Source organism: Perna viridis, chromosome 14, assembly GCF_037379345.1.
Source record: "Perna viridis isolate PV_CMFRI_1.1 ecotype Kerala chromosome 14, ASM3737934v1, whole genome shotgun sequence".
NCBI lineage: Eukaryota > Metazoa > Mollusca > Bivalvia > Mytilida > Mytilidae > Perna > Perna viridis.
The window spans coordinates 19,929,540-20,001,628 of NC_142458.1; the positions used below are offsets into that span (position 1 = coordinate 19,929,540).

General features: G+C 33.4%; 2 protein-coding genes and 1 long non-coding RNA gene across 5 annotated transcripts in view; 2 read left to right on the forward strand and 1 right to left on the reverse strand.

Annotated features, from left to right (window-relative positions):
* Positions 1 to 15,960: 15,960 nt before the first annotated feature.
* Positions 15,961 to 20,986, forward strand: LOC148598557 (uncharacterized). Its single transcript, XM_088560235.1, has 5 exons — positions 15,961 to 16,052; positions 17,317 to 17,519; positions 17,897 to 17,974; positions 20,145 to 20,219; positions 20,839 to 20,986. The coding sequence occupies exons 2-5, from the start codon at positions 17,341 to 17,343 to the stop codon at positions 20,984 to 20,986; spliced, it is 480 nt and encodes a 159-aa protein (XP_088416361.1). The 5' UTR covers positions 15,961 to 16,052; positions 17,317 to 17,340.
* A 2,854-nt stretch (positions 20,987 to 23,840) lies between these two features.
* Positions 23,841 to 38,382, forward strand: LOC148598558 (uncharacterized). Its single transcript, XM_088561368.1, has 9 exons — positions 23,841 to 23,905; positions 26,434 to 26,505; positions 28,596 to 28,667; positions 29,124 to 29,195; positions 33,083 to 33,154; positions 34,146 to 34,217; positions 36,722 to 36,793; positions 37,132 to 37,262; positions 38,269 to 38,382. Coding segments are annotated over exons 5-9 (348 nt in total). The 5' UTR covers positions 23,841 to 23,905; positions 26,434 to 26,505; positions 28,596 to 28,667; positions 29,124 to 29,195; position 33,083; the 3' UTR covers positions 38,271 to 38,382.
* An 18,911-nt stretch (positions 38,383 to 57,293) lies between these two features.
* Positions 57,294 to 72,089, reverse strand: part of LOC148598559 (uncharacterized) — a 28,957-nt gene continuing 14,161 nt past the window's right edge. For 2 of the 3 annotated variants that reach the window (XR_015918441.1, XR_015918439.1), the window contains 2 exons: positions 62,505 to 62,703; positions 57,294 to 62,007 (listed from right to left, as the gene is read on the reverse strand). This is a non-coding gene — a long non-coding RNA (uncharacterized LOC148598559). Of the gene's footprint in view, positions 62,704 to 72,089 lie in introns of all 3 variants that reach the window. The other variant, XR_015918440.1, reaches the window with a different exon arrangement.

Sequence of the window (72,089 nt, forward strand, 5' to 3'; positions counted from 1 at the left end):
AACAAAAGGGTCAAACAGAAGTTTTTTGTTGGAGTCATTGCTCTTGAAAGGTGAAGATTTTTTTTAACAGTTCTTAGCCAATATCTTGCAAGCTACGATATATAAAAAGAAACTTTCAATTGATGATATGATTCTTTTGTTAAGTCCTACCAAAGTCTTCTTTGAGTCAAAAGTTGTTGCCCTTAAAAGTTCAAAAAATAATCAGGTGAGTTATTCAGGCTCCTGGGAATTTCTTGTTTATTAGGTCTCATCAATATTAGGCCAAAAAAATGTGTGTGTTTACTGTACCCCGACCCACCCTTATTTTCCAGCGCTGACCTTAAACATTTTCAGGAAATTTTGCCGCATCCGCATTTGATGTTGTCTACAGTAGAACCTCGTTAAGTCAGTCTTATGAACCTTGCAAAAATGTTCAGAGTTATCCGAGGTTTGAGTAATCCGAGGTCAAGGATAAACTGGGAATATTATTAGTTTCGTTAATGAATGTTTCTGCATGTACATCATTTGTTGTACTTCGTAATGTCTTGCATTTCATATTGGAATTTTGGGGGATGTTGTATATCATGTTTAAAATACTGAATGGTATAGAGTGAAATACCTGTTTATTTTTTTCTTCATTGAAAACATCATAGTTCATAACATGCTGCTTTGTCTTATTCTGTAATTAAAGAAATCTCACCAGCTGACCAAGTTCAATTGCTTATCAGTAATCAGTTCGCACCCCCTATTCAGAAAACGTGGCTACGGCCCTGACCGGGAACATTCAATAAATCACCGCTATCTACATGTATATAATAATTTCATTTGTTGCTAAAAACCAATATGTGACTTTAATTTGCATAAAACATCTGTTAAAATTCCCAGTCACATTAATTTTTTTTTTCAAGAATCACAAGACTATCATTCATTTAGAAAAAAATATACATAATTCTATTGGTTCCTTAAATTCTTCAATTGATAGATTTCTAGCTCATCTAACACCAAAGATAATTTGATTTGCAGTAATATAGAGACACAGCAAAACAATTTGTGCATTTTACATGCATACATGGACATTTGTACCTTTTTTGTATGTTTTGTTCATTGTTGAAAACAATGAAGTTAATCTTTAACATTTTAATGATAAAACATTGTCAGATATTTTATATTCACTGAAATAAAACAACTAATCAATACACATGCCTCTACTAAATATGGAACCACAGATTCACATTTAAAATTCAAAATTAAATAAATCCTAGAATGAATTTGATACATTGGTGCATGAACAGGATGTTACAAGTAACAACTAAACATCAGAGAAACATAGTAAGTATCTGACATCTCCAACAGAAATACCAATATACAAATATAACTGCAAAACTGAAAAAAAAACCTACAGACACTATTTTTTTCATCAGGGTACAGTAAACACACATACAGTTTTTTGGCCTTACAGTATTTTCCAGAGTATAGACCTCGTCATATGTACTGGTACCCAAAGCAAACAAAGTTTTGATGGGTATTATGGAATCTGACAGTCTGTCTCTCTTGTAATATCATTAACATGTATCTTAACAGATTTTGAAGCAGTTTTAACAAATACAAATATTTATTTGTTCAAACACATTTACAATAAATGGTTATGACACAATACACAAATACCACAAGACTAGGCATGTACATGTACATGGGTTTTACGGAAAAAAAGGATATTTTGTACCAGATGCCTGCAAGGGGAGATTTACATGACAAAACCACTAAGTTAGTTGAACTGGAACCAAATTTGCTATCCTGTATTTTATGAATATAAACAGTGCTCTAGGATTTTTCAGAAATTGAGGTTTCCTTGGGAAAAATCCATGTAAAATCAACTTTCCCACAGTCAATGACTGCTTTCCTAACAAAATAAATCCTTACAGCATATTGAGTTTTCAACGTGCCACAGGAAAGTGTAACTAAGTACCTAACTTTCCCTGACCCAAATTTCATCTTCCCCGGGTAACAGGAAATAGGAATCCTAGAACACTGATAAATATTCAGATGAATTAAATTTTCAAGTAATTTTACTTTCCTTTCAGAGTTTGAAGCAGGGATACTGTTTTATGTGTGTATGTACCTTTTGCTACAAGATGGCACACACATCTACACATGTTGTTGATGGAGCTAGTCCTTGTTGATGCTTCTTCGCAGTGTACTCAAATATATACAGGACTCGGAAACTGATCATGTTGACATGATTTTTAAATGAATTATTTTCTCAAGTGGCAAGCTTATATGGTAAGAATATTGTTTAAAAGACCAGTATAAGGGAAGCAGAAACTGTGGGGATTGGAACTCTTATAATTCCATTTCCTCACTCATAAGAAGTTGAAAAAAAAGTAAACAAGACCATAATAAGATTGATGTCCATTTATTGTTACATTCTACAAAAAAAGGGTCTGTAGGCAGGCATTTTCATTTCATCTAATTTTTTTCTGCACAGGCTTTACCTTTATTTCAACCAAATCAAGAGGAGATGATACAAGATGATTTCTCCTAAAACTCTCAAAGTTGGAAGGAACTTACTAAATTTTTAATACTTGTAGTTCTAGATGTGCACCAAATTTGCTACTTGGGTATTTGCATTTCCCTGAAATCATTTCTTATTTTTGACCTGCTTGTCTGTCAGATTTAACTTTTGTTCCACTAAGATGATTTTTACCGAAATTACGGACCTTGAACTTAGCAAATTCACAGAAAGTACAGTTTTCTGAACATTCCTAAATGCTTACAGATATTGACAAGATTTTTAGTGTATATATTTACTATAATACATTACAGGTCAGGTTTATGCTTCATTTCCCTCCAAGGATTTTTATCGAAATTACGAGCCTTGAAGTTAGCAAAATTCACAGAAATAACTGTTTTCTTGACTTTTTTTTCTAAACGCTTGCAGATATTGACATTCATTTTGAGCTCACCTGGAACGGTCAGTGTGAGCTATTGCCATTACTTTGTGTCCATTGTAGTCAACCGTTGTCATTGCTTACTGTTTCTGGGAGCTTTATGATCAAAATCAATATCCACAAAAATAAAATAAGACTACAATGGTCTTTGAATTAACTGTTGCACTTTATAATTTTTTTACTTTTAGATTTTGATGTAAAGGCCTTTAACCAAATGCGACGAAACTGTAAGAAGAGAACTTTCCAGAGTTTAATAGTGACATTTGCCTAATCTAGAATAAGTATTCCATAGAAAGAGATCCTAATAAGTTAGTGTCCAAGATAGTTATTGCATTTGAGAAAAAAGGAGGATCTTGAATGTGCTCGGACTATTATGTATTTATTGCTGTCAGGTATTTTTGTTTAAGCACACACATTCATCCATTTTGTAAGTGTTTTTGTGTCTGTATGCTGTATTTGAAGGTCTTTGATTTTTGGCTATATCTTAGAACTGACAATAAGCTACATGGCTTCCTGTCGCAGAAATTTCAGTGACCCTTGTCTAAACCAAACCCTGAATAATCCGAAAACCTGTTTAATTAAACACTTTTTGATCTCCTTTTACATCAACAGACATGATTTATTTTTCAAATTCAGATTTTACTGTTGTGCTTCTTATTCCTACTGTATATTTAATTCCAATTTTGTCAAATTTAATTTTATTTTTATTTTGCTTCTTAAAATTATACATGCATCTTGAAAATTTGTTAAAACCAAACACTTCTCTTTATGCAACCAGTATTAAAGTTCAAAAAGGGTTTGTATGTTTTACAGGCAAATTTCACTATGGCAGATTATTCTAGACCATTCTTATATTCAGTAGATCTTTTCTGGGGTAGGTTATAATTTGATACTAAGTTTTTTTAATTTTGTAAATCTGGTTTCCTGTTTTATTGTTGATATTTTCCTTTATATTACATGAGAATAACAGAAATGTTCTGGCTATATCTTTATCTTGGATCATTTCCTTTATCTTTTCATTTTCATACCAGATTTAAAAAAATAGTTATTGTTAGGACCAGTAATTGTTAGAATGTTCAATATTTATAGGGTTTCTGTGTGTATTTTTTCTTCAGCAATAGTATGTGTACCTTGACTTTTCAATTATTTATGTTTATATTTTATAATAGTATATGTACCTTGACTTTTCAATTATTTATGTTTATATTTTATCTGCCAAAACTTAATTAGTAATCATGTCTAAAATTGCTATAATACCTTGAGTTTTAATGATCCCAGATAAATCTTCACAATAGTAATGTTAACTATATCCCATAAAGTTAACAATAAGAACCAAGTAGTTAAAATTATGTTTTCAGAGTAAGTCTATCTTTTTTTGTCAATTAAGCTCAGTATCAAGTTGTCCTTAGAAATACCTATTCAAATCGTTCATTAGGTTTGAGTATAAGTTTCTCTTTCCATATGACTCAGTACATGAGTACTTTGACAATATACAACTAGGAATTTAATGGTAGGCTGATAATCGTTAAGATCAAAAGGTATTTTTTCTGCTTAAGGAGGTTGACCTCGGGTAAGAGACACATCTCTTCCATATGATTGGAGCCTTTGTATTCAGCGTTTAACATTAATCTTGTGTAAGCATCAAAGTTAAAATAGGACTGATTATTGTATGTGTGGGGATGTACCTAGCACCACAACCGATTTGATGTTAAAATAGTTCCTGGTATTTTATTTTATATGCTACAGGTCAACAGTTCTAGTGTACATAAAATTCTGTAGATTTTTTATCATTTCTTTACTCAAGTGTATATTTACAGATGTTGAGCTGATTTTATGTATAAGAGTGCATAGTTTAAATGATCTATCTGCTTTATTTAGCTTTTTTTTTTGCCTTTTTTGCATTTTATTTTGTTTGTTTTTTTCTTTATGTTTTGTGTCTTTGACTTCTTAAAAAAACATCTTCAACATCAAATGACCATCATTTTAAATGGGTTTATTTCGTGGGAAAAGCTGAATTTTGATGGAACTTCAAAGGAATAAAGTAGATGTGTATGAAACTTTGTATAGGGAGATATTTTCAGAGTGAACAAAGGTGGGTATCATAGATATGGTGTCCTATTTTTTTTAATGAATTATGGGTTTTTTGTTATGCAAAACATGAACTTTTTACTTCATTTGACCAAGGGGGGACCATCAAATTTACAAAAAATAAAATAATGTTAATTGGTAAAACAACCAATCTCATTCGTGAAATCCCTTTTTATGTTTATTAAATCCTTTCATTTGTGCATTTTTTCTACTCATACAATGTAGCTTACACATAACTTTGATTCTCTCTACAATACAATTTATTACTGAAAAAAAGTGATTTTTTTTCTCTTTGAATTATTTGCAATTAGATAAATTTCTCTTACAATTATAGGTCGTTAAAAAGTATCTTTTTTTTAAAGTACAAAAAATTTAGCTTGATAGAGGATGGTTTATCTAACAATTTTTTTTAATTTAAAAAATGATAAAAATGTCGGATAGGAAAAATATCAAGCTTCAAGACAATTCTATATACAATACAAAATTTTAAAAAAATCAAAAACAAGAAAAATTTGAAAAGAGAAACAATATTATGCTTTTTCTAATAAAAAATAAAAAAAAGGAAAGCTTAAAAGACAGTTCTTTATCATTTTGTTTTAATAAAAATAAAAATTATAACTAAAAAACAAAATTAAAAGCTCTGAAGACAATTCTTTGACAAATTTTCAAAGAAAAAATGATTTAACAACTTAAAAGACTGTTTATCTAACCAAAAAGAATAAAAAGCGTAAAAAACAATTCTTAATAAAAAAAGTATATTAAAAAATAATTGAATGGGGAACAAAAGAGCTTATATAAAAAAATTTTTATCTAACAAAAATGATTGACTTTTAGGCGAACCTATCAGAAGATATACTTGAAGCAGGATCACAAGAAAGTGCTTTTCATAGAAGGCAGGAATCCAGCAACACCTAATCTGCTAGCCCTGCAGTACTGGAAAATCACTGAGTGAAGTAATGTATTGGCAACTGAGTTGCATTAAACATGTATGCATCCTTTGTAATTAACATTCCAATAGAGTTTCAAAACACTGGCGCCTGTGGTTTAGAGGGTAATCTTGGAAAAATGAAAATTGGAAGATTGGATAAACAATTTCAATCAATTTGTTTGATCAAATGGAACCAGAAAATTATCATTTGTAGAGACTCATTATTCTGAAAACTATAAGAAAAATCAATTGAGTGGGGTATAGAAAAAAATAGTGTCGGTGGGTTAGGAGAAACCCCAGGGCGATACTCAGAAATGCTATAATTTTAGGGCCAATTTTTTTATACCCCTACTTTTAAAAGTGGGGTCATTGGGCTATATTGCAATCACCTTGTCCGTCTGTCCATCTGTTTTAGTAACATATTTCTCAGCTTCTATTGGAGGGAATGCTTAGTTTTAAAGTATATTGCTTTTACATGATGACTTGTACCGTGTCTCCCCTTATCAAGTTCCTTGCTCATTTACTTCCTGTTTATACCTTTTTCAGGTGGTACTTAATGAAAATTAATGAAAAGTTTTGTAGATATCCCAGCTTCTATTTGGAGGGAATACCTAGATGTTTGGTATATTACTTTTTCATGATGACCCTTTTCTGTGTCCCCCCTTTTCATGTTCCTCACTCATCCACGTCTTGTTAACCAAGCGACTAAGTAATTTTCGGGAGTACATAACATATTTTTTCTTAACAGTTTTCGCAGCTTCTATTAGAGGAAATGTTTGGATATTTGGTATATTGCTTCTGCATAATGACCTATACTGATTCTCCTCTTTATAGGTTCATCTCTCATCTGCTTCTTGATTACTGATCAACTCCGCAATTTTTCAGATGGTACATGTACATAAGGGAAATTTTCATAATTTTCTCAGCTTCTATTGGAAAGAATGCTTCGGTATTTGGTATATTGCTTTAGCAAGATGACTTGTACTGCGTCTCTCTTTCCCGGCTTTGACTGAAATGGTTGAGTGGGGGTATTCCTAGCATGATTAAGGGTGCGACATCTTATTGATTTTGGATTATTAAGGGGTTGTGAAAATACTATTTGAGGTGGGGGTATGATAAAGAAAAATTGAGTAACTCCCTGGGCGGGAACTCCAGGTGATATTTGTACCCAGCTGCTTCATGGAATGGTACATAGAAATATGGGTTACACTTATGGACTTTTCTACTCGGAAACCATTCAGTAGATTTTGTTAAACTTTGTGGGATTGTTAGTCACCATATGAAGTTAGTCATATTGAGGAATGGTACAACATAATTGGCAGGAACTATAAGACTTTGTTGAATTTGTACACATTGCTTCATATGAAGACTTTTGTGACGCAACTCTTCAGAAATGGCTCTACAGATTTTGTTCAAATTTGTAGGAATGTAGTTGATCTAATTGCCCCCTATTTAGAATTGACAAAATTTACAGAAGTTATGGGACTTTGTTGAAATAATGCATATTTCACAATAGGAAAACTTTCTGGATAAGAAATCCTCAGACACTTCTCTACATATTTTGTTCAAATTTTGTGGGATTGTTTGTCACCACATGTAATTGATCATATTTCCCTCATTTTGAATTGACAGAAATTTGGGACTTAGTTGAATTTTTACATTCTATACTATATGGACACTTTGTCGAACCAACTCCACAGAAACTGACCGCTATACAGAATTTGTTCAAATTTTGTAGAATTGTTAGTCACCGTATGTATTTGATCATATGGTCCCCTACTTTGAATTGACAAAATTACAGAAGTAATTGGACTTAGTTGAATATATTCATATTGTCAACTTTTCTTTCATCTGTGGCAACATCCATTCAGCACCTGCGCATGGAGTGTTTATATCACAACTCAACTATAACCTTGGTTCCCTTGGTTACTCTTTCACTATAGGAATACTTGGTCAACATATTTCGTTCAAATTTTGTTGGATTGTTTGTCACTTTATGTAGTTGATCATATTTACCCCCTATTTTGAATTGACAGAATTTATGGGACTTTGTTGAATTTATACATTCTACACTATTTGGACATATTGTGGAGGGAACTCCTCAGAAACCACTCCATTGATTTTGTTCAAATTTCGTAGAATTGTGAGATTGGGTTTTGGAACTTAAACTTTTTCTTGTGGCAGCAGGGGACACATGGCTACATTTACATTTTTTAGACCTAGTTAAACAATATGTGAAAAAATTAGTCACACTATTTTTGTTCAAAAATTAAAGGTGGTAGATAAATATTGATTTACGAAGGAGTCTGACCACATCTGATTATACCTCAAAAGAATTAGAGCTTTTTGGTTTCAATTAAGTGAAGTCAGGCAGTGTTAAGTAACCCATTGATCTGCCACTGCTCATATTTTACCCTGAAATTACTAATAATGTATTTTTTGGGTCCGACTTGGGTCTATTGTGGCCGATTTACACCAAAATACTGTTTGACTTTACTATTTCAGAAAAACGGGTACATATTTTGCTTGAAGTCAATTGTGGCCAAACTTCTTACATCAACATCTATTTATCATTTCTCTTTGGACTTTGCTAAAGCTCCTTCTCTTTCACATGTTAGCTGAACTATTTTTAATTGAGATTTTGGCTGCTTGATGCATCAACTGTCTGTATTTTTTAACATTTTGTTGTAACTACACAGCTCAGATGATTTTTATCATAGCAGGAATTATGTATGTAAAAATGATGCTTTTCTGGGTACATCTGATCGAATGAATTGGCTACCGTTGTTTGTTTAATCATTTGATTTTTATTTTGTCAAGATCAACTCCTCAGAAACCACATGTGCCAATGTTTTGTAACTCTGTTGGGGTGTTGACCTCAGTGCCCCTTATGAAGGAAGTATGCATGTTTGATGTGGCTCTGTTGTTTTTATGTTACTACCACTCTGATTATCTGGTACATATGGGATAGCAGATAATTGTTGTTAGATTCTTGTCTTCGTTTGAAAGCACCTCCTTGTGAATTTGCTTCATGCATGTCTTATTTATAGGCTTACCTCAGATATCAAAATAAGACAATAACTTTTGTTAGATAAAGAATAATATCGCCTTATGCACTTCTACATTTTAGACTCCGCTAAATTGTTACAAGAAGACCTTTTTCCAGAATTTAATGAATTATTACACTTTGATCTTTTATAGTTAATTTTTCAGGACGTCTCCTTTGCAAGAAATGTTTTCATATTTTTACAACATCCCATCATGTAGGTAGGAAATAAATCCAAACCCTCCTTTGGACTTTGATAGAGTTTAATGCCCCCTTTAAAAAAAGTCTGGAAAAAAAAACACAATACAAAGTCTCCTGTAAGGCATCCCCTATTGGCTGGAAATTATCATTGCTCTCTGTTTGTTTTGACACACCTACATGGAAATAGGAAAAAAATCAAGAACCTCCTTTCAGAATCAAATTTTTTTAAAAATTGAAAAAAGTACAAAAATAAAAGAATGAAATATATATAAATCAAAAGCTTTAAAAAAAGTTTGTTATCTAAAAAAAAATTGAAAAAAAATTAAAAAGATAAAAAAAGAAAAAAATATATACCTCTATAACAAAATTTAAAAACTTAAATAAAAAATTAAAGCTTTTGAAAGTTTATTTTATCAAAATTGAAAAAAAAAAAACAATCGGTTTTGTATCTGACAAAAATTAAAAACTAAAAAAAAAATAAATAAATGGAAAAAAAAAGAAAACCATCTCTAACAAAAATTAAATACTACTGTTTTTTAATTAAAGGTCTTGGGAAGTTTTTGTAACGAAATATAAAAAAAACCCAAGAGATTTCAAGTTAGTTATATATCTAACAAAAATAGAAAATTAAAAAAAAAATAGATTAAAAATTTATGGCTTAAAGGCAGTTTCTTATCTTAACAAAAATAAAAAAAATAAATTAAAAAAAATCTTCTCTAACAAAAAATAAAAACTTAGGAAAAAAAAAAGAAAAAGTTAAAGGCTTTTAAGTCAGTTTCTTGTCTAACAAAAATTAAAACTAAAAAAAAACAAACAAAACAAGGAAAAAGTAAAAAATATATATATATATATGTGTGTGTGTGTATACAGTTTCTTGTCTAACAAAAATTAAAACTAAAAAAAAACAAACAAAACAAGGAAAAAGTAAAAAATATATATATATATGTGTGTGTGTGTATACATATATATATATATATATAAGGATTTCTAGTGGGAAAGAACATTTGGCATTATATATTTTAAAGCATACTGTACAATTGAAGTATTAGTAACCACAACGAAAATATTTAATGAATTAGAATTGTAAGAACAAATATATGATTTGCCTGAATATATATTATTTTCTCCATAAATTGCTGGCTAAATTATATGTGTTTAACACATTATTTGTCTTTAGCAATTTTGAACTAGTTCGCGGTTGTGACAACAATGAGTTTGAAAACATATTGTATGTTTAAATTAAGATTAAAATTAGTTCAAATAGCCAAAGAATATATTTTACAGATGACGTATGCGGAATTTTCATGTTAAGTACAGTATAGAATAACACAATAAAAAGACAAAAATGAAAGAACTGAAGTATTAAACAAAGACCACTGAAATAATTGATTATCGAAACAATTACATAGTATCCTTTAACATTTCCTCATATTCTTACAAACGCTTTGAAAATTAATTATATGAAAGATGTCTTCTATTTATAATATATACCAAGTCATAAGTAAGAAATTTGAGATATCAAGCTTAACTAAACATCCCCGAAGTTGAAAAAAAAAACTTATTATTATCGTCATATACCATATTAATCCGCTTTTGTCCCTATATCATTCCTCATCCTCCGCCGAAACTGAAATCCTCCAAACTGACCCCTATTACATTTTTTAGTATATTACCACATTAAAAGTATCGTAAAGTTAATTTAAATTACAAACATTTTTTGAGGTTAAACAAAAGTTAATCACAAAATGACTATAGTGATAAACTCTAGGCGATAATTCATAATAATAGTCACGAAAGGTAAGTCTGAATTATAATTGGCAATTTAATATAAAAGTGCAAAGTTGAAAATCATCGCAATGATTCTGATAAAAATGGCGGGTTTGACCAGCTTTTATAACGCGCTATACCTCTTGCTAAACAAATAGAAAAAGTAATCAAGGGAACCAAGGTTATAGCGGTAATCAAAAGAATGTAATCCAGGGACAAAGACCAGACATGGAAAACAGACATACACAACAAAGAACATAAAGTAACTAAAACCATACATACAAAGTAACAAAAGTAAATGAGCAACTCGGACTCCACTAAAAAACTGGGAGCATGAGCCAGGTGCACCGGTACGGTAAGCTTCCTCTGCTTTTCTAGAAACACCCGCCGAGTTGCTCATAAAAAGTCAAGTCCGGGGTAGACAAACGAGGAAAGGAAAGCAGTCCATTTTCCAATTCTACTCATTTAAAATTACATGCTTCTGTTCACTACCCCGTTTCCAAAATTCCCATCCCCTAGTACCATAGAATGGGAAGCTTACCCCATATAACAAATGTATATGGAATCAGATTATTAGAACAAAAAGAAAAAAGAAATGTTGGCTCATACAAGGTTGATGTCATTATGCATACAACTCGAAGTGTTAAGGTTCATAATTAAAGCAACAAAGCATTCATCTTCTGTTTTGTTTTCATTTTGTACCTTTTACTATTGTGTATATAGATATACTCAATATATTCAACAACTAATTTTGTACTGTACTTAGATGGTCCTGATTGACCTTTCTTCTCCTTTTGATTTACAATAATTTAGGTGCGTTTTATGCGACTTTTACACACACACATACACGCCACACACACATATATATAAACGTCTAAATATGTTTAACATCAAGAAAAAATGGGAAAATTTACATTGAATAGTTCGGATAACTGATATCCTTCTTCAGCATAAAACTCATAAAGTTCAAGATCAAAACAGATTCAGAAACTGAATCACGTACGCTGAGGGTGATTGAACCTTTATCAAAGGCACGTAGAAGCAAATGATAATGAGCTGGAAAATCAAAATTAAAAATAAAAATTGTGGAAAACAAATAAAACAAAAGTCAAAATATAGTTGTACGTCGAATTGATGTATAGCATGTAGTGCTGTACCAGCGTTAGACAAAGAGCTACAAATGGATTATTTGTTCTCGTTTATTCCATCTGGAGAATATTTTCATCCAAAAGCTTTCCCGGGACACTCTTTTACATTTTGACCATTTTTATTATCTTCTATGATCGTAACAACAATGTTGTGGAGATCCTCGTATGTGTGTCCGGCGGATCTAAGATGGCGACTTAGAGGGAGGTCTGGTTTGCATTTGTATTCACTGCGATGACCAATTATACGCCTGTTGAAAGTTTGTTCTGTTTCGCCAACGTACTGCATACCACATCGGCACTGGAGAAGGTATATGGTTTTTCGTTATTGCAAGTCATGTTACAAAAAATGGCGAATTCCGTTCCAGTGCAGTAGCTTTTTAACGTTTTGGTGTACAGTATCTGGGTACAGGTCTTACATCTTTTATCACCACATGGTTGACACTGGCACGTTGTATTCTGTTAGGGCTGAAATGAAATTTCTGCTCTTACTAGGGCATTTCTTAAGCTCCTAGGTCTACGGAATGCCATGACGGGGGCCCCAGGAAAGAGCTTGGAACCCTTTTGTTCTTTTTCTTGGGTTTGTACTCGAGGAGATCTTTACGGCTGATGTTGTTAGCACGTTCAAATCCCTGATCTATATCTGTTGATTTGTAGCCACGCGATGACAAATGACCACAGAGTTCATCTAGACGTTTGTTGGTGGTATCGTCAGATGAGTAAATGTGCCGAATTCAAAGTGCCTGGCTGTATGGTATATTTTAGTACAATTTGTTTTGGATGAAAGTTATTGGGAGATAAGTATTGGTGATTATCAGTTGGTTGGCTGTGAAGATCCATTGACATTTCCCTGTCTCTTATAAACGTAGTAGTATCCAAACAATGTGATTTTAGTGTCAGAAATTTCATGCGTGAATTTGATTGATGGATGAACATTGTTAGCATGTGTGATAAAATTGTCTAAATTTTGATTAGACTTGTTTAGACTTAGTCCATTTCACGTCAACATCATCGATGAATCGAAACCAAGTGAGGTGTTCGATAAAGATGTTGAAACTATTTGATTTTCTAATTTACCCATCAAGATGTTAGCATACGAAGGAGCCATTTTCGTTCCTATAGCTGTACCATTGATTTGGAGGTAGTGTTCGTCGTTGAAAGTGAAGTTGTTACAGTTCAAAACTAAAGTGAGTAAATTTATTAGGCAGTCAGGGGGAGGGGGTCCAAAATATATCGATATTCACAAGATTCTCTGCAGGCTTCTATACCGTCATTGTGTGGGATATTAGTATATGACATGACATCAAAGGAGACCAGAAATGTTTCGGGAAGTAAAGGATTCATTAATTCCGTTTATCCTCAGATAGTCCGTGGTGTCTTTCAAATATGACGGGTGCTTTTGAACAAGGGGTCGGAGATGGTAATCAATAAATTCAGAAATTTTTTTCGGTTGGGTGACTATTAGCAGAAACTATGGGCTGTCCAGAGATATCTTTTTGGTGAATTTTAGGCGGAAGGTAAAAAACATCCGGGTCTTGGATCCTCTGGTTTTAGGTATTCTAACTGTTCTTCAGTAATGCTGCCATCCTTGCACATTTTGTTCAATTCTGAAGTGATTTTTTTACTTACATCCGAAAGTTGAGGCATTGCTTCTGAGATGTAGTTATTTTTATCCATGACTACTATGGCCCTGCTGGTTTTATATATATGTATATATATGTAGAGAGAGAGAGAGAGAGAGAGAGAGAGAGAGAGAGAGAGAGAGAGAGAGAGAGAGAGAGAGAGAGAGAGAGAGAGTAATTTAAAGTGCTCACACTATCATGACTTGCAAGACAGAAAATCGGATCTACTGCATACAATGTGAAAATTGCGACGAAATTTACATTGGCCAAACAGGTGACCTATTTGACAGGATGCGCGTGCATAGACAACAAATTAAAGAACCCGCCTACCAATATATACCTCTTAGTGCGCACATTGACGTTTGCGCCGGCGGGTTTTTTTTTCAAATATTTCCCTTTTATAAAATGAAATCCTCCGATGAGGGTCTTCAAAAATTAAAAGAAAAACGTTTTATCGAAAGGTTTAAACCATCGTTCAGTGGACAGTAATTCATTCCCCTTTATATAACTATTGTAACGTCACATAAACGTTATCGTTAACAACGTAGTCATATTGTTCACCTGAAGATTGCCACAAGGCATGAAAGTACTAGTGACTAAAATATTGTGACTACTCGATCATGTTGGATTATTATTGACAAATAAATAAATAAATAAATAAATAAATAAATATATATATATAGAAAGATCTGACAAATTCCGAACGATGTTAGAACTGTCAAACTTGCGATGCAAATTTTTGGTCGTTCCCTCTGCGGGACTCCAACTGCTGTGACATCTATGGCGATACCGCCTGCACGAAGTCCAGCGCCCTAGACCACTCGGCCAGCTAGGCTATATAAAAATATAGCTTTCGCTGGCCGGGTCATTCCTCCTCGTAGGATTAATCTAGGGCTGTAACTTAGTACACGATGTATGGTAGTACGGGACAGTTCATCTAGGTGTTATTATGTAGGATAGAGGATCAAATTAATGATGCATGTCACAACAAATCAATATTATACAACGTCTCAGAATGTGACGACTCTATTCGCTACACTGCTCCATTGGATCAAATTGATACAGGGAAGATAACGTAAACTTATAAAAGGGTCTGAAAAATTCCCAACGATGTTAGAACTGTCAAATTTGCGAAGCAAATTTTTGGTCGTTCCCTCCGCGGGACTCGAACTCGTACCGCTGTGACATCTATGGCAACACCGCCTGCACTAAGTCCAGCGCCCTAGACCGCTCGGCCAGCTGGGCTATATAAAAATATAGCTTTCGCTGGCCGGGTCATTCCTCCTCGTAGGATTAATCTAGGGCTGTAACTTAGTTCACGATGTATGGTAGAATATATATATGAATAAATTTGATTTAATTACAGGTCTATGACAGAATGTGAAAATTAAATTAAAATATTTTTTGAACGATGAGTGATGGGGTCGTGAACGACGAAATGTTGATAAATGAACTACGATAGAGTGATTGTGAGATGATGATCACGATAAGTTCTATATAATTGGAAATTCAATTCAAATATTGAAATCAAGATTTTTTTCTTATCGGATTTGCTAATTTACACAGTTTCCATTAATAATCGCGGACTTCCTGAATTACGTCACACAGAATCGAAAGATTTAGTGCCAGGAACTGTCCAGGGGTACGACAGTATAGTAACTTTTCGTAGTTTCTTTGTCGCTAACCTGGACAGTTTTGTTCAGGATCTGTCAGGGAATAGGGCAATATGTGTCTTGACCAAGGACAGTCAATGTCAGACTCTGTCGGGATCTGTAAGGATTTCTGTTCTATCTGCTGTCGTAAAACAGTTCCTGACATATTTTGACAGAATTAAAGAGAAGTTAGGAATGATCGCAACTGTATATATCATAAGAATTTGATCAATATTACTGATATAAGTAATTATTGTATACACAACAACTGACATCAATGCAATGAAGATGAAACATCAGATAAATTTTATCAGAACAGTAACATTTTGAATATAATTACTAACTTAATGTTTGAAATATATTGATTAATCTTCCTCAGAAACCTAGAGACAGATATTGTATGTAATAACTTGTAATGTTGATGACAAATCTACGAAAATCGTTAAATTCCATAAGTACAAATGTAAAAATATTGTTCATCGTCCATATTTCACAAATAATTACTGGAAATTATTCATCAATAATAACAACAAATGTTTACCATTATACATATGTTACTACAAATACTTATGAAAATTGTCATCAGTGTCTCACTCTTCAGACCAACACCTAAGATCTAATCTGTACTATTCTATACACCGTACATACATCTAATAAGGTGAATACATAATACAAGGTAGGAGTGTGTTTTATATTTTGTTTTTTATTTGCTTTAGCTGATTCAATAATATTTTTTTCCTCTCTTCTCGCCAGTTCCCTTAAACATTATGGTTGTTCTTCTCTTGTCCCTTAAAATATTTTGCATATAACCGTGTGTGTTTTTCCACTGTAGATTTGTATGCAGCTTTTATAATAACGTTTATCCATGTTCAGGTAACAACTTTATTTTTAAGGATTATTTTCCGATGTTGTTGAATCCATGGGATTTCTTTCTCTATAATCCAGGCCAATTGAGTTTAAATCTTACCTATATTCAGCCAATAATGGTAGCTCTACTTGTCAGTTTGTCATGCAATTTAAAAAAAAAAACTAAAAGATCAGATATATTTTAGTGCAAGTTAATTAAGATACTGATTTTCAAACTCTCTATCTGTATCTGAGTAGGAATTAAGTGTCTGTCCAGTTGAAGGTTAAGTCGGATTCCAGTTGAAGTTCTTCAATACAAATGAGAATATATAAAGATAATGAAAATTGATCTGAACATCTGTAAAATGGCAAACAAAATTCGTTACATCTATGATTCCAATTCGGTTGGGTGAATGGTATTGGGAATAGAGGGTAGGAATAGCGTGGAACCAGAATCCGAAATGCAGAATCAAAATAATGTATAAGAAATGGAATAAAACGCAAATTTTGAAACCACACTTTTAAACTACTAGTTGTAGTTTCGCATTAAAAATCACGATTTGAATAGTTCGGATTAGATAAGAGTATAAAAAATGTGTTGTAAAATAGTATTATAGTTCTGTTTTAAGAATAGCCAAAATCGACATTTCGTCTGCAAATATATTCGGGATGAAATATCGTTTTCATAAACATACGACGTGTCGATATAAAGGGTTGATTTGGTTCTATTATTGGACAATCTCCAGGAAACACGATATTTCCTCCAGATTTTCTGGTACTATATCGCCCAGTGACTTTGCGATGTGTTTTTTTTTTATACCATATATTACTTAAATGTTGACTGTATTTATTAAAATGAAAATAATATATAGGTGGACATAGCCACAAAAAAGGAAAAGGAAATTAAATGCAACGAAAATAAAAATAAAATAGATTAAAACATAGAAAGCGAGGCCTAAATGTTCGACCTTACGGCCTTTGTCCAGGGGAAAAAGTATTACATGTAATTCTCTGATATGTCTACAATGAATCATTAAAACAAAAAGCAATCTTAGGAAGAGTATTAATTTGGTGTACCCTTCTTTTTGTTTCAGATACTAACGCATACATCAATTATCATGAGTTGCATGATAGCATACCGCCTTATTTGCTTCATGGCAATAACAATGAAATTACCATTAATTGCTGCTCAAGTCTGCAGGGTATGTGAATGTAAAGACAGGGAAATATTTTGTTACAGGCAACACTTCACCAAGATTCCAAGTGATTTGAAGAATTATGCTGAAACAACTTCTTTGTAAGTGTTGGGTAATAAGAAAACCAAAACAAAACAAAACAAAACAAACAAACAAATCTTTGCGTTTTTAGAATTAGTTCATCCTCCAGTAAATCTTTATTCAAATAATGACAGGCATTTTTTCGTAAGGTGACATATAAATACAATGGCATTTAGTTGCAGATATGTTTTCATGCAATGAAATCAAATAATAATAAATAATGCATTTCTTATCCTTTTATAATACTACAAGAGGAATCTTTTCTACATTAACCATCATTGCTCTGTTTACATGTAATTAGTCCAGTGGAGTTTTGATATGCATAATTATTTTTTCCCCTATTTTTCTATGTTCTAATTTTACTCAATATATATGTAACCCTTTTCATTGGTTTCAGAACTTTTTGGCACCACTCCGGTGTGATTTCAAGTATAACAAACAGCGATTTCACCGGACTTACGAAACTAAAGAGACTGTAAGTACTAAATATTACCACTAAGGTCAGGATTTTCTTATTGATAGTGTATTTAACCAGCTTATCTTCCATAAACTGACATGAGCGAGTTTAGTCATTACTACTCCTCGTTCCCTCTGAATGTTGTCTTAAAAGAACCACCCATATCGAGCGAATTATGGGATTTATTATACAGATAGCAGTGTTTTATCAAATATTTCGTTAGTAAAAAAATTATAAATAATACCCAGAAGTTGATTTTGGTAATTTAATTCTCGGATTTCCCCCATCAGAATGACACTACATGTATATCAATCCACCGTTCATAAAATGAAAATTTTGTGTAGAATATAGGGAAAATTTATATGATATATAGGATAATCAATTGGTTGTCGTGAATAACCAAAATATAATCACTGGTGCCAAGAAAACATTAACATTTAAATAGTGACCATATTTGGTTATTCATTCTTTCCAATTAAATCTCCTATACACCCTTATATTCAGCGAAGAGAGTGTGTGGAAATTCCATTTCCAAACAAAATAGAAGAAAAAAGAACGGGGGTGCTTTTAATGACATGTTCGTGGCTAAAGGTACGCATTTTCTTCTCAAAATTTCAATCGTTTTCCCTTCAATTTTGACAAAAAAGTAAATAGACCAAAACTTAAAAAAAAACAAAGAAAAAAAACACGATTTCAATATTTGAGAACAAATACCTCTCCAAGTGAAAGTACAAAAATTAATAGATGATTTTAGGTAAATATTATTCATTTGATATGCGACATAAATGCTGAATCTTTATCCCTTTTTTTACTGGGAATATATATAAGGTATACTAGAAAATACATCTGTATGGCATAAAATTTAGTTCGAACATAAAGGATCGAAACTGCTCCATAGTGAACAAAAATCTTCTCTCGCTGCCAATAAGTAAAAATATGACATACCACAACAATGAACTTTTTTTAAAGACCAACATAAATGAGTGCATTTATCTATCTGATATAATGTCAGTACACATGAACATTGTTGCAACAGCGGTTTTTGTAACACGTTCATTGTGGTTCAAAACATTTGAGCAGTTTCTGGAAAAAAATATAATAAAAATTTTAGATACAAAGTCATTTCGTTTTTTGTACGATGATGTCTATGTCATTCTCTTTTAATCGTTGGCCACATATTAGGCAAACCTCTAGGTATCCACGGCGTGTCCTATATCTCTGTTAGGATAAAAGCAATGTAGAACAAATTGACGAATTTCAGTCTGCGTAATAAAATAATAGATTACAAAAATGAGGTTATATTTTAAGATCAAGAATTTGTTAAGCGTGACATAGTTTTGCTTTCTTCTTTTGTCTACTTTGGATGTGGAAGTTTTTGTCCAGTTTTGTAAACGCGTTTTTCAACAAACGGTTGGCATTCCAATAGGAACAAATTTTGCTCCTCTACTTGCTGACCTATTCCGTCACTCTTATGAGACTGACCTTATAACTGAACTGATCAAAAAGAAAGAATATCGTTTAGGTAGATCCTTTAATCTCAGTTTCAACTGTATAGATGATGTATTATCTTCAAACAATCCTAATTTTGGGGATTTGGTAAAGGATACTACAAACACTGTGACGTCAGCCTTATATCGCATACCCTATCGGTACACCTGGTCTATGCTCCCAGTTTTTAGTGGAATCTGAGTTGCTCATTTGCTTTTGTTACTTTGTATATATTATTTTAGTTACTTTATGTTCTTTGTCGTATTTGTCTGTTTTCCATGTATGTCTGGTCGTTGTTTCTGGATTTCATTCTTTTGATTACCGCTATAACCTTGGTTCCCTTGATTACTCTTGTACACTAGATGCAGAAAAATATGTTTAAATGAAATCTGGCTTGCTCATTTGACTTTTTGTTTTATGTGATTTTTTTGTTTTTTCATGTTTTGGTTGTGAAGGTCTGTTTTTCTTGTCTAGTCGTTGTCCCATGAATATGTTTTCCTATTAAGGTTCTTACACTTTCTCCTTTGATATCCCATTTGATTTAAATTTCGAAAACAATATATGACTTCCATTGCTTATTAAACACACTGTGTCATAATGTAACAGTTTAATTAAAAAAAATTAAAAAAATAACTTTTTTCATGGTACGGTGTCTTGAAGCAAAGTTTACTGCATGTACTTTCAAGGACATTCTTTACAGAGTCATGCGTGAAACGCAAGTCAAAGAAATAGAGCAATCAGCCTTTCACTTTTTTTCTGCTAGCGTCGAACACATGTAAGTACATCATACATGTATTCAAGGTTTAACATTGTTATACTATACACAAAAACACTCCTTGTTTCGAACCATCGATTGTTTATATCCTCATTCCAAATGAAGAATTCCGTATTCGTAATATAAAAATCCAAAATCAGCATATAATCCGACGTACAAATTTGATATATATTATTACAAAAATAAAAAAAAACCTGAAAAATAGCATTATTTGAAAGGTAAAAGGAATTAAATACAAATAAAATGAAGTGAAATACATAGAATTATAGAAATGAGGCCCAATTTGTCGGCCTTGTTGTCTTTGTCAAAGGAAAAAATTGTAGCGAGTTATTGTGCATGTAGAATGTTTAAATAACCTTATCTAAAAACGTGAAATCTCGTTAAAATTCACATAAAATTAAATGATAAAAAACTAAAACTGATTCAACTCATGAAAACCAGTACACCTATATGATTTAAAGTCATAAACCTTTGGATAAGCGTATATGTTAAAATATAATCATTTGTGTCAATGGCTTTACAATTTACGTGTTATTCAAAACATATGACAGATTTTTACTTTTGTTAAGGCAATAACCGAACTAAATATCACGTTTCTAAAATGACTTGTTTATTTCAGATCCATAACCTTTAGTCCATTAGCAACATTACCATTTGACCTTCTTAGTGGTATGACAGCGTTAAAATATTGGCAAGTGCGCATTTTAAGTTGTTTCAGTCCTGGAGTTGTTAAAACAACATTCTACTATACTGTTTACACTAGTTAAATCGTTGTATGACTGTCAGTGTTTTGTAGGGGAGATGATTGTACGGGGTCAGATAGTTTTTTATGCTTTTGTTTGCCTCTAAATATCTCCTCTTGTTTATCATTTATATGTTTTAATAATCATTATATTCACTACCCAAAAGCGAGTTGTACATGGGCCTTGTTACCAGAAAAAAAATCAAGAAGTTTAGGGATGGAGGTTACACATATTATATATTTTCTAATTTTGATAGTACTTATCTTTGCGATTGTCTAATGCTATTTTTCATTGTTTTTGCACCGAAAGTCATCGGGGTCGGTGTGAACCCAATGTTATAGCTGCAGGCAAAGGTGTGATCTTTATGTTCTTATTTCGTATGATCAACGACAATTCTGCATTTCGTTTCGTCCGCTAGACTTTTGTATACTGAAAACCCTCTGAGCCAAGCTTCAAACAGCGTCTAACAAAAAATGTTGCAGCCAGCCTTCCCAGAAAATATAGAAATTTGCAAAGTCAGGAAGAGGGTTAATGATTTACAATTACGTTTTCCGATCGTCGAATAACATTTAATTTATATTCTGTTCGGGAAAATCATTACTGTTGAATATTCTAAGAAAACATAGCATATATAAACCATCTTTTAAAGACTCTTCATGTTTTATGAAACACTAAGTGTTGTGACGTATTGCTTTCCGCTCGTTTAATTTCTTTTTTATCCCTTTATCATTTAAATACTTGGTTCTACCTACAAGTTAAGTGCACTATATTTAAACTTTTCTGTATTGAAATATGTGTGCTTGAAGTGCAAATATGTGGGTTCTAATGTAATTTTCCTTTTCAAGTATGTATATATTGCAAGCTAAAATTTTTTTCTTCATTTTCGCCTGTAATGGCCGTGCAAATTAAAATGCAAAAGTAATTTAAGAAACACGACAAGAATTGTGTCAACGGTATTTTTAACTCTGGAAAAGGTAGCAGTCATTTTTCAAATAGTTACAAACACGCCCAAAAGAGATTGACCATTGGAAATTGAGTATATCTTTTTAGAACTGGATTTGATTTCAGGCTCCATAGTTTTTGTTTTCTGCTTGACGAATGCTGAGTTTTGGTTTGAATGTTAACGAAGTAAAATTTTCGCTAAGCCTGTGAGGTAAACATGCATGTGAGAACAAATTATCACTAAAACGAATGTTGACCATATTTTAGAAGTGTTAAATATATCAGGTACTTTTCCCGGGTTTATTTTTATATTTCAATTAAAGATGTAAGCATACGTGCTATGCAATTTTATTCTGCTTGTTGGGTGAATCCAATGCTCGTTATACACATTAAATGAATATAGTTATTTCATTAAGATTTCTTTCTGTACTTTTTAGGCGTTTTGACGCGAACAGTGTTTCGATTATACCTGACGGTTTTTTTAAAGACTGTAGCAATCTAGAATTTCTGTGAGTAATAAACAGTTTTCGTTTCTTCAAGATGAAACAATCTAAGGTATTTTGTAATGTTTTCTTAAACAACGGATAAGCAGTTTTCTTATCTGTCCACCAGTTTGATATAAATGTCACAACACACTATATAAATTGTTGTAGTGTGTACTTTGTACTTGTCTTAATTTTGATCACGAATTTGGCGCGTCTATAACGTCAATATATATACTCTAAGGACATTTGTTTTCACTTTTCTGGCGTCGGTTTCACAAAAAGTCGTAAGTGTAAAATTGACCATAAGTAATGACGTCATAAACTAAAATATCATTGTGATTTACGATCAATTTCACACGCCAGGTAGGTATATTTTCTTCTTAACCAGTGTTATCCAACCCGGAGGACAAATTGTGCCTTTCTTTCTTCGTTTTATTGCGTATTATTTTAATTTTATTTGTTTATATAGTTTATTTACGATTTTAAAATGTGTCAACTTTTATTTATTCATGATTTATATTTCGTGGTTGGATAAACCACGTAAAGACTGATATACTTTTCTTGTAATGACTCTTACTCGATTGAATAGGGCATATTACTCATTCAATTAAGTATGAAGTATATATGCAGCATTGAAAATGGGACAGTGTGACTTTATTTGTGACAATTGGCAGAATAAATAAGAAATGAATTTTTAAGGAAGTAATGAGTAATTAAAAATAATAATAATAAAAACAAATGAAATCAGACTGAGGTGAATTTGAGTATAGTCGTGAATAATAGGACACGCCATATTTGTTAGTGGCGGAAGGGGACAATAAGGTTTGGCTAGAGTAGGCATATTACCCCAAAAGCGTTGTGTAGATGCAGGACCAATGTAAATTTTAATCGAAATTCAAACTCGATTAAAATCCACATTAGTATTTTCTGAATATATAAATGAAAATATACAATATGCATGCCCGATTTGAACATGTGGTCAAAATTTAAACAGGAACCTTACAGCTAATTGTCAAAATGCAATCTAAGTGGCCATTGTGAAATGTTTAACTCTAATAAATAAAAGTAAATTAGCGACAGTAAATTAAATTATTGTTAATTTTGTATTGATTTATGAGAAATTGAACAATGAAGTGTTTTTATAAAATTGTTTGATCTTAAAAATGCTTTTTTTAAAATTTTATTTTGAAATGTTAAAATAGTAAATATCAACACACTGGATAAGGCTTAATTTTCCAAAAAAAGTTAAGGGTGTTATATTCCAATGCAAACCCAGTTATCTCCGATAAAAATAAGGAAAAATATTAATAAAAACCCTAACGCACAAACCTTACATGAACCTTCGAGTTTCACCAGGTTTCTAACGTACATCGATTCTGTAGCAGGTTTTATTCATATTATCATTATTGGTTCTGACATTTATGTATTCAAATATTTCTTCTAGATTTTTTTCTGGTAACCAAATATCTAGTATAAATGAAAGAACCTTTCAAGGACTTGCTAAAGTTTCCCATTTGTAAGTATAAAATTTAGTGAGGTGAGGTTATACATAAAATAAATAGACCATCCTTTACGTTAATGTGACATAGCAGGATGTTAATATTACAGAAGCTGGTCACTCCTAACATATATACTTTACAAAAAAATATTCATGCGTCCTTTTAAACATATAAGGTTTACAATTGATATATGCATTTTTATTTGGGGGGAAAGAGCAAATATTTTTGGATTTCAGTTATATTAGTTATAAAATTAACAAAATGATAACTCCTAAGTTATAATGAAAACACCGAGGAAAGGTGTGTTCTCAAAACACATAAATATAATAAAAATCTCAAAATTTACCTATTACAATCAATGATTATTTATAAGTTATATCAGTAACTACCCAAGGTAAAAATTAATGAAATTGATCAACTAAAAATTGTAACTTAAAGTTGCATTAGCTGTCGTTTTCGTAAATTTTTGTTTCTGTTGAAATGTGCCTCCACTTTGAATTATTTCTACTTAATTATACTTTTCCTGTTTCCTGCATAATTTCAATTATTATCCGCAAATAAAATGCATTAAATACATAAAATAGGTGTCGGTACATTTTTTGTCGTCAAGACAAAAATTGACCTACATGAATTTGTATGCATATGACTTCTGGAGACCTTCATTCGCGCATGTGCTGTAAGGGTCGATTTGAAGAAAAAAAAATCTGATTGCGAACGAAAGTGGTTAATCAACGGCAAGGAAGACCGACGGACTCAAGCCGTAAAAGAAAAAAAGAAAAAAAAATATAATGCAAGGATCCTTTTGCAATTTCTTATTGTGATATGATATGGCACAAATATGGTCAGAAATTGCCATTATTTATTTGAAAACTAATCAAGAAATATATTAAATGAAATGTAAACAAGACACGTGCTTACCTATATATCCGCTATTGGTATTTTTTTTTACCAAAGTGAAAGTATTTTTAATTTAGGTGAATGTCCTGTCGGCAATCTTCGGAAGTTATGGCGAAAAATAAAATCAGATTAGAGCTTTAGATCTTATTTAATTAAAAAAAACCGTTGTTTTCACAATATTCTCGGTATTTTCGGCATTTATTGTTTCAACTGCATTACTACAAACTTAATTTTTTGAATCAGCAAAATCCAGTAGAATCAGAACTGAACACATTTAGCAGCTAATGCAGCTTTAAAAATTTCAAACTCATTATCATGCAATCAAAATTATAACGTGTTAAAAGAATTTATTTAATCTTTAAATCGGTACATATTTCTTTCACAAGAAATAGGTATATTCATTTAGACATTTTTATTGTTATTAGGCATAGACAGAAAATTTACTGTGTCAGACAAGGACTAATGACAGTGTAAGACAAGGAAATGTGACTTGCATCTGGTCCATGCTCCCAGTTTTTAGTGCAGTCCCAGTTGCTCATTTGCTTTTGTTACTTTGTATGTTTGAATTTAGTTACTTTAGTGTGTTGTATATGTCTAACATTGTCAGATTTCCATATCTAACATTGTCAAATTGTCATACATAAAAGAAATATCAGGAGAACCGAGGTAATAGCGGAAATCAAAAGAATATAATCCAGGGACAAAGGCCAGACATGTTAAACAGACAGACACACACAGAAATAATAATAATAAAGTGACTAAAATCATACATACGAAGTAACAAAAACAACTGAACAACTCGGACTCCACTGAAAACTTGGTGCATGGACCAGGTGTACTGGTAGGGTAAATGTTCTCTGCATGCCTAGAAACATCAGCCGATTTGCTCATAAAAAAGTTTATAGAAACATTAGACATATGTTTCTATGTTAGACATAGAAACGTGCAATGTTAGACATGGAAACTTCAAAGTGTTAAACATGTTAGACCTGGAAACCTGACAATGTAAGTCATGGAAATCTGACAATGTAGGTCATGGAAATCTGACAATGTAAGTCATGGAAACATGACAATGTAAGTCATGAAAATCTGACAATGTAAGTCATGGAAACCTGACAATGTAGGTCATGGAAATCTGACAATGTAAGTCATGGAAACATGACAATGTAAGTCATGGAAATCTGACAATGTAAGTCATGAAACCCTGACAACGTGGGTCATGGAAATGCGACAGTGTTAGACATGTATCTGTAAAATCCCACAATATTAGACCTTGTAAGACAATAAAATGAGACTGTGTTAGACACGGAAATCTGACATTGTTAGACAAAGACATTTGGAAGTGTAAGGTATGTTAGTGCGACACAGTCCGACACACAAATGTAGCACTTTTCACATATAAATGTGACTGACAGACATTTATGTGATATGTCGAATAGACGTATAACAAGACAAAACTGTATAACATTTTAGATCAGAACCAATGTGATATTTTAAATCGAACTTTTAGAGATTCGAATGTTGGCTTTGTCTATATATTGTACTGAACAAAACATGAAGAAAAATGAAGATATAAAAAAATGCGGCAGTAAGTCCGTAAACTATATATATATAAATACATCAATAACAATGTGTAATATTGTTGCAGGGATCTTGGTAACAATAACATTTCTAGTTTACAGAAAGATGTATTTAAAGATTGTGTAAATATCCAATTTTTGTAAGTAAACATAGCCATTCTTATTCAGGTATATCTGAAATACAATTTTACGCCATACAACTTTCTAAAACCAGTATAACTATTAAAATCTAGAAAATTAGATTTATGCATGTATTTCCACCACATTCTCGAAAGGAATAAGTTCGATTTTATATTGGTTTCTCTATAACAGACAGTGATTGTAATATTTCATCTATGTGTTGGATTTAGAAACTCAACAGGAATCACTAAAAACAATCTCACAGCTGAATCAGTATATTATAATTAGATTAAGCCTCTTTCGCATATATTAACTTCCTCACTAATTGCTTCCAATACGGATCTTCACACTTAATACTTCTGCAGCGGTATCAATTCAGTATGGATCCTGAAAAAAGGTCTCAACGCTAGCTTATTATCGGAATTTGAGAGCATCAAGAACTATGAGTTTTTAACCATTTTTACTACAAATGTCCTATACCTAGTTGAAATCTTGCCTTAAACGGATCGTCGTTTCTCTGATAAAAAGATAAACACCGGGGTAAGAGTACGAACTTCTTGTCCGATAAAGACTCTCCTAGTACAACGCAAATATACTTTAAAAGTGTTGGATTTTATTGTTTCGAAAACATATTTGTACAGTAGTTTTTTTGCCATGAGTTAAAAATATGTGGTTTAGACAGGTTTTTGGTTTATTCGGTTTAGGCAGGCCTTTGGTTTATTCGGTTTAGGCAAGATTTTTACCTTTATGTTTTTTATTTAAAATTGTTGACTTTAAGGTCGATTTAAATATAAATTTAATTGTATTACATACTACATTAGCGTGAAAGGACATCTGGTTTTAGAAATGCCGATCATCTGTAAAAAAACAAAACAAAAAATAAAAAACAAAACAAAACAAAAAACAAAACAAAACAATAAAAAACAAAAACGAAAACAAAACAAAAACAAAATAACACTGTCATATCAGATTAATATATTTGGACCTGAAAAAAAAAAAGGGACACGAATTTTAAGCCGTACCGTTTCCTTAATCGAAAAAGGGTTCAACATAGAGAATGGCATACTAACAAAATTAACAGTTTTAATTTTTACTCCACTTGAATTCATTTTCACACCTTTATAAAATTACAAGCTTATAATATTTCTAGGTTTTGTTAAAAGATGTTTTAAAAGAGTAACTTTTCATTACAACATTTGCCGAAAAATTCTAACATAGAACGCGAGATTGCCAACATTAAAGACTATAAATTTCAACATAAAAGTCGGAAATACCAACTTTAAAATTGACAACCCCAACAGGTCGATAATTCCAACTTTTTAGTGAAAAATTCTAACTTTAATGCCGATAATAAAAAAAGAGACAAAAAACAGTGGGTTAATTTAGGAAAGTAATGTGATACAGGGAGCATGAAATATTTACACTTATCTAAACTAGATAAACCAAAAATCTTTTTTTTAACCCATGTCAAACAGTTTAAAATATTTGGACACAACTTTCAAATCGGATCTATTCTTTAATCCAAAAGGGGTTCAATATAGACCATTGAATACTAACAAAAATTAACGATTACAGTTTAAATTTTACTACACCTGGGCCCATTATAAAACTTGTTTTGAAAATAACAAACACAGTCATTCTAGGTCTTCTGTTAAACATATTTTAATGGTGTATCTTCTCCTCAAGGCTTTTATCAAAAAAAAAAAAAAAAAAAAAAAAAAAAAAAAAAAAAAAAAAAAAAATGTTGTATTTGTACTGTGCTATGACTGTAAAATTGCCCAAATATTCTTTATTCCTGTAGGACTAGAAATAAAACTTGACAAAAACCTGTTTGAAACTTTATAAAATTAGTAGAAAACCTGTTTGACTTACAGGAAACTATTGTAAGACTGTTCTGATACAGATTGCCATGGTAATTAAGTAGGTTTATAATTGCAATTGACTATGTTTAGACATATGAGAAATTAGGTTGAGGCGAAAAGTTCAACACATGGTTGGTGAAAATTTACTTACATATAATTTAAAAACGTACAAATTCAATTATATAAATAAAACATGTTATTACAGTCTGAAAATATATTTATCATACAATTTTGGGAGTCTTTTATAGGATTTTATATACCAACCAGCTTACGAATATTGATGGCAGTGTCTTTCAAGGCCTTTCCAAACTAAAATATCTGTAAGTTGAAAACAAGTTAATGTGTGAAAGTGGAAACGTAAAATAAGTACGGTCCAATAAAAATCAGTCCAGTTTTCACTAATTTCTGATAGGGCCTTCTACAGCGTCTAAAAGTGTTCAAGGGTACCATGATTCTAATGAAAATCAAACGAATGTAAATCAAAGATAAAGACTAGGCAGGGAAAACTGGCACATATAACAGAACCATGAAATTACCGAAATGATACGTACAAAGAAACAAAAGTAAATGCATAACTCGGACTCCACTAAAAACTTGGAGCATGACAAATAGTGTTTCTTGAATCTCAGACACTATCTTGAACTTGCAGGATTACTAAATGTCTACTTAATCAAATCGATTTATTTTTCTAAATTTCCAATCCACAAAACTATAAACGAATTCATATATTTATATGATTTTTTTTGGAAATAATGCCATTGAATTAACCTTTCCAGGGGCCTGGCTTCTAACAAGATATCCACTATATCTGAAGGACTTTTTCAAGGTCTTGTTGAACTGACATACCTGTAAGTACAATTAAAGCTATTCAGATTATCAGTAATTATAAATCACACATACACAGGCAAATGTGCCACACATAAGAATCATATGGTTTGCATCATATGATTATCATATGAATTGAGCACCATATGATAATCATTTCAGTTAACATATGATAATCGCATGGTTATCATATGATAATCACATGTTTTTGCAAAACCTATGATTAGGATATGTTTTCAAGCCTATATCATCATTTGAGAATCACATGATTATCATATGACTACCACATGATTTATATCATATGATTTCATATGATTACCATATGATTATCATATGAATTGAGCACCATATGATAATCATTTCAGTTAACATATGATAATCGCATGGTTTTCATATGATAATCGCATGGTTATCATATGATAATCACATGTTTTTACAAAACCTATGATTAGGATATGTTTTCAAGCCTATATTATCATGTGAGAATCATGTGATTATCATATGACTACCACATGATTTATATCATATGATTTTCATATGATTACCATATGATTATCATATGAATCGAGCACCATATGATTATCATATGTGGCACATTTGGCTGTGTAGGAATGATTGTAGTTTTGTATCGTTCTCACATTTTTGATAAATATGTTATAATTAGAAAGCGATAACCATAAAAACAGGTAAGGTGAAATATTTCGATAAGACAACCTCTAATTTTAGATTTATTTTGGTAAAGCTTCTTTCAGGGTAGTGCTTTTTTTTCATTTAAAATTCCTCAATGGGTGAATGTTATTATTTATAGTGATAATAACAATAGACTTTCCGTACCATTATCTCCCTCACAAAGTATATATAGACAATGGTGTCCTAGCAACTAATTGTACTTCCAGCATCAAGTTATTCCATCATATTGATGTTTATATATATATACGTTCTGCAAGAGGTTGCAACTATAATATCGACTTTTAAGATAGATTTCAGTGTTCTTCATGGTCGGAAATATGACACGAATAACAAAATAGTGTCTGTTTCAAATGTCATACCGACCAACCTCCGTCATATGAATTTCCTCTGTCGCAAATCCTCTCCTTCAACTATCATTACGATGTCTAGAAATATTAACGAAATACCCATCCTGCCGTGGAACACGAGCTATAAACTTTTAGTAGGGTTTATTTTGTTCATTTCTTGTGTTTGTTTTTAGAATTTGTGGCCCTGTTTTCAGCTTTATTTTTAACAGATTTCCCGACTGACCAAATCTCAGGATTTTTATTTTTTTCACTGTATAATAGTAAACTAAAGACAAATACAATATATATGGATTTGGTGGCTGTATTCAGAACAAATGTCACTAAAACACAAGTTCGTTCAACGGTCAAACATAATTCGATGCATGCATGTCAAAAAATAAAATAAAATAAAATAAAATAAAATAAAATAAAACAAAAACAATTTTAATGGCTCTCAAACTTATATTTCCTTTAGAATGTCTGCTCCAAAACTGCTTTAAGGTAATTGTTTACGTCAAGATTGGAGCTATATGCATTAATTATATAACTGTATGCTCATTCCGAAATCTGACCTTTGTACATTTTACATTTACAAATATCAGATCATGATATATGATATAAAAACAATAAAAAAAACGAACAAAAAAATCCCCCAAAAAACTATAACAAAAACCATAACAAAAACTCAAAACACAAACGTAAGTACAAAAAAAAACCAAACAAATACAAAATCAAAATCAAAATGAAACGAACCGAAAAACAAAACTACAAAAACAACAACAATATTAAAAAAAAATAGAAAAACAAAAACAAAAACAAAAACAAAATCAAGAAAAACAAAAACAAAGCAAAACAAAAGAAAAGGCGATAACTATAGAAATGATATAATTGAAACCCGTAACGTCAGCAGTAGACTTATTCCAGTACATATACGTCAAAATCCTAATACCTTGTACGTGAATAGAAAACGAAGACGATCTTCATGCATAATATAACGAAATTCATACAATAGGTTACCCATTAACATAAAGATAAGAACAAGACGTCACAAAAAAGAGAAACAAATTAATAAAAAAATTACACAATAAGAAGCTGTCAAAAATTATTTACATGTATGGAAAAATTCATTAGATAATAAAAAATAAGTAGAAAAGAGTAAATAAAATAAAATAAAAATAGATAAAGTCTTGGTGTTGTATATGTCTCTGATGACCAAACCAGGTGTGATTCGATAGTAGTCTGTAATATCTCTCGAAAAAGTCAAATACAAATCTAACTTTCCAAAAAAAAAACATTCCAAAGACAGTTCAATATTTTCACATGTAAGTGCTAGAACCTTTAGTTTTTTTCTTTGTTACATGTTCAGTTTATTCATTCCAATTTGAAAAAAAAAGAGTTTCATATTAGTTACTGCTAGCAATACAACTGTTTCTAGTGCATTAACTATTTCCAATTTCGTTTGATTTCTACACAATCAGAGACCATAGAGCCTGTTTTTTGTACAAATCAGGCAAACTGGGAAAATTCGAAACATGCTCGTCAGAAATCCATCTTTATGACAATATAGTTTCACTCAAGGATACTTTCACTATTTCAATAATCCATTATTTGATCTCTGTATCACTAAATTCGCCCAGATATGTTTTGCTAGTATATTCGTAAAATGATGCCTCTGGAGGAGTTATCTGTCCTTAAAAAGTTCGGTTTCAGTTCATTTCAATGAAATTATATTTTAATTTACCAAAATGATTATGGACATATTGTAATTAATCCTTGATTTTGATGATGAAAATAGTTAAACTTAACTTTCAAATGGTTGGTTTTGTCATTCTATGTCCCCCCACTGCCTGGTTTTAAAAGAGATTAATTCTTAAACCTTTGGTTTGTCTATTAAGTATCAGTCTTTGTACAAATCAGACAGGAGGTGACTCATGCATGTCAAAAACCCACCAAATTCACTTTTATTTCTTGTTCAGAAACCTTCATAGACTACAAAACCAGTCTTTGTTTTTCATTTGGGTGTTGCACTTTTGAGATAAAATTTATATAGATTGTACATGAAATAAGCACTTTGCAAGAGTTATCGTACTTGATTTTGTTCGATTTGGTTGATTTTAGTGGGAGATAAATATATCATTTTCTCAAAATTGCTGATCTGAAAGTACAATTGTTTCTTAAAAATATAGCATATGTAGATTGAAAAGCATTCTTAGATTGGTGGATTATTCTTCATTGTGAATCACTTTATTAGGGACAGTGTCTGAATTTCATATGGATTTCTACTATTAGATTATTTAATATATTTTTCAACGAGAGGGAGTTTTTCATCCTTATCTCGTCGAGAGGCTTTGGGAGTTGAAAAAATATTTAATAATCAGTTTATCCTGTTTTTCTGAATTGTAAGGTATTAGTTTTCTTTTATTTTCAGTAGTCCTGACCTAAATATGTAAGTTTTATAAGCGCTGCAAGATTTCTTTTCGGGACTATTTTGCGGCGACGTGCTACGTTACGTCACGTATGTTGTGCAGCTCTGATACACATCATTTGAAAAAAAAAATCGGTTAGACATGACGATCGCGTTTAAACTTTGTGGAATTTATTGGTATTTATTTTTTTCTAATCGGGTAAGTTACTGTATTTAATCATTTTCCATTGTAGACTAGACAATATTCCCACGAATTAGCCATTATTTCATTCGCAGTAACAACGAGACGGTTATTTGGGTTGTCAAATATTCCTACGCTGTTGTTTGTATGACACGCGAAGGCATAGAAACTATCGATAATTTTCATTTTCACTTGACTAACGTGAGATTGAAAATGATCGTATAGCAAGATCAAAGGAATTTTAAACAAAATAGCGATAATTATTAATATGTGTCAATTTAATTGTAGGATGTTGAGTGGGAATCAGATTAGCAAAGTACCAGCTAATGCCTTCAACACTAACACCAAACTTCAAACTTTGTAAGTGGTGTTTTTATGGTTTTACTTTTAGTAAAAATACACTTCGTTTTCCGTTTAAAATATAGATACACAAATAGTAAAAAGTATTTATGGTACACCAAATATCCTAACGATTAAATGAGTGAGGTTGTTTGGTCTACATATGCAAGATTTTTACATAACAAAATCCACTCTGTAATCATACATGTATCTGCATGGTTGAGAAAACCATACATTAGTCACCTACTGAAACTGAATTCTCGTTTCGTTTTTAAAATTATGAAATGAGTATTTGCCGAAGTAATTAGGTCAAAGAACTATATTGATATTTGTTAATAAGCGATAGTTTTCTTTTTGAAGAATTAATTTTTATGCAACCCAAGGGAGGGACAAAGAATGGCGTATCTGTCCTTTGCATAATGATGGAAACTACACAGGAAAATTTATTTCACATGATTTTCACATGAATTTTACATGATATTTACCTGATTTAAGCAAATAAACTACATGACAGAGTTCACGTGAAATTCAGGTGAATCGAGTCTTCGTGTGAAATTCACTTGAATTGTTCACAAGAAATTTGTGTCAAGAGAATTTGACGTTAATTGCATGTAAATGAGTAATCAAGGAAACTAAATTCTAGCGGAAATCAAATGAATATAATCCAGAGACAAAGATCAGACATGGAAAATAGACAAACACAACAAAGAACATAGAATAATTAAAATAATGCATACAAAGAAACAAAAGTAAATGAGCAACTCGGACATCCCTAACAAAACTGGGAGCATTGACCAGGTGGACCCGTACGATAAGCGACTTCTGCTATTCAGAAACACCCACCAAGGCTCGATTAACATGAATGGCACGTGAACAATATTTTCCTCTTAAACTGGTTGTACATGCTTTCCTTTTTTGTTTGATAATCCCCCATAATTGCGTCATTGGTTTTGTAGTTTCCGATTTTTTTTCACGTTTAATGCTTAATTACACCTTTTCATGTTATTTGTAGAAATCTTGAAGACAATGAGATTACATCACTGCCAAATGGATTGTTTAATAGTTTGACGTCATTAAGGATAGTGTGAGTATAAAATTTGTTTAATACATGGTGAAAAAAACATTGTCTGGTGTAGTTTCTAAGAAAGGAAGTTATGTATATTAGAACAATAATATCCGTGCAACTTAAATTGCGATCGATTTCCGATCAGTCATTTATTCGTCAAACCGATCCATGAAACTGGTGATTGCATCACGTGACCACTCGATGGTTAGTATATTTTACGTTGTTTCGTTTCTGAATTTTCATACATATTTACATAATGCAGTAGATTCAAATATCAATTAATTACTTCTATTTAGCATTTGTTTTATTTGAAACAAAACACATCTGTGGATTTGATATCATTAAAATTTGGGTAATTTTATGAGGTAGTATATTGGATTCGTCCCAGTGAAAATTCTAACTTTACATCAATCGCTCATATGTAATTTTACTTGACAAAACCGCGGTCAGATAGGTCACCAGTAATCGGTTATTGATCTGTTATTGATCAATCAATCAGTGGTGATTGATCTGTCAAAGAGTTGCACGGATCGCTTCAGGGAACATATTCATTATCACTTCCGGTCGCACTCGATAATGATTTTGTATACATGTTGAAAAAGAATATATGCATAAAAAAAATAATAATTACTGGTCTAGTACTGGGATATAGAGTGTGAGGATAAAAAAGAAATTTAAGGTTCACCTTTTGACAGATATAGCCTCAATTTCACCACTAATATCCCTCCGTCAACAGACAAAATGTGTATCTAGAATAATTGTAAGGCCTAACATCCCATAGATATTAAATACTTTTTATGTAAATTTATTTCAAGAACTAGCCTGGTGTTGTTTTTGTTTTACTATGTTTCTTATGTATTATAGGTGAACTCAATTCATATTGACATGCTGGTCAATAGACTGACAATAGCCACATATACTAAATAGGTGATTTAAACTGTGTAAATGAGTAGGCAATATCAATTAAACCTCAAGTGTTTGCTTATTTTTGTGCTCTCTGCAGAATTAAAAAGAAAATAACCCTGCAAGTCAGGTGAGTTTTTAATTTAATTTTACATGAACTTAATGTAACTTTTTCATATCTAGGTGATGCTATGCCTTAAAAATGTTCTAGATACACCGGTTTGTCTATACTCAGAGGGAAATTAGTAATATAATTTGGGGTCATCTTTGTTGAAAAGTAACAGTAATGAAGAACCTTAAATGTTATTGTAGATAAACCTTACGCCATTCACGTAAACACAATTGTATGGGATGAGTTATATGAGAGGTCACTTTATGATAATTTTCAGTTGATATAGTTAGTTCTCTCCCCTTGATTAATGGCAATCAAAAGAAAATCACCCATATATGTGGTTACAGAGAGATGTTTTTGAGAAGGAGAAAGATTCATGTGGCAAACAAGTGAATATAAGTTAAACAGAGGGTTTATATATTCTTTTCAGTAATTCTGTTAACTCATCTCAACAGAAATGATAGGGATATATGGTGTTCAGTGGGTGTCTATGCAAAATCCACTCAGTGGGTGTCACATGACAAATTTTGTTTCCAAAAAATTTTCACTCCTTTCATATCACAAATCCTTTCTCAAAGTTGAATGTTGGTGTTTGACTAACTTTAATAATTAAAGGGATAAATGAGTTTATATAGAAAGCAGTGAAATTCATTCGAGAAAGGGGGATGACTCCTTCATTTGAGAAAATTTTTTGTTGCTTTGTTATGGAATTTTAAATGTATTTTAATGCATATTCAGTATCATCCATCAAGCATAAAATAATCAGTGGGGTAAAAATTACCCTGTGCCGCCCGTATTATAGGATCTGCCTGATGGTTTTAAATGGGCAGCCACGACATATATTTTCACCTGAAATTTAAACCAGGGGTACAGCTTGTAATTCTTCATCCCATTAAAACAAATAAACTGTGAAATCCGATTTTCTTTCAAAGACAAATAAAAGTCATACGGACTTTGTTTTCAGTCTAGACAATCAGTAATAATACACCAAATGCTGCTAATGAGAGGTTTCTCCTTGAAACACGTGTACAGCATATCGAAATTTACAATATATAAAACTGGTATTTTTTGTATTTAAGAACCACTGGGTCGATACCACCGTGGGTATTCACCAAATCAGTAGTCAGACTTGTCTGACCCTGAATTATATCACACATTTTATGTACCCTATTTATGAAATCTTGCAGTACTCCATTTTTTTTAAATACGTAAAACACCGAGGTTTCATTCCTTGCATTTCATATGGTAGAACCTCTCGGTGATGGACTTGGCTTCCTATTTCGATAAATTTGGTTATAAGTACTTCTTGTATACAACTAATATTTTGATTATGATCTTTCTACATATCTGATTTTAATGCTGCTGATGAGAGGTTACTCCTTGAAACACTTGAACAGCATATCGAAATTTACAATATATAAAACTGGTATTTTTTGTATTACATATGATTGTTTTCCTGTATCGCAATGTTTGTATGTGTAAAAGCAATCATTTTAATTATTCGCAGGAGATTGGCAAGAAATAAATTATTGATTTTGAATTTCAATGAATTTAAAGACAAGGACCAAGTCAGGATGTTGTAAGTTTTCTAGTTTCACACAGGTTGTTAATTTACGAGCGATCCTGCAAATTAAATTTTATTCATGCGTTGTCTTAAATCATTTGTAGATTTGATTGTAAGACAAAAACATTCCACACTTAATGTTATAATGTCTTTCCTTGTTGCAAAGACTTAACGAACAAACCAATATGCATGGTTTTGTTATGAATAAACTCGTAAATATGCACTCAGTGTCAATAATTTCAAATGGCTACAAACACATTCACAGCGAGTAAAATTTTAGATTCGTGCACTTTGTTGTAAGTTTAATTTAGAAATGAATATGTATATTTTTAATATCAATGTTTCGTTGACAGATCACTAGCTGGAAACCCGCTCGTTTGTGATAGGTCTTTGGGTGACATATTTGACTGGGTGAACACTAAGAAAATAATTACGGATTCTAAATGTCAGAACTCGAAGCTGATTACAACCGTTCCAATTTTGTGTATGTAGGAGTAATTTTTTGTCCAGATATATCCATACAACTTTGCTATTTAGTTAATTCCTCTCTCTCTCTCTCTCTCTCTCTCTCTCTCTCTCTCTCTCTCTATTTTGCATTGCCTCACTCCAATTCCCTATGCCAATGTGTCCAATTCTCCATATAGATATCCCCATATTTCATACCTTATTTGAATTTAACATAATTCAATCTAAATGGACGTCACATTTTAACTAATTTTGCTACTTCCATCACAAGAATACTGTCAAACAAATAACAGTTAATTATCTGTCAATTATGTAAGCACGTAAACAAATATTAGGCTGTACATTGTGGATTTTCCCACAATGTAGCCCATATCATTCAAATAGTTAAATAGATAATACAGGCAAATGGACATAAATAATGTCATGGTGACATTCCATTTGATACAAAATAAATCGATTTGCTATGAGAGAACCTAGCAATCATCAGATGGCTTGTTACAAATCAAATTAAATAATCATATTATTAACACATATTTTGGGAAATTTACAAACTTACTATAATAAACAATATGTAGACAAAAAAAATTAACCCTTAAGATCGTATGTAGTAAAATGACTTTTAATACACCATCCGATAACATGATACTTCCAGAGATCAACAAAAGGTCTTCAACAAGTGTAACCACACATATAAGTATGCTCTGAACGACCCCGATAACAGACAACAAAAGTAATAAAATAAACGGTTGCATTACGATGCCACTTCATAAATAATCTTAAAAGTGATTTAAATTACTCAATAACACATGCAATTCTCTTCATGGAATACCTCAATAAATTTATTTGATTAGTAGATCGATGTATATGCCAATCAAAATTTATTGTGTAACAAATTGAAAAAAATGTGCCACAATGATTTTGAGCATTGATAAGTACGAACAATGTCAAATCATATTGTGCACAAAGAACATATAAATATTTCTTCAATCATTTTCTGAATTACACATTGCCTAATTTCATTGTAGAAACAACGACTAGCCTGTCGACAATTTCCAGCAATTCAATTGGGAAACAATTCATATAACAGACAGATAATATTTTATTATTGGTGATGGCAATACTATCTACTATTGATTTGATGGTGAACTTTTTCTATGTTTATTGAATATACAATTTACATATGTAAGGAAGAATTCACGGGCACGATGTAGATACTAATGAACAAATGGTTGTAAATCATTAACTTCCATATCTTAAGAGTTGTAAAAAACAAATAAAAAAAAAACAAAAAAAAAAAAAAAACGAAAACAAAAGCCAAGGACATAACTTCTGGGAAATTGGATCAAAGTGCTTTCATATATATATATATTGCTTTTATATTTAGGAAAACATAATTGTTAGAGGACAAAATAACTTCAAAATAAGTATTGCATCGTTATCTTTTATTTAGAAAAAAAAATTCTTATTCTCAAGACGATTTCATTCAAAATTTGAATATTTAAAAAAAATTACATCTTCTAGTATCGTAAGTAAAATTTCAAAAGAACACACAGAATTGTTTTCGTTGATTTAAAATGCAAGGTAGATATTACACAGATCTTTTTACTTTCAATCAACATGAAATCAAACCAGGCAATGATTCGTGTATTACAGTAGCTCAATTTGTCAATTCTAATAAAAAATATAGTTCAAATTCGATACATGTGTAAAAACATGCATCGTTGTGCATACACGCATTTGGGGATTTTATAATATAATTAGTTTTGTTACATTTTGACATGGAAAATAGTCCGTATTGTTGAAAGATCATATCCAATACTTTTATTGGTTAGATGTTCCCATTTGTTTTCAAAGATGACCTGAATGAACATACTGTAAATTTTTAAGATAAAGAACTTAATTTTGATATGACTGAGCATACATATATGCGATTGTTTTACAATATTTCATATTAATCCTGCAGGGTCTTTTCACAATTTCGCTTACTATACGTATAAAGGGCACATATCTGACATTATTTGATACTTGAAAAAAGACAGTTGGGGGTCACCGCACCTTTTAAGTTGTAAAATTGAAAAAAAAATCTTTCCCCTTCATTGGAATTTTACCATGCATTGATTTATTCAAAAACATCTGATTGCATAATTTAAAGACAATTATTGCATCTTTTCCAAATACTTTTGCTCATTGAAAATATATACTGTATGATTTTGCAAGATGACCGAAAAGTATGCTCCTGTTCTATAGGTTTGATCTATCTTTACTAATTGCACTTACAAATAGTATGCCTCATTAGATACGTCATACAAAGAAGTTTAATTTTGAAAAAAAAAATGAAAGTATATTTGACCGTTAATAAAGAGTAATCAAGGGAACCAAGGTTATAGGGTAATCAAAAGAATGTAACCCAGGGACAAAGAACAGACATGGAAAACAGACACACACAACAAAGAACATAAAGTAACTAAAATCATACATACAAAGTACCAAAAGTAAATGAGCAACTCGGACTCCACTAAAACTGGAAGCATGGACCAGGTGCAGCGGTAGGGTAAGCGTCCTCTGCTTTTCTAGAAACACCCGCCGAGTTGCTCATAAAAAGTCAAGTCCGGGGTTTTCATGGTGCTGATGGATACATCAAAATTGACGTTGTTGAGTAGGAATGAAGGAACAATATGGATATGAAGTAGGTATCAAACAAGATGTACGTTGAGAATGGAGATATGCTTTGCAAATAACAGACAGATAGTCCTTATCAATACCATGGCATATACATCTATAGTCCTCTTTAGAAATACATTTAACAGAGTCCTTCAACTTCTTACAACGTTGTATATCAGCTATGCGGCGTGGAAAACGTTCTTTAAACTCTTTAAAAGACATTTTCTTCTTAGGAACAACAACAGCATGAGAATGTTTCTTATTTCCAATTCCAAATTCATTTCCAACACAAACACCAGAAATCCAAGGAGATAATTTCAAATGAAATACTTTTGCAAACCAGTATTTGGTAAAAAACTTGAAAAAATAAGAAAAAAATGTTTCTTTACCTTCACGTTTACGTTTCTTCTTATTATTCTGATTTTGAGCATTATTCCTACCCCTTACACGGTCTACATAAGCTAAATCATGGGCAGCTCGCTCAGGAACAGCTCGACAAGTCCTATAATGACGTTGAGGATTATCTCTCCTCATTTCTTTATTGCAATATGTGCAATTACCACGTAAATGTTGTTGCGCAGGCATAGTGCCTCAAAAGTGATTCAATTTTAACAGCGGCGGTTACGGTCAATTCCTTAAATTGACGTTGTTGAGTAGGAATGAAGGAACAATATGGATATGAAGTAGGTATCAAATGAGATGTACGTTGAGAATGGAGATATGCTTTGCAAATAACAGACAGATAGTCCTTATCAATAACATGGCATATACATCTATAGTTCTCTTTAGAAATACATCTAACAGAGTCCTTCAACTTTTTACAACGTTGTATATCAGCTATGCGGCGGGGAAAACGTTCTTTAAACTCTTTAAAAGACATTTTCTTCTTAGTAACAACAACAGCATGAGAATGTTTCTTATTTCCAATTCCAAATTCATTTCCAACACAAACACCAGAAATCCAAGGAGATAATTTCAAATGAAATACTTTTGCAAACCAGTATTTGGTAAAAAACTTGAAAAGTTAAGAAAAAAATGTTCCTTTACCTTCACGTTTACGTTTGTTCTTCTTATTCTGATTTTGAGCATTATTCCTACCCCTTACACGGTCTACATAAGCTAAATCACGGGCAGCTCGCTCAGGAACAGCTCGACAAGTCCTATAATGACGTTGAGGATTATCTCTCCTCATTTCTTTATTGCAATATATGCAATTACCAGGTAAATGTTGTTGCGCAGGCATAGTGCCTCAAAAGTGATTCAATTTTAACAGCGGCGGTTACGGTCAATTCCTTAAATTGACGTTGTTGAGTAGGAATGAAGGAACAATATGGATATGAAGTAGGTATCAAACGAGATGTACGTTGAGAATGGAGATATGCTTTGCAAATAACAGACAGATAGTCCTTATCAATACCATGGCATATACATCTATAGTCCTCTTTAGAAATACATCTAACAGAGTCCTTCAACTTCTTACAACGTTGTATATCAGCTATGCGGCGTGGAAAACGTTCTTTAAACTCTTCAAAAGACATTTTCTTTTTAGAAACAACAACAGCATGAGAATGTTTCTTATTTCCAATTCCAAATTCATTTCCAACACAAACACCAGAAATCCAAGGAGATAATTTCAAATGAAATACTTTTGCAAACCAGTATTTGGTAAAAAACTTGAAAAGTTAAGAAAAAAATGTTCCTTTACCTTCACGTTTACGTTTGTTCTTCTTATTCTAATTTTGAGCATTATTCCTACCCCTTACACGGTCTACATCAGCTAAATCACGGGCAGCTCGCTCAGGAACAGCTCGACAAGTCCTATAATGACGTTGAGGATTATCTCTCCTCATTTCTTTATTGCAATATATGCAATTACCACGTAAATGTTGTTGCGCAGGCATAGTGCCTCAAAAGTGATTCAATTTTAACAGCGGCGGTTACGGTCAATTCCTTAAATTGACGTTGTTGAGTAGGAATGAAGGAACAATATGGATATGAAGTAGGTATCAAACGAGATGTACGTTGAGAATGGAGATATGCTTTGCAAATAACAGACAGATAGTCCTTATCAATACCATGGCATATACATCTATAGTCCTCTTTAGAAATACATCTAACAGAGTCCTTCAACTTCTTACAACGTTGTATATCAGCTATGCGGCGGGGAAAACGTTCTTTAAACTCTTCAAAAGACATTTTCTTTTTAGAAACAACAACAGCATGAGAATGTTTCTTATTTCCAATTCCAAATTCATTTCCAACACAAACACCAGAAATCCAAGGAGATAATTTCAAATGAAATACTTTTGCAAACCAGTATTTGGTAAAAACTTGAAAAGTTAAGAAAAATAATGTTCCTTTACCTTCACGTTTACGTTTGTTCTTCTTATTCTGATTTTGAGCATTATTCCTACCCCTTACACGGTCTACATAAGCTAAATCACGGGCAGCTCGCTCAGGAACAGCTCGACAAGTCGTATAATGACGTTGAAGATTATCTCTCCTCATTTCTTTATTGCAATATATGCAATTACCAGGTAAATGTTGTTGCGCAGGCATAGTGCCTCAAAAGTGACTCAATTTTAACAGCGGCGGTTTGGAATGGAGATATGCTTTGCAAATAACAGACAGATAGTCCTTATCTATAACATGGCATATACATCTATAGTCCTCTTTAGAAATACATCTAACAGAGTCCTTCAACTTCTTACAACGTTGTATATCAGCTATGCGGCGGGGAAAACGTTCTTTAAACTTTTTAAAAGACATTTTCTTCTTAGTAACAACAACAGCAGAGAATGTCTCTATTTCCAATTCCAAATTCATTTCCAACACAAACACCAGAAATCCAAGGAGATAATTTCAATATTTTTTTTATAATTTGAACAGACCATTGCTTGACCCCTGTTTTAATTGATTCGCCCAGATATTTTTCTATAGTATGTTAGTAAAGTGATGCTTGTGGTGGAGTTATCTGTGCTTGAAATGTTAATTTTCAGTGCATTTCAATGAAATTATAAATTAATTTACCAAAAATGATATAGACAATCTTGTAGGTAATCCTTGATTCTGATAATGAAGATAATCAAATTAAACTTTCCAAATGGTGGGTTTTGTCATTCCATGATTTCCTCACTGCCTGGTTCTTAAAGAGATTGACATTTACATTATTTGTTAGACTAATAAGAATACTCAAAAGCTAATATGCTAGTTTAATTGTAGGGCATTGACACATAATCAACTACGTGATATACCGGTTAATGCCTTCGAGACTAACACTAAGCTTCAAACTTGGTAAATGGAGTCTTTATGAAATAACTTTAAAAAAAAACAAACATCATTTTCATGCTTTGATTTGTTCAACGTGTCATAGTTGTCCTTTCCTCTCTCGTCTACCCCGGACTTGACTTTTTATGAGCGGCGGGTGTTTCTAAAAAAAGCAGAGGACGCTTACCCTACCGGTGCACCCAGTCCATGCTCCAAGTTCTTAGTGGAATCCGAGTTGCTCATTTGCTTTTGTTACTTTGTATGTATGATTTTAGTTATTTTATGTTCAATGTTGTGTATGTATATTTTCCATATCTGGTCTTTGTCCCTGGATTACATTAGTTTGATTACCGCTACAACCTTGGTGCCCTGAATTATTATTTCATCAGCTATTGTAAACCATAAGATTTGCGAGCACTTTGATTAACATTTTGTGATTCGACTTATGCACTTATCCGTTTAAAATTTTGACACTCAAATAGTAAAAGAGATTTATGTTAGAAAAAAAAAAGAATATCCCAAAGATGAAATGAGGTGGTTCGATCTATATATGTCAGATTTTGATATACCTAAACTCTATTCTGTTATCATATATATGTGGTTAGAAATAATACAATAGACTCCTACTGAAACCAACTAAATTTTCGTATATTTTTTTTTTCAAAAGTGTGAAATGAATATTCGGAAAAGTAAGTTGGTCAATCTTGATATTTGCATAACGAAAGGAAACTAACTGGTTGTACATACACATGCGTAACTTGCTTGCTCTATTCCTTTTAATTATTCTTTATATTGGTGTCAATGGTGTTTCTGTAGTCTCCGATTTTATTCATGTTAAGTGTTTGATAACACCATTTCATGTTATTTGTAGACTTCTTGACGAAAATGAAATTACCTCACTGCCAGTTGGATAGTATAATGGTTTGACGGCATTAAGGGTATTGTGAGTATAAAATTTGTTTAAAACTTGATTTGGTGACAGAATTATTGTCTGAATTGAGGTCAGGTACATAGGAAGTGAGCAATATCATTTCCGTTGGCTTTCGATAATAATTTAACACTTACTATTCATATTGCTACAAGATTGAAGTCATCACATGAGGAGCTTTATGGTTGTCATCATGAATTGTGGATCGTTACGGTGTACCCATCCAAACTACGATAACTGATTTGTTCAACGTGTCATAGTGTTCCTATCACCTTTCGTCTACCCTGGATTTGACTTTATGAGCAACTCAGTGGGTGTTTCTAGAAAAGCAGGAGACGCTTACCCTACCGTTGCACCGGGTCAATGCTTCTAATTTTAAGTGGCATGAGAGTTACTCATTGAGTTGTGTAGCTTTTTATGTATTATTTTTGTTATTTTGTGTTCTTTGTTGTGTACATGTATGTCTGTTTTTTTGTATCTGGTCTTTGTTCTTAGAATACAATTTTTTGTCACCTTTGATTACTTTCTATCTCTTCTACTTGCTGAAATAGAACATATGCATGAGATATCAGTAACAGTAACTGTTGGACGAATAGAACATATGGGTGAAAAAGTAATTTAAATGCTTCACGTTATTTTGATAAACTTTTCGTTATACACGTACACAAAATTGCATGAGATAATTATTGTCAAGGTAAACCTATGATAATTTTCAGTTGAAAGAGTTAGTTGTCCCTCCTTGATTAAAAAATCAATCACTCGAAAATCTTCCATAAGTGGTTAAATAGAGAAAGGAAAAAAAACTATGTATCAAACAAGTGAATATGAATTATACAGAAGGTTGATATATGTTTTTCGGTAATTAAGTTAACTTCTCTAAATGGGTTTATAAGTGAATGCTATTCAAAAGGTGTCTACGCAAAAACCAGGCAGTGGGTGGCACATAAAGAATTTATTTTTCAACCCATCTCATATCACAAATGCATCCTTCCTCAAAGTTGAATGTTGGTTTTTGATTAACTTCAATGATTAAAGCGATACTAATTAATCAGAAAGCATAGGAATTCTTAGAAGAAAGGGAGATACATCCTTGAGCTTAATTTGGTTTGTTTGTTAGGGTTATGCATTTTCAGAGCTATCCATTGGCGATTTAACAAACTTTGTCCTATTTGTGTATATATATATAAATATATAACGTCTCAAAATGTGACGACTCTATTCACTACACTACTCCATCGGATCAAATTGATACAAGGAAGATAACGTAAACTTATAGAAGGGTCGGAAAAATTCCCAACGATGTTAGAACTGTCAAATTTGCGAAGCAAATTTTTGTCGTTCCCTCCGCGGGACTCGAACTCGTACTGCTATGACATCTATGGCAACACCGCCTGCACAAAGTCCAGCGCCATAGACCACTCGGCCAGCTAGGCTATATAAAAATATAGTTTTCGCTGGCCGAAACATAGATGTCACAGCAGTACGAGTTCGAGTGTTACATGCTAGGGTTATCAGGCTGTAATACGGAAAACCTGACCGCAAACCATAGTGGTGCACCGTGTTGGGAAAGATGCCACGTTCCTCGCACGTTAAAGAACCCTTTTGTGGTATTCGATAGGAGTAGCAACCTTTGCGCTCCACCACTGGAGGCTAAATTGCCCGACCTTACCCATCCCCTTTTTTCTAGTGGCAATCAAAATTTGTCGACCCTATTATCCTTGTGTTGTTTCATTTCATCATTATTCATGTTCATTTTATCATCCATTTCATGTTCATCGCCTGAATATAGCTGAAATATTGCTGCTCGGACGTTAAATCCCGACAGTCAATCATTCAATCGATGTGTCCCATTTATCATGTCTATGAGTAATCGACGGAACCAATCATATAGCGGTAATCAAACGAGGAAAGGAACTATGACCCATTTTCATTGTTTGGATGGATACACCATAACGATCCACGAGTTCATGACGACGACCACAAAAATTCTATAGTGATGACTTCAACATAACCCTGCTCTAAAAGGCTATTTTGTTAGAGTTCTAGTGCGATGCAAAAAGTTTGCGTAGTTTCGGCAAACTCTGGCATAACGTAAGAGTTATGAACACTCCATACGCAGGTGCTGAAGGGATGTTGCCTTAAATGAAAAGAACGTTGACAATTCTGAATGAATAGTCATCACGTTAGTCGTAAAGTTTGGTCAATACTTTTCCTTTACCATCGATTTCCTTTACCACCATTTCTGGTCAATGTGTCCAATTCCCCATGCCAATGTTTCGTATTCCCAATGCCAATGTGTCCCATTCTGAAGGTAAATGTTTCCCATATTTCATACCTTATTAATACTCAACATCACCCATTCTAAATATGCTAAATTGACAGCACATTTTAATTGATATAGCTACAATGTTACTCCAAGATTGAAGTCATCACTACAGAAGTTTTATGGCCGTCATCATGAACTCATGTATCCAATTGCACAATGAAAACTGATTTGTTCAATGTTTCATAGCTTTCCTTTCCTCATTCGTAAACCCTAGACTTGACCTTTTATGAGCGGGTGTTTCTAGATAAGCAGAAGCATACCAATGCACCTGGTCTATGCTCCCAGTTTTTTAGTAGAGCCTAGAGTTGCTAATATTGTTAACTGGCCCAAACCAGGTTATTGAGTATATGTATTACCTGTTCAATAATAAGAAACATTTAATTTTGTATGTGTCACAGTGCAAATATTAAACGTTGATTAGTAATTAAGACATTATTTTGTCTGGAATTATTTACATCACTTAGTGTGAACAAATCGAAATAAATGACGCCACAGTAACAATCCATTTTCTACAAAATAAATTGATTTGCTGAACAAGAATCAATCAATCATCAAAAGGCTTGTTACAAATTAAATTGAAAGAATTATAATGAATAAAATAAACACATATTTTGGGAAATTTACACAAATAAGCTTACAATCTTACTAGGAGTTAACAATACGTAAACAAAAAGAACGTATATGGTGAAATGACTAATAATGCTCCATCCTATAGCCTTATAACTTCCAGAGATCAACAAAAGTTCTTCAACAATTGTAACCACACCTATAAGTTAGCTCTAAATGACCCCGATAACAGACAACAAAAATAATAAAATAAACGGTTACAGAACGATGACACTTTTTAAAAAGTCAATAACGACACAAAAACACATTTATGACCTACATCTAGATATATTGACTCAGTATAAGCACGTCTGTGGTTGGGTTAACTAGTTTGGTTAGACATGAACCATTCCTTCTTTATATAAGGTCAAAAATGAATCGAAAAAACGAACAAAAACACTCAATAATGCATCCTACTTTATTCATGGAATATCTCAACACATTGATTTGATTTGTAGATCAATTTATCTATCCAACAAAAATCTATGGTTTTTATAAATTCAATAAAGTTGCCCAATCCTTTTTGATTTGATCAAAGATAAGCACGAACAAAGTCAAATGATATTGTGCACAACAAACAAATAAATATATCCTCAAATCATTTCCTGAATAACACTTTGCTTAATGTTTAGGAAGAGGACTAGCCCGTCGACAATTTCCGGCTATTTAATTGCAATAATTCACTTCATCTCACAGACAATGGTTACTTTGTTTATGGTGACGGCCATACTATTTGCTATTGGATTGATGGTGAACTTTTTCTTTTTGTGATGTACGCTTTACACACGTAGGGGAACTACATAGACAGGATATAGAAACTTATGACGGTTGTAAATCACTTATTTCTTCATAAGGAATTGCATGCAAGAACAAGCATATGACATAACATTGTGAAAATAGCACATGTAACACTTTGATTAATATCATTGTCTTGAAATGAAAAAAAAATGCAAAACTGCATAATTAAGATGTTATTCCCATGCTTCAAATGTTATTGATTTAGAGATACATTATTAAATCATGCTATACTTGTATTGAACATCCGTACTATTTCATAGTAAAAAGAGGACTGGGGAATGGAAAAATAGGGATAAGAAATTCGATAGGTGATTATGATTTTGAATAGCGGGAATTGAGAACTCCTGTTTGAATATGTTTTTTGTAAGAAACTACATTTAATCGTTTTTTTTTTAAATATTAAAGACTTAAATGTGAAAAAATCAAATATTTCATTAGAAAATCAAAAGATAATGGAGATTAAAAGGGAAAAGGGGGTTGAAAAATTAGGAATACATGTAGGGACAATCTACTGTGAAGGATAGAAAATAGAGAATGATATATAGTGTTAATAAGTTTTAACAATTCCAGAGCTCCGTAACTACTGAAGGAAATTGCATCAAAGTGCTTTAATACATACTGCTTTTATATATTAAGGAAAATATATATTCATGTTTTTTTTCTATTATTTGTGGATGAAAATGTAATTTCAAATTAAGTATTGCGTCGTTATCGTTAATTCAGAAAACAAAAACTCCAATCTCCAATTATCATGTCAATTTCAATCAAAATTTGCATATTTAGAAGAAAATGCCAAATACAAAACAAGCTCAACATCTTCTAGTATGGTAAATACAATTTGAACAGAAAAAAAATAATAATCATTAGAAAATGAAATCAAATCAGGCAATTGTACATGTATTGCAGTAGCTCAGTTTGTTAATTTCTTGAAATATGTAGTTCAAATTCGATACATGTTTACCAAATGTATCGTTGTACATACAAGCATTTAAGGGTTTTATAATTAAAAGGGTTTTTGTTACATTTTGAAATGGAACATATGCCATATGTTTGGTAGATCATACACAATACTTTCATTAGTTAGATTTCCCCCCATCTTTTTCATACTCGTAAATCGTAATGATGTATCCATCTGCACCATGAAAACTGATTTATTCAACGGCTCATAGTTTTCCTTTCCTCGTTTGTCTACCCCGGACTTGACTTTTTATGAGCAACTCGGCGGTTGTTTCTAGAAAAGCAGAGGACGTTTACCCTACCGGTGCACCTGGTCCATGCTCCCAGTTTTTAGTGGAGTCTGAGTTACTCAATTGCTTTTGTTACTTTGTATGTATGATTTTAGTATTTTTAGATTCCTGTAAAGTTTCAACAAAATTCCAAAGCTTAATCTATTCCTGTAAAGTTTCAACTAATTCACATTCAAAGTTTCATCTATTCCTGCAAAGTTTCAACAAAATTCCATAGACTGATCTATCTATAAAGTTTCAACTAAATTCCATATTATGGTTTTTGGAGGAGTTCAGGCTGTACAAAGGGGAAGAATAAAACTTGGATTATCCCCCTTTGCAAGGTTTGGATGTTAGATTCTTGCTTTATGCACATCTACATGCACCAGCTATACATGTGGCACTGTCATGTTGCACATCTTAATTCATTTAAAACTGTAAAAATCTGACATTGAAAGCATAATTAGGACAACATATGTAGTGTATAGATTCTTACAAAGAAAGGTTTACTATAAAGATGTACATGTATGTTTAAAGTGTTCACATTAAACTGATCAAGGAAGTATCATTTTCAGACTTGACTTACAAATAGTGACTTCATAGACATGTGGTTGTGTGGTTGTGCAGGTTTCATATCTTATGCCAAACTTCTCCATATATTACCATCAACTAATGTATAACACAAAAACTGTTTCTAGTTTCTCGTTTCTTAACAGAATATGATATGAAAATCTCCTAGAACATTTCATAAAATATGTCACATGCACACCCTTCATATCTTTATATCTTTGAAATTTGTAAGCAGCTAGAATCTTAACAGAATTATGCACAGAATAGGCAAATGGTGTGTTACATACATGTGGACAGATAGACATACAGTAGTTCACAATAAAACATTGGTCGGAAGAAAGGTGTACAAAAGAATAATAAAACATTATCAAACCATTCTGTATAGACAGCTGGGAACACTCATCATGGCTCTATAAGGAATTCTGATGTTCCTCATTGTATTTGATTGGAGTCTTCTACTGACTTATGGTTATCATAGACCTACAAAATAAGATATGATCAAATTCTTATGATCATTTTTGTTTAGTTAAGATACCAATACTTAATATATAAACATTTACCTGTTTGCAGATCTTATATTTTCCTTTAAAACATAATGATAACGGGCTGTTTGCTTACCTATTGTATGCATGGTAGGAAACACTCAAATTCTAACCAGTCCTCAATATAATTTTTCAATATATTTACTATATGGCTACATAAAAATAGCCAGTCTCAGGCTGGCAGGCAAGCTACTATTTCTAATTCTGTTGTATGCTAAATCTAACAATAACTTACCTGTTTGCTTCCCAATTTAAGTCTGATGTTACTAGTAGTATCCAGTGAACTATTAGTAATAGTACTGATGTTATATTTATAAATGAGCTCATCGTCTTATCTGTCTCACATCACACATCAACAAAGCTTTGATGCATCTTTTGCCTTTTGAATGACGGCATCCACATTTTTTTCTAGTTTGGCAGCCTTTGGCATACTTTGATGAATTTTTACTTCTAGAAACTTCATATCTCTCCCATGTGTGTGTATTCTGGCCTAAAGCATTTAACTATTGCAATTAACTGCATCTGTCATTTAAACAACTTTTCAAAACTCTTCGGCTCTGATACTACTGGACCAGTATGAACCAAAGTCGGTCTCTAATAAATGCTTTAATTTTGAAAAAAAATTATAGAGAAGTTTGGTATAAATGATCACTGGCAATATGTCAGTCAAAACCTCACCAGAGCTTATGTTTCTTATTATATACATGTACATGTATATTGCTATATAAAACATCATTATTTACATGTATTAATCTTGTTTATTTTGCCACAATGTTGCGGCATACATTAAACATGTAGTATAACAATTTGTTTTTGCAAACAGTTCCTGCAATTTTACTGCAGCAAAACTGTCGAAGGAAACTAATTAGTGTAGAGTAGAAATACTATGAGCAAGCTCATAACGTGAATACATGTAACTGCCACTTCAAATGGATTAAAATGTAAAAATATTTAATTTGGATTTATCTCCCTTTGGAGTCATTAACATTAATTATATTCATTCATGCTCATTTACATATGATATCCAACCTTCTTATAAAATTATTTCAGAATTCCTTCAGCAGTGTAGCAGGAGTGGTGCTTTAGAGGTTTAAACATGAAAAGCAAATTAACATGTTTTTTTTTTTTTTTTTATTGGGAGTCCTTGGACAGTCATTATGTTCCTACATATGACATTGCTCCTTATAAAGTTTATCAAAATCCCTTGAGTAATGAAGGAGTAGTTGTACTTACAAGGTTTTAACATGCAAAACCCTTAATCTGGATTATCTCCCTTTGGAGTCCTCCCAAAGTAAATACAATTTTACATGCACATCTACATATGACATCAAACCTTCCTATAAAATTTCATCAAAATCCCTAGAGCAGTTTAGAAGGAGTTACCGACTGCTTCTAAGGTTTTAACATGTAAAACCATAATGTGAATTATCTCCCTTTGATGTCCTGACTTACATTATGTTTCTTCATGCACATCTACATGTACATATCATACCCAACCTTCATATAAAATTTCATCACAATTCCTTTAGCTGTTTAGGAGGATTTGTGCTTGTAAGAAATTTGGACAGACAGTAAGACTGGATGATTTTTATACACCCTCCAGTTACTTTTGGTGTATAATAAAAAAAAAAAAGAACCAATCTTAGTTTCTGATACAGAAATTTCAATAGGTCTTAAATTCTCTCTTTAATTGGTTGTTTTTAAGTTGTTTCCCAATCTTATTAAAATTACATCTTAATTGTTCCCCTTTTTTTTTCAAATGCCCAATTGAATGAAATCATGAATATTTCCATAGGCTCCTATATATACAAAATGGGTCCATAATGATCTAAAGCAGGAAAAACCCTGCCTTTTCATGAAATACAATTTTTGTTACCTAAAATAAATTGTAGCAAATGTCAAAAAGGAGTAACATTGAGCAACTGAAGATTGTATTTAAATATCTTTTGAAACTAAATAAATAATTATTTTCATTCTAGTAAAATGGGGGAGGGTTACTTGTAATCAATACATGTACTTCCCTTTTTGGTTGTTTTGGTAAAAAGAAAAAATGTGACTTGAAGCTATAATATCATGGCATGGGAAACTTAAGGTTTCATATTAATATTCAAAGAAACTTTATGTACAATCATTTAGGCAAGTTGTTTATATTGATTAAGTAACTTATAGTAAGTATACATAATCTCAATCCCTCGCATGTTACTTTGAGAGTTTAGTTCATTGCAAATCACATGTATATTATGGTCTCTGGTAGATCGTATAGTCTCTAGAATGAGTTCTGTTCACCTTTTGCCAAAATATGAGTTACACATCTAACAAAGTCTTTTTAAACGGTGAGTCTCCAATGTATAAAGGTTAAGCATGTGACGTGCAATTATAACATCTTACAACTTTGATTCTGATGCTAAATGCTATTGAATGCTTATATACTTTAGATTACACCAAAACATATGCTCAACTTATCCACATTAGCCTATTCAATCATGGTGCTCTCCAATAAAGTTAAAAAATTAGGCCAATATTTTTTTTTCTGTACTGGTGATACTCCTAGTTCGGAGCACACCATCTGTTCCTATATGTCACAGGGATCTGTTATTGGAAACTTATTTGTTAAGTTTAAAATGAAAATAATGAATGCTATTTTTGTATAGATAGCCTAACCATGGTCGGGTTCAGATCCAGACAAATTAAAAGTGGGGTTCCACCCATGTTTCCTCAGAAAAGGGGGTGCTACACATGAACATGACATTTTCTAGGAAAATGTGTGTTACCAACACCCTCCACCTACATGTACCTCTGACTCAGACACTGACATAACACAAGTGTAGTTGTATGTAGACAATAAAGGGAAGAAAACATTGAAAAACCAGGACTTATTTTAAAGTTAACATTGAATACTATTGGTGTGAAACTAAACACAGGTACACTTATAAGTGGTGTGTAGATATTTGGACATTAGCTATTTAACCTATACATATATGCATATCAACAGAGTTCTATCTTACTACTTTGAGAATATATAACTTAATAAAGACTCATAACAAAAAAATTAAATTGCAAGCTGGGAGTTTTTTATTGCCCTGATTATCCTTTGAAGTACCACCTACATCCCCTCACATGAACATGACAATAATACAAAATGTAATAAAATACTTGGGAGTGACTCCAAAATACTCCCAAAAAGACAATAAAATACTCCCAGATGGGAGAAATCACCTGGAGGATTTCAGGTCTCTGTAAAACTAAGTGATCCACTCGACACTAAACTATAAGTAAGAAAATCCTCCCTCTCTGGGTGTACTGTACATTGGTGCCCTATGCAGGTCCGCATGTCAAAAGAATAAGCGTGCAGCAGCGCTAAGCTTGTCATAAAAGGCAACTAAACAGTGCTCAGAAACCTAGCCGGGGGCTAGGCGCTCTGCCCACAGAGCAACTGGGATGTGTACCCCAGGTGGTGGAATGGGTTACCCCTGGCGTGTTATATGCTTGGGTTGTCAGGCTATAATACGGAAAACCTGACCGCAAACCATACTGGTGCAGTGTGTTGGGAAAGATGCCATGTTCCTCGCACGTTAAAGAACCCTGCGGTGGTATTCAATAGAAGTAGGAACCTTTGTGCCCTGCCACAGGAGGCTAAATTCCCCGACCCTACCCATCCCTCCCTTTTTCTTGTGGCAATCTAAATTTGTCGACCCTATTACCCTTGTGTCCCATCCCTTTTTTCATTTTATCATCATCATTATTTCATGTTCATTTCATGTTCATCTCCTGAATATAGCTGAAATATTGCTGCTCGGGCATTAAACCCCAATAATCAATCAATCTGTACATTGGCTCAATAAAATTTTATAAAAGATAACAAGGGGGGCTCATTTTCCCTTAGGCGGCTTACCATTACATCAATTTGCAAAAATGAAAATACATATTTTTGTGGGTCAATGTACATGTGTGCATTAAAATGTCTCTCTTTTTTTTTTTTTTTTTTTTTTTTTTTTTTTGGGGGGGGGGGGCGACTGCAACACAGGCATTAATTAATGCCCAGGTCGATTGCGTGACAATAGATGAAAACAAATGCCTGAGGGCGGCAGCTAGTGTCCCCCTTAAGTTGATTCTTTCAGTAAAATGAGTGTCACCCGAAATTAGTTAATCATAAAGGGAACTTATCCAAGTTTGTCTAGATATGAATGGTATGGTGAAACAATTTTATACCAAATTTACAAGATTACTGTACCTGGTACCCACTATGCTGGTACCTCATAAGACATCCATTGTGAAAATATAATAACTGACGCACCTGCGCACATTTTATTCCGAATACAATTAATACATATTTTGATAAATTTAATTAATCTTATACCTTTTCTACGGATGGTTCCATGGATCATCCATAGTTTATTTATTTAAAAATGAGACAGTCTCTTGCGGACATTTAATTATTATGAGGCTATCATATCGGAAAGTGCTTTCAGCGGACTGTTCGAGTAGTACATTCAAAGGAAGTCTTTTATCATAATTATGTTGTTCTATTTTTTTTCTTTTTATTTGTTAATTAGACAAATCATTTTATACACTATAGATAATAAAGGAGAGGCTTATAGGACACCTATTGTTATTGCTGTATTACAATTATAACGATCAGATAAATGGGTTTCTGTTAAGTCTAGCAAATCGACTTCATCAAAAGTTTGTCTGGACTTTCTTAATTCGAAGAAAAAGCTGCTGACTCTCTGTGGTACAATTTCAAAGAAATCAGTTATGTTTTACTTGGGCTATCATTCAGACATCAGAAAAAATGTTTGTTATTGACCTCTAGTTCTTAATCTGATCAAGTCTTCTTATCTATATATACTTCTCTTTCCATCATGAAGGACTTGCGTTTTAGTATATATGATATTCATCAGCTATATCGCCATCTCCGCAAAAAGGGCAGATTAGTTAAGCAATAAAAGATATTCAGAGCTCTCTTTTTCGTAGATATAGGAACATAACGGAAAATAACATATGTACTCTTCTAATGCTGGTATTAATTAAGACCTGCTAATCTGGGTCACTCCATTGATTCCAATAAATTGTACACCTGTACAGGGGCGGGTCCAGGTGAGAGCGTAATGGGTGAATGCCCCTCCTTTTCACTGTTGGATGCAGGGGCAGGGTGCAGGAGTTGGCACCCATCACTTTTATTGGAAAGTTTGTCATTTTCTTGTGTAAAATTTACCAAAAATAGCAAATAATGTCCTAGCAACCTTTTCCCGAGGTACCCTGGCTGGAACCCCTCATTTTCAAAGTATCTGGATCCGCCCCTACTTTTTTAAGAAAAAAAACCCAAACAATCGTAATCTGCTAAATATTGTATTGAATATGGCAATTTATCATATTTATTCATTAAACATGTCATAGTCTGGTTTCCTTTCATACCCCTTCGTAAAATCCAAAACCTGCTTCTGATGTAGCACCCATATGTGGAGAATTTTTCGCATTTTATGAATGCCTTTTTATTAAAAAAATAACGCGGTGGTGCACTTTTGTTAACTTTGGTACAGGGATGCAGCTGGAGGTGGAAAAACAGCCCGCATTCATATATTTGACTGCAAGATATATACATAATACCAGTTCATGTATTCTACTACAGTGTACCAGAGACTTTATATAACACTCCCTATGTGTACCTAACAGCTTTTTGAATTAAAAGACGGTTTAGGCTTGCAGCAGGTTGAAGAAAACCTATTGTTTTAGACTCATCGACACCCACAGCTGAACGTGTATACGATATAAAAACATTGTAATCTACCATATATTTAGATTGAAATATAACTTTTTTGTATGTGCATAATAAGTGTTTGTTTGAACTCTATACGGTCTACCCTATATCGCATACCCAATATCACATCTTTATAACACACCTCCAGACCTATATCCGAAACCCTATATTACACCCCTAGACCTACAGCTGTCTGCTAATGTACCTGAAAAACTTAGGATCACAATTTCCAATAAAATAGTGATACAAACCACCTGTTCGTTTCTATAATGCGAGACTCATAGGTCGTCTCAATCATTGGTCAGTACATACCTGATGACTTTAAATCTGGTAGTTATAGCTTGATAATATTGACAACTGGCTGACAGGGATTCAGAATAGTGTGACTGATTGGATGAAATAAGCATGCCTTCAAGTGGTGTGTTGGTATCAAAAATCCTGTCCAGTCTAGTACAAATTAGGGTCTGTTTGATCAATCATACTTGTACTGAACTGCTTAAAATTCCTGCCTACAATCAATCCACGTTTGTTCACTTGATATCAAATTCAATGGCATATTGACCCCACAAAATATTGAACTTGGTGTCCAACTATACATTTGTTTGCAGTCCTATAAAAACTCTTACAATTCGCTCGTTAGGCTATAGGGGGTATAATGACCTGAGAAGAGAAGAGTCAAAATAATGGCAATTCAATCCACAACAAGCTTGTTTATGTTGTAGATGTCTTCATTGTAAGATGTTGTGTCCTAACAAATTTTGTAATTAAGTGTCAGTATCTGTAAGAATCAGGCAGTGGGTGAAACATTGTATGAAAAAAAAAACACTATTTTGATAGTTTAATTTGACTACTTTCACCGTAGGAATCAAGGAAAATACACAAGATTTTCCATTTCATGCTGGCCCATTGAGTTACAATTTCATTGAAATGCACAAAAAAAAAATGAACATTTCAAGGGCAGATAACTCTGTAAAAACCTCATTTTTCTCACATTCTATTGAAAAAATTTCTGAGCAAAGCTAGTGATGCAGAGATTAAAAATGGTCTTTTCAAATAGAGTATCATGGAGTGAAATTTTATTGCGAGATCGGTGGGGTTTTGACAAGCATGTTTCTCATTTTTTCTCATTTTGCCTGATTCTTACAAACACTTACACTTTACAGTGTAACTAACCTGTATTAAAAAGTTGGACTTTGCCATGACTATTCTGTAGTAATTTTAGTTGGTCTGAATCTATACAGTGACAGATATTGACCTGGTGATACATGCACATAATGACAGATCCAAAGTAACTATACCAATTTATAATTGAGAAAGAATCCGTTTGTGAATATTTGTGTTTACTGGTTAAAAAGAGTGAAAAAAATATACAATTTAATATATTTATTGCTAAGACAAGTAGGTAGCAACAAGGTATATAAAATATACAGAATGCGATACAGTAAAATACAATTAATTGTTTACATACAAATCTAACATATAATTACAATATAATATACAAATACACTACAATAATACATCGGAAGATAAAATAGGTCTACCAGATCTGTAATATACATGCATAGATGTGTAAAGTTACACTTAATTTATACCTAACCTTTCTGAAAGTAAAGGCTTCTTAAAGAATTTTGTGCAACTATTTCATCATAAAAAAAGCACATCAAAATTAATTATCTTTACCGATGATATTAAATTGTTTTTTTTCTTGAAAGCTGACCTAACTCATGAGAGTTAACGTGAAAAACAAAACACTACTGAAATCGACATGTCATGTAACTGCTACAATACTCCATCGAATAATCTTACAAAAATATATATAAATCAAAAGTTTTTTTTTAAACTACCAACAGTTATGCATACAATTGATACAGATGGACCAAGGAAAGTATTAAACAATGCTTCCAATTTTCCAGTCACCCCCCATCCCAATGCTAAATGGCACCTTCCTCAGTAAGTACAAACAATATGTAAATGAAGTCGAAATGGAACTGAAATGCAACTGTGGTAGAAAAACAGAAATTTAAGTATAAGGAATGATGATTGCTGTTTCCATCTAAAATTTGATTGAAAAGTTACAAGTATAAAAGTCACCAACGATTTTATTAGCAAGGGAATCTTTAGATTTCTTTGAAACAGAAATGATACCAAATTCTTGCAAACTTTTGTTTTCATGCAGCAATGGACAGACAAAAGATAAGACTAAATCACCCCAAACCCCATCTTTTGAAACAAAATGATCAGTACCTATATTATAAGACATAAAATAAGACAAATTTAGATGATACTGGAAGAAGTGGCACTGTGAATTAATTAAATTTAAAAAAAAAACACATGAAATAATATTAAATATGTTGATGAAAAAAGGTACAGGCACTAAATGAGCAGTATGTCAAAATCCCAAAGATCCTCCCATTGAACTTAATTTTTTTCTATCAATGCCCCTGCATAAAATGGCAAAAAGGTGGAGGGGGGTAAGTTCAAGCACCCGACCACTTTATTTTGTTATGCTAGTCTACCAACTACAGGCCAACAATGCCTATATAAACTGTTTTATCTACTTTGATCTGATAAAAAAAAATAATAACTAGGTACAATATTGCTGCTCTTTGGAAGACAATTTTCAGATTTTAATGGAAGGATATTTGTTTTAAAGGAACACAAGACATTATCAAAATGGTTTATTAAACAGTATAGACAAAAGCAATTAACCTTAATTTCTGGCAATGACTCAATGCATGTCAAAACCATGAAGCATAAAACCCAATAACTTAACCCCTTGACTAACATTCTGTATGACATAAACCCCAATAACTTAACCCCCTGACTAACATTCTGTATGACATAAAACCCAATAACTTAACCCCCTGACTAACATTCTGTATGACATAAAACCCAATAAGTTAACCCCCTGACTAACATTCTGTATGACATAAAACCCAATAACTTAACCCCCTGACTAACATTCTGTATGACATAAAACCCAATAACTTAACCCCCTGACTAACATTCTGTATGACATAAAACCCAATAACTTAACCCCCTGACTAACATTCTGTATGACATAAAACCCAATAAGTTAACCCCCTGACTAACATTCTGTATGACATAAAACCCAATAACTTAACCCCCTGACTAACATTCTGTATGACATAAAACCACAAAACTTATCCCCCTGACTAACATTCTGTATGACATAAAACCCAATAACTTAACCCCCTGACTAACATTCTGTATGACATAAAACCCAATAACTTAACCCCCTGACTAACATTCTGTATGACATAAAACCCAATAACTTAACCCCCTGACTAACATTCTGTATGACATAAAACCCAATAACTTAACCCCCTGACTAACATTCTGTATGACATAAAACCACAAAACTTATCCCCCTGACTAACATTCTGTATGACATAAAACCCAATAACTTAACCCCCTGACTAACATTCTGTATGACATAAAACCACAAAACTTAACCCCCTGACTAACATTCTATATGCAACATTTTTTCAAACTTATTCCCATATAAATTAATACAGATTTTCAGCTGATTTTTTTATCAATAGCCTGAGATAAGAAAATGTCTGTAAAGCCTTCAAAGTCTTTAATTTGTTACTTATTTAATTCTTTTATTTTTGTATTTTTTTATCCAAGAGGCTTTAAATTCTTGCTCAACTGTAATATGGATTCTGATGCAAAATAATATGTACAGTGGATGCCTGATAATGATATAGCCTAATTGTTAGAAAACATTGTGCAATAAGAAATCTTTTAAAGTGAAAAAATAAACCCAATGTTTTCAATGTTCAAGTGGGATAATTTCATTCAAATGATTACATAAAATTACAATTTTAGAGTAAAAAAAAAGCAAATACAAAGACAGAGATTTCATTAACGTGGACCATACACTTATAAAAGAAGGTGATATTGGGGATTTGAAATTTTAACATACCAATAGAGTGGGGGTGAGGCTCTTGAAAAAAAAAATAAAATGTATAAAAAGGGGGGGCCTCTGAATTCGGTATTCTGATTTATAATAGGGCATTTCACTTTTTTATATAAAAAAATCAAATGAGGGGGTGACATCTTATTATATTCTAGAAGGATGAGCTTGATTTTTTTCTTATTTCCATGGAGGGGTGTCAAAACAAACTGAGAACATTTAAACGTTTTTTTGGGACAAATATCACCTGGAGTTCCGGTCCAGGGAGTTACTCAATTTTTCTTTATCATACCCCCCACCCCAAAGAGTATTTTCACAACCCCTTAATATTCCAAAATCAATAAGATGTCGCACCCTTAATCATGCTAGGAATACCCCCACTCAACCATTTCAGTCAAAGCTGGGAAAGAGAGACGCAGTACAAGTCATCTTGCTAAAGCAATATACCAAATATCGAAGCATTCTTTCCAATAGAAGCTGAGAAAATTATGAAAATTTCCATTATGTACATGTACCATCTGAAAAATAGCTGAGTTGATCAGTAATCAGGAAGCAGATGAGAGATGAACCTATAAAGACGAGAATCGGTATAGGTCATTATGCAGAAGCAATATACCAAATATCTAAACATTTCCTCTAATAGAAGCTGAGAAAACTTACGAAAAATTCTGTTATGTACCCCCGAAAATTACTTAGTTGCTTGGTTAACAGGAAGTGGATGAGTGAGGAACATGAAAAAGGGGGACACAGAAAAGGGTCATCATGAAAAAGTAATATACCAAATATATAGGTATTCCCTCCAAATAGAAGCTGGGATATCTACAAAAATTTTCATTAATTTTCATTAAGTACCAACTGAAAAAGGTATAAACAGGAAGTAAATGAGCAAGGAACTTGATAAGGGGAGACACGGTACAAGTCATCATGTAAAAGCAATATACTTTAAAACTAAGCATTCCCTCCAATAGAAGCTGAGAAATATATTACTAAAACAGATGGACAGACGGACAGGAACTATTTTAACAACAAATCGGTTGTGGTGCTAGGTACATCCCCACACATACAATAAGTTATATAGGGCAGTAAATGTATGAAGGACAGATGGACAGACTTATGGACACAGTGCATTCCAAAAAATCTAAAAAAAGTCGTTCCACGATGATCAAAGCCTCAAAATTCGGGGAAAGTATAATTACCTTAGATGTCAAAGACTTGAAGAACATTTAAAGAAGTAGACTTAAGGTAAGGGATAAATCAGTGATATGCTTGCATCATATTCAATTTTACCAACATTTTCGTTTGAAACAGAATGAAATCAGTCCTATTTTAACTTTGATGCTTAGTCAAGATTAATGTTAAACACTGAATACAAAGGCTCCAATGATATGGAAGAGATGTGTCTCTTACCCGAGGTCAACCTCCTTAAACAGAAAAAATACCTTTTGATCTTAACGATTATCAGCCTACCATTAAATTCCTAGCTGTATATTGTCAAAGTACTCATTCATGTACTGAGTCATATGAAAAGAGAAACTTATAATCAAACCTAATGAACGATTTGAATAGGTATTTCTAAGGACAACTTGATACTGAGCTTAATTGACAAAAAAAGATAGACTTACTCTGAAAACATAATTTTAACTACTTGGTTCTTATTGTTAACTTTATGGGATATAGTTAACATTACTATTGTGAAGATTTATCTGGGATCATTAAAACTCAAGGTATTATAGCAATTTTAGACATGATTATGAATTTAGTTTTGGCAGATAAAATATAAACATAAATAACTGAAAAGTCAAGGTACATATACTATTGCTGAAGAAAAAATATACACAGAAACCCTCTAAATATTGAACATTCTAACAATTACTGGTCCTAACAATAACTATAATGAATATATACACTAAAAATCTTGTCAATATCTGTAAGCATTTAGGAATGTTCAGAAAACTGTACTTTCTGTGAATTTGCTAAGTTCAAGGTCCGTAATTTCGGTAAAAATCATCTTAGTGGAACAAAAGTTAAATCTGACAGACAAGCAGGTCAAAAATATTATACCCTCCACTACTTCTTTGTGTAGGGTATAATAAATAACATCTAACATTGTTTTATCCATATGAGGTGTATGTCTCTCACCTGAAAATGAAAGTATAAAATGTTATTGTATACAAATATAGTTATTACTGATTTGTTTGATGAATCTCTTCTGTTTAATCTAAAATTGACCCCCTATTTTGGCCATTTTGGCATTCTTTTTCCTAGGTAAGAAATGATTTCAGGGAAATGCAAATACCCCAGTAGCAAATTTGGTGCACATCTAGAACTACAAGTATTAAAAATTTAGTAAGTTCCTTCCAACTTTGAGGGTTTTAGGAGAAATCATTTTGTATCATCTCCTCTTGATTTGGTTGAAATAATGGTAAAGCCTGTGCAGAAAAAAATTTAGATGAAATGAAAATGCCTGCCTACAGACCCCTTTTTTTTAGAATGTAATAAAAAATGGACATCAATCTTATTATGGTCTTGTTTACTTTTTTTTTCAACTTCTTATGAGTGAGGAATAGGAATTATAAGAGTTCCAATCCCCACAGTTTCTGCTCCCCTTATACTGGTCTTTTAAACAATATTCTTACCATATAAGCTTGCCACTTGAGAAAAAAATTCATTTAAAAATCATGTCAACATGATCAGTTTCCCAGTCCTGTATATATTTGCGTACACTGCGAAGAAGCATCAACAAGGACTAGCTCCATCAACAACATGTGTAGATGTGTGTGCCATCTTGTAGCAAAAGGTACATACACACATAAAACAGTATCCCTGCTTCAAACTCTGAAAGGGAAGTAAAATTACTTGAAAATTTAATTCATCTGAATATTTATCAGTGTTCTAGGATTTCTATTTCCTGTTACCCGGGGAAGGTGAAATTTGGGTCAGGGAAAGTTAGGTACTTAGTTACACTTTCCTGTGGCACGTTGAAAACTCCATATGCTGTTAGGATTTATTTTGTTAGGAAAGCAGTCATTGACTGTGGGAAAGTTGATTTTACATGGATTTTTCCCGAGGAAACCTCAATTTCTGAAAAATCCTTGAGCACTGTTTATATTCATAAAATACAGGATAGCAAATTTGGTTCCAGTTCAACTAACTTAGTAGTTTTGTTATGTAAATCTCCCCTTGCAGGCATCTAGTAAAAAATATCTTTTTTTCCTTAAAACCCATGTACATGTACATGCCTAGTCTTGTGGTATTTGTGTATTGTGTCATAACCATTTATTGTAAATGTGTATGAACAAATAAATATTTGTATTCGTTAAAACTGCTTCAAAATCTGTTAAGATACATGTAAATGATATTACAAGAGGGACAGACCGTCAGATTCCATAATACCCATCAAAACTTTGTTTGATTTGGGTACCAGCACATATGACGAGGTCTATACTCTGGAAAATACTGTAACGCCAAAAAAAAAAATGTATGTGTGTTTACTGTACCCTGCTGAAAAAAAAATAGTGTCTGTAGGTTTTTTTTTTCAGTTTTGCAGTTATATTTGTATATTGGTATTTTGTTGGAGATGTCAGATACTTACTATGTTTCTCTGATGTTTAGTTGTTACTTGCAACATCCTGTTCATGCACCAATGTATCAAATTCATTCTAGGATTGATTTAATTTTGAATTTTAAATGTGAATCTGTGGTTTCATATTTAGTAGAAGCATGTGTATTGATCAGTTGTTTTATTTCAGTGAATATAAAATATCTGACAATGTTTTATCATTAAAATGTTAAAAATTAACTTCATTGTCTTCAACAATGAACAAAAACAACAAAGGTGCAAATGTCCATGTATGCATGTAAAATGCACAAATTGTTTTGTTGTGTCTCTATATTACTGCAAATCAAATTATCTTTGGTGTTAGATGAGCTAGAAATCTATCAATTGAAGAATTTAAGGAACCAATAGAATTATGTATATTTTTTTCTGAATGAATGATAGTCTTGTGATTCTTGAAAAAAAATTTTAATGTGACTGGGAATTTTAACAGATGTTTTATGCAAATTAAAGTCACATATTGGTTTTTAGCAACAAATGAAATTATTATATACATGTAGATAGCGGTGTTTTATTGAATGTTCCCGGTCAGGGCCGTAGCCACGTTTTCTGAATAGGGGGTGCGAACTGATTACTGATAAGCAATTGAACTTGGTCAGCTGGTAAGATTTCTTTAATTACAGAATAAGACAAAGCAGCATGTTATGAACTATGATGTTTTCAATGTAGAAAAAAATAAACAGGAATTTCACTCCGTGCTGTTCAGTATTTCAAACATGATATACAACATCCCCCCCAAAAAAATTCCAATATGAAATGCAAGACATTACGAAGTACAACAAATGATATACATGCAGAAATATTCATTAACGAAACTAATAATATTTCCAGTTTATCCTTGACCTCGGATAACTGAACATTTTTGCAAGGTCCCTAAGACTGACTTAACAAGGTTCTACTGTAGACAACATCAAATGCGGATGCGGCAAAATTTCCGGAAAATGTTTATGGTCAGCGCTGAAAAAATAGGTTCGGTCGGGGTACAGTAAACACACATATTTTTTTTGGCCTAATATTGATGAGACCAAATAAACAAGAAATTCCCAGGAGCCTGAATAACTCACCTGATTATTTTTTGGACTTTCAAGGGCAACAACTTTTGACTCAAAGAAGACTTTGGTAGGACTTAACAAAAGGATCATATCATCAATTGAAAGTTTCTTTTTATCTATCGTAGCTTGCAAGATATTGGCTAAGAACTGTTAAAAAAAATCTTCTTCTTTCAAGGGCAATGACTCCAACAAAAAACTTCTGCTTGACCCTTTTGTTTGATTTTTAGTAATGGCAGCTATGTTTTTGCAAAGGATCAAAAATCACAACATTACTTCTATGCAGGATACCCTAAAGAACATTTTTACCAAGTTAGGCTAATTTGTCTAGTACTTCCAGTGGAGACGATTTTTTAAAGAAATAAAATTAAAAATAGGGGGAAAAATATGTGGAAAAGGGCAATTATCTTCCCATTGCAAGAGCTCACTTGGCCTTTAGTCAGGTGAGCCAACTAGAAATATGCGGTCCCACAATTAATGCTGACTAACTTTATATCCCACTCCTTATTTGGTAACATGCATCTTTGGACCTCCATATTGATTTGGATAAAAATCTAAAATAGGAGGTGCACAATAAGAATATGGTACAACTTGTGAAAGTGTCATTTAATTCCATTCAAAAGTATACTGGAGGAGAAACAGATAAGAAATAATTTTCACTTTACTTTAGATTAGCTGGAGTATATGGCGGTAAATTAGTACTTCACTGTTCCTGTATATAATGTTGTTTTGACACCAGCTACAGCCTGTCTTGTGGTGTGATGGTTTCTAGTACTTCACTGTTCCTGTATATAATGTTGTTTTGACACCAGCTAGAGCCTGTCCTGTGGTGTGATGGTTTCTAATACTTCACTGTACCTGTATATAATGTTGTTTTGACACCAGCTGCAGCCTGTCTTGTGGTGTGATGGTTTCTAGTACTTCACTGTTCCTGTATATAATGTTGTTTTGACACCAGCTGCAGCCTGTCCTGTGGTGTGATGGTTTCTAGTACTTCACTGTACCTGTATATAATGTTGTTTTGACACCAGCTGCAGCCTGTCCTGTGGTGTGATGGTTTCTACTACATGTACTTCACTGTACCTGTATATAATGTTGTTTTGACACCAGCTGCAGCCTGTCTTGTGGTGTGATGGTTTCTAGTACTTCACTGTTCCTGTATATAATGTTGTTTTGACACCAGCTGCAGCCTGTCCTGTGGTGTGATGGTTTCTAGTACTTCACTGTTCCTGTATATAATGTTGTTTTGACACCAGCTGCAGCCTGTCCTGTGGTGTGATGGTTTCTAGTACTTCACTGTACCTGTATATAATGTTGTTTTAACACCAGCTGCAGCCTTCTTGTGGTGTGATGGTTTCTACTACATGTACTTCACTGTACCTGTATATAATGTTGGTTTGACACCAGCTAGAGCCTGTCTTGTGGTGTGATGGTTTCTAGTACTTCACTGTTCCTGTATATATTGTTGTTTTGACACCAGCTGCAGCCTGTCCTGTGGTGTGATGGTTTCTAGTACTTCACTGTACCTGTATATAATGTTGTTTTAACACCAGCTGCAGCCTGTCTTGTGGTGTGATGGTTTCTACTACATGTACTTCACTGTACCTGTATATAATGTTGTTTTGACACCAGCTTCAGCCTGTCTTGTGGTGTGATGGTTTCTAGTACTTCACTGTACCTGTATATAATGTTGTTTTGACACCAGCTGCAGCCTGTTTTGTGGTGTGATGGTTTCTAGTACTTCACTGTACCTGTATATAATGTTGTTTTGACACCAGCTACAGCCTGTCTTGTGGTGTGATGGTTTCTACTACATGTACTTCACTGTACCTGTATATAATGTTGTTTTGACACCAGCTACAGCCTGTCCTGTGGTGTGATGGTTTCTACTACATGTACTTCACTGTACCTGTATATAATGTTGTTTTGACACCAGCTGCAGCCTGTCCTGTGGTGTGATGGTTTCTAGTACATGTACTTCACTGTACCTGTATATAATGTTGTTGTGACACCAGCTGCAGCCTGTCCTGTGATCTGATGGTTTCTAGTACTTCACTGTACCTGTATATAATGTTGTTTTGACACCAGCTGCAGCCTGTCTTGTGGTGTGATGGTTTCTACTACATGTACTTCACTGTACCTGTATATAATGTTGTTTTGACACCAGCTTCAGCCTGTCTTGTGGTGTGATGGTTTCTAGTACTTCACTGTACCTGTATATAATGTTGTTTTGACACCAGCTGCAGCCTGTCCTGTGGTGTGATGGTTTCTAGTACTTCACTGTACCTGTATAAAATGTTGTTTTGACACCAGCTGCAGCCTGTCCTGTGGTGTGATGGTTTCTAGTACTTCACTGTACCTGTATATAATGTTGTTTTGACACCAGCTGCAGCCTGTCTTGTGGTGTGATGATTTCTAGTACTTCACTGTACCTGTATATAATGTTGTTTTGACGCCAGGTACAGCCTGTCTTGTGGTGTGATGGTTTCTACTACATGTACTTCACTGTACCTGTATATAATGTTGTTTTGACACCAGCTGCAGCCTGTCCTGTGCTGTGATGGTTTCTACTACATGTACTTCACTGTACCTGTATATAATATTGTTTTGACACCAGCTACAGCCTGTCCTGTGGTGTGATGGTTTCTACTACATGTACTTCACTGTACCTGTATATAATGTTGTTTTGACACCAGCTGCAGCCTGTCCTGTGGTGTGATGGTTTCTAGTACTTCACTGTACCTGTATATAATGTTGTTTTGACACCAGCTGCAGCCTGTCCTGTGGTGTGATGGTTTCTAGTACTTCACTGTACCTGTATATAATGTTGTTTTGACACCAGCTGCAGCCTGGCCTGTGGTGTGATGGTTTCTAGTACTTCACTGTACCTGTATATAATGTTGTTTTGACACAAGCTACAGCCTGTCCTGTGGTGTGATGGTTTCTAGTACTTCACTGTACCTGTATATAATGTTGTTTTGACACCAGCTGCAGCCTGTCCTGTGATGTGATGGTTTCTAGTACTTCACTGTACCTGTATATAATGTTGTTTTGACACCAGCTAGAGCCTGTCCTGTGGTGTGATGGTTTCTACTACATGTACTTCACTGTACCTGTATATAATGTTGTTTTGACACCAGCTGCAGCCTGTCTTGTGGTGTGATGGTTTCTAGTACTTCACTGTTCCTGTATATAATGTTGTTTTGACACCAGCTGCAGCCTGTCCTGTGGTGTGATGGTTTCTAGTACTTCACTGTTCCTGTATATAATGTTGTTTTGACACCAGCTGCAGCCTGTCCTGTGGTGTGATGGTTTCTAGTACTTCACTGTACCTGTATATAATGTTGTTTTAACACCAGCTGCAGCCTTCTAGTGGTGTGATGGTTTCTACTACATGTACTTCACTGTACCTGTATATAATGTTGTTTTGACACCAGCTAGAGCCTGTCTTGTGGTGTGATGGTTTCTAGTACTTCACTGTTCCTGTATATATTGTTGTTTTGACACCAGCTGCAGCCTGTCCTGTGGTGTGATGGTTTCTAGTACTTCACTGTTCCTGTATATAATGTTGTTTTGACACCAGCTGCAGCCTGTCCTGTGGTGTGATGGTTTCTAGTACTTCACTGTACCTGTATATAATGTTGTTTTAACACCAGCTGCAGCCTGTCCTGTGGTGTGATGGTTTCTAGTACATGTACTTCACTGTACATGTATATAATGTTGTTGTGACACCAGCTGCAGCCTGTCCTGTGATCTGATGGTTTCTAGTACTTCACTGTACCTGTATATAATGTTGTTTTGACACCAGCTGCAGCCTGTCTTGTGGTGTGATGGTTTCTACTACATGTACTTCACTGTACCTGTATATAATGTTATTTTGACACCAGCTTCAGCCTGTCTTGTGGTGTGATGGTTTCTAGTACTTCACTGTACCTGTATATAATGTTGTTTTGACACCAGCTGCAGCCTGGCCTGTGATGTGATGGTTTCTAGTACATGTACTTCACTCTACCTGTATATTATGTTGTTTTGACACCAGCTGCAGCCTGTCCTGTGGTGTGATGGTTTCTAGTACTTCACTGTACCTGTATATAATGTTGTTTTGACACCAGCTGCAGCCTGTCCTGTGATGTGATGGTTTCTAGTACTTCACTGTACCTGTATATAATGTTGTTTTGACACCAGCTAGAGCCTGTCCTGTGGTGTGATGGTTTCTACTACATGTACTTCACTGTACCTGTATATAATGTTGTTTTGACACCAGCTGCAGCCTGTCTTGTGGTGTGATGGTTTCTAGTACTTCACTGTACCTGTATATAATGTTGTTTTAACACCAGCTGCAGCCTTCTTGTGGTGTGATGGTTTCTACTACATGTACTTCACTGTACCTGTATATAATGTTGTTTTGACACCAGCTAGAGCCTGTCTTGTGGTGTGATGGTTTCTAGTACTTCACTGTACCTGTATATAATGTTGTTTTAACACCAGCTGCAGCCTTCTTGTGGTGTGATGGTTTCTACTACATGTACTTCACTGTACCTGTATATAATGTTGTTTTGACACCAGCTACAGCCTGTCCTGTGGTGTGATGGTTTCTACTACATGTACTTCACTGTACCTGTATATAATGTTGTTTTGACACCAGCTGCAGCCTGTCCTGTGGTGTGATGGTTTCTAGTACATGTACTTCACTGTACCTGTATATAATGTTGTTGTGACACCAGCTGCAGCCTGTCCTGTGATCTGATGGTTTCTAGTACTTCACTGTACCTGTATATAATGTTGTTTTGACACCAGCTGCAGCCTGTCTTGTGGTGTGATGGTTTCTACTACATGTACTTCACTGTACCTGTATATAATGTTGTTTTGACACCAGCTTCAGCCTGTCTTGTGGTGTGATGGTTTCTAGTACTTCACTGTACCTGTATATAATGTTGTTTTGACACCAGCTGCAGCCTGTCCTGTGGTGTGATGGTTTCTAGTACTTCACTGTACCTGTATAAAATGTTGTTTTGACACCAGCTGCAGCCTGTCCTGTGGTGTGATGGTTTCTAGTACTTCACTGTACCTGTATATAATGTTGTTTTGACACCAGCTGCAGCCTGTCTTGTGGTGTGATGATTTCTAGTACTTCACTGTACCTGTATATAATGTTGTTTTGACACCAGGTACAGCCTGTCTTGTGGTGTGATGGTTTCTACTACATGTACTTCACTGTACCTGTATATAATGTTGTTTTGACACCAGCTGCAGCCTGTCCTGTGGTGTGATGGTTTCTACTACATGTACTTCACTGTACCTGTATATAATGTTGTTTTGACACCAGCTGCAGCCTGGCATGTGATGTGATGGTTTCTAGTACATGTACTTCACTCTACCTGTATATTATGTTGTTTTGACACCAGCTGCAGCCTGTCCTGTGGTGTGATGGTTTCTAGTACTTCACTGTACCTGTATATAATGTTGTTTTGACACCAGCTGCAGCCTGGCCTGTGGTGTGATGGTTTCTAGTACTTCACTGTACCTGATTATAATGTTGTTTTGACACCAGCTACAGCCTGTCCTGTGGTGTGATGGTTTCTAGTACTTCACTGTACCTGTATATAATGTTGTTTTGACACCAGCTGCAGCCTGTCCTGTGATGTGATGGTTTCTAGTACTTCACTGTACCTGTATATAATGTTGTTTTGACACCAGCTAGAGCCTGTCCTGTGGTGTGATGGTTTCTAGTACTTCACTGTACCTGTATATAATGTTGTTTTGACACCAGCTGCAGCCTGTCCTGTGGTGTGATGGTTTCTAGTACTTCACTGTACCTGTATATAATGTTGTTTTCACACCAGCTGCAGCCTGGCCTGTGGTGTGATGGTTTCTAGTACTTCACTGTACCTGTATATAATGTTGTTTTGACACCAGCTACAGCCTGTCCTGTGGTGTGATGGTTTCTACTACATGTACTTCACTGTACCTGTATATAATGTTGTTTTGACACCAGCTGCAGCCTGTCCTGTGGTGTGATGGTTTCTAGTACTTCACTGTACCTGTATATAATGTTGTTTTGACACCAGCTGCAGCCTGGCCTGTGGTGTGATGGTTTCTAGTACTTCACTGTACCTGTATATAATGTTGTTTTGACACCAGCTACAGCCTGTCCTGTGGTGTGATGGTTTCTAGTACTTCACTGTACCTGTATATAATGTTGTTTTGACACCAGCTGCAGCCTGTCCTGTGATGTGATGGTTTCTAGTACTTCACTGTACCTGTATATAATGTTGTTTTGACACCAGCTAGAGCCTGTCCTGTGGTGTGATGGTTTCTACTACATGTACTTCACTGTACCTGTATATAATGTTGTTTTGACACCAGCTGCAGCCTGTCTTGTGGTGTGATGGTTTCTAGTACTTCACTGTTCCTGTATATAATGTTGTTTTGACACCAGCTGCAGCCTGTCTTGTGGTGTGATGGTTTCTAGTACTTCACTGTACCTGTATATAATGTTGTTTTGACACCAGCTAGAGCCTGTCCTGTGGTGTGATGGTTTCTACTACATGTACTTCACTGTACCTGTATATAATGTTGTTTTGACACCAGCTAGAGCCTGTCTTGTGGTGTGATGGTTTCTAGTACTTCACTGTTCCTGTATATATTGTTGTTTTGACACCAGCTGCAGCCTGTCCTGTGGTGTGATGGTTTCTAGTACTTCACTGTTCCTGTATATAATGTTGTTTTGACACCAGCTGCAGCCTGTCCTGTGGTGTGATGGTTTCTAGTACTTCACTGTACCTGTATATAATGTTGTTTTCACACCAGCTGCAGCCTGGCCTGTGGTGTGATGGTTTCTAGTACTTCACTGTACCTGTATATAATGTTGTTTTGACACCAGCTACAGCCTGTCCTGTGGTGTGATGGTTTCTACTACATGTACTTCACTGTACCTGTATATAATGTTGTTTTGACACCAGCTGCAGCCTGTCCTGTGGTGTGATGGTTTCTAGTACTTCACTGTACCTGTATATAATGTTGTTTTGACACCAGCTGCAGCCTGGCCTGTGGTGTGATGGTTTCTAGTACTTCACTGTACCTGTATATAATGTTGTTTTGACACTAGCTACAGCCTGTCCTGTGGTGTGATGGTTTCTAGTACTTCACTGTACCTGTATATAATGTTGTTTTGACACCAGCTGCAGCCTGTCCTGTGATGTGATGGTTTCTAGTACTTCACTGTACCTGTATATAATGTTGTTTTGACACCAGCTAGAGCCTGTCCTGTGGTGTGATGGTTTCTACTACATGTACTTCACTGTACCTGTATATAATGTTGTTTTGACACCAGCTGCAGCCTGTCTTGTGGTGTGATGGTTTCTAGTACTTCACTGTTCCTGTATATAATGTTGTTTTGACACCAGCTGCAGCCTGTCCTGTGGTGTGATGGTTTCTACTACTTCACTGTTCCTGTATATAATGTTGTTTTGACACCAGCTGCAGCCTGTCCTGTGGTGTGATGGTTTCTAGTACTTCACTGTACCTGTATATAATGTTGTTTTAACACCAGCTGC

Coding starts and splice junctions, on each gene's coding strand:
- LOC148598558 (XM_088561368.1), top strand. CDS start 33,084: ATGTTGAGTGGGAATCAGATTAGCAAAGTACCAGCTAATGCCTTCAAC. Junction 33,155..34,145: donor AACACCAAACTTCAAACTTT/GTAAGTGGTGTT, acceptor TGTTATTTGTAG/AAATCTTGAAGACAATGAGA. Junction 36,794..37,131: donor AAGGACCAAGTCAGGATGTT/GTAAGTTTTCTA, acceptor TTTCGTTGACAG/ATCACTAGCTGGAAACCCGC.
- LOC148598557 (XM_088560235.1), top strand. CDS start 17,341: ATGAGTTGCATGATAGCATACCGCCTTATTTGCTTCATGGCAATAACA. Junction 17,520..17,896: donor TATGCTGAAACAACTTCTTT/GTAAGTGTTGGG, acceptor CATTGGTTTCAG/AACTTTTTGGCACCACTCCG. Junction 17,975..20,144: donor CTTACGAAACTAAAGAGACT/GTAAGTACTAAA, acceptor CATTCTTTACAG/AGTCATGCGTGAAACGCAAG.